The 71,923-nt window shown below is 41.4% G+C and overlaps 2 protein-coding genes, 1 long non-coding RNA gene, 1 other non-coding gene and 2 pseudogenes across 5 annotated transcripts; 4 read left to right on the top strand and 2 right to left on the bottom strand.

Moving 5' to 3' along the window:
* The first annotated feature begins 2,357 nt into the window (after positions 1–2,357).
* Positions 2,358–7,458, top strand: LOC118638369 (annotated as a pseudogene).
* Positions 7,459–13,849: 6,391 nt separating this feature from the next.
* LOC118638827 (zinc finger protein 845-like) lies at positions 13,850–15,879 on the top strand. The gene is given in 3 exon segments (XM_036274957.1): positions 13,850–14,859; positions 14,966–15,299; positions 15,302–15,879. Coding segments are annotated over 3 exon segments (1,887 nt in total). The 3' UTR covers positions 15,845–15,879.
* A 10,677-nt stretch (positions 15,880–26,556) lies between these two features.
* Positions 26,557–27,502, top strand: LOC118638380. The gene is made up of 3 exons (XR_004961088.1): positions 26,557–26,635; positions 26,768–26,885; positions 27,442–27,502. It is a non-coding gene; the product is annotated as an uncharacterized LOC118638380 (long non-coding RNA).
* A 4,083-nt stretch (positions 27,503–31,585) lies between these two features.
* On the top strand, positions 31,586–60,684 carry LOC118638293 (zinc finger protein 883-like). 2 transcript variants are annotated; one of them, XM_036274005.1, is made up of 6 exons: positions 31,598–31,630; positions 34,282–34,461; positions 36,616–36,784; positions 45,580–45,653; positions 59,597–59,807; positions 60,585–60,684. In XM_036274005.1, exons 2-5 carry the CDS (start codon positions 34,447–34,449, stop codon positions 59,696–59,698), a joined length of 360 nt encoding a protein of 119 aa, XP_036129898.1. In that variant the 5' UTR covers positions 31,598–31,630; positions 34,282–34,446; the 3' UTR covers positions 59,699–59,807; positions 60,585–60,684. The 2 variants fall into 2 exon arrangements, with proteins under 2 accessions (XP_036129897.1, XP_036129898.1); XM_036274004.1 differs by lacking the exons at positions 59,597–59,807; positions 60,585–60,684 and adding an exon at positions 46,975–49,388 and having other exon boundaries at positions 31,586–31,630.
* LOC118639728 lies at positions 41,674–41,780 on the bottom strand. The gene has a single exon (XR_004961280.1). It is a non-coding gene; the product is annotated as a U6 spliceosomal RNA (small nuclear RNA).
* Positions 60,685–65,531: 4,847 nt separating the features above from the next.
* LOC118638339 lies at positions 65,532–66,380 on the bottom strand (annotated as a pseudogene).
* Positions 66,381–71,923: the final 5,543 nt, after the last annotated feature.

Genomic DNA, 71,923 nt, shown 5'->3' with positions numbered 1-71,923 from the left:
GAGGCAGGCAGATCTGCAGACAGAAACACACAGGAGCTGGGAGCCCGGGACTGGATCTGGGTGACTGCTGAGCTGCTGGGGTGTGATTAAGTTGTGATATATCTGCTCATGGCTTTATTTTTTTATTAATGCTTTTTATTGAGTTTTTGTACAGAAAGGGAAAAATTAAAACATTGATGTCAGAGAGAAACATTCCTGGGTTGCCTGTTGCTTTTTATTGTCTCTCGTGGATTGACTTTTTTTTAACTCCTGATCTGTGATTCAATTTTATTTTTATTTAAAAAAAAATTTTGTTGTTGATTTTAGAGAGAGAGGAAGAGAACGATAGAAACAACAATGAGAGAGAACATCGACTGGCTGCCTCCTGAATGCCCCCCTGGGTATTGGGTCCACAACCTACCTGGGCATGTGTCCTGACCAGGAATCAAACGGATGACTCGTTGGTGCATGGGTCCATGCTCAACCACTGAGCCACACCGGTGGAACAAATTCAAATTTTTTTTATCCTCACCCGACGACACTTTTTCATTTTTTGTTTAGATAGAGTGGGAGGGGGATAGAGAGAGAGAGAGTCATGGAAGTGAAACAGACACATCGAATGGCTGCCTCCCGCATGACCAACCAGGGGTGGGGGGACACAAACTGTAACCGAGGTACACGCCCCTATTGGGAACCGAACCCAGTTCTCTCTGTACCACAGGCCGACGCTTTAATCACTGAGCCAAACTGGCCAGGGCACAAATTCAGTTTTTAAATGCATACTGATATAAATCATAGCGTGTTAAGTATTTGATTTTTGTACACAGTCATTAACTTATGAAATAAACATTTGTGACCCCTTATCATTTTATTCTAAATTTATGGTAGGTTCAACATTTTTAAAACTTTAAACGTAGAAATTATTACATTAGAAAACAAGCTTTGTGCCCTGGCAGGTTTGCTCAGTGGTTAGAGAGTCGGGAGGCCCGGGTTGGGTTCCCGCTAAGGGTACGTGCCTCGGTTGCAGTTTTTCCCCTGCCCTGGTTGGGGTCATGTGGATGCCAACCACTCATTGTGGCTCTCTCACATTAATTTTTCTCTCTCTTCCTCCCCCTGTCCCTTCTCTCTATCTGAAGATAAATGCAAAAATGTCCTTGGGTGAGGATAAAAAACAGACAAACGAAACAACCCTTGCCCTGGCCAGACTGGCTTGGGTGTCAGGTTTGATTCCTGGTTTAGTGTTCATACCTGTGTTGCAGGTTCCATCCCTGGCCCTGATCAGGGCCCAGCGGGAGGCCAATAATCAATGTGTCTCTCACATTCATGTTTATCTCCCTCTCTCTTCTTCCCTCCCTTCCAATCTATCTAAAAATCAATGGAAACCTATCCTCAAGTGAGGATTAGCAAAACAAAAGCCCAAATTGTTGTTCATTTTATTTTATTTTTAATATATTTTTTAGTCTTCACCGAAAGATATTTTTTACATTAATCTTCAGATACAGCTGGAAGGAGAGAGGGAGGGAGAGAGACAGAGAGAGAAATATCAGTGTAAGAGAGACACATCCATTGATTGCCACCCACACAACCCCAACCAGCTGGGTAAAAACTGCAACCGAGGTACGTGCCCTTGGTAGGAATGGAACCCAGGACTCTCTGGTCCAAGGGCAGAGATCTTACCGCTGAGCCATACCAGCTAGGGCATTTTGTTCCTTTTTTAAATATGTGTCTAGTTTAGATCCTGAACTCTGTATCCTGTCTACTGTTTATCATATGTCAAGACATCCATTGGACCTAGTTGATAATATTAGGCTATTTCCATGTGCATTTGTTAAAGATGTCAGTGATCTTAGCAGTCAGAACCTAGTTGTGTGAGTTGTTCAAATGTTCAGCAGCTTTTTTTCCCCTTTATGTTATTTGTTGAATTAGTGACTGTGAGCCACAGAGGACCTGTTCTCCTCAAGTCCCTCTTGCTCATTCTTTGAAAATATATATGTGTTTTTTAATCCTCACCCCAGGATATTTTTTCATTTATCATCAGATAGAGTGGGAGGGAGGGAGAAAGAGAAAAGGGGAAATATCCATGTGCAAGGGACACATCAACTAGTCACGTCCTGCATGACCGACCAGGGCCGGGCATGAACCAGAACCAAGGTACATGCCCTTGACCGGAATACAATCTGAGATCATTGATCTGTGGGCTCAATGCTCTAACCACCGAACCAAACCTGCCTTGTTCATTCTCTGAAAAAATATATATATATATATATTTTTTTTTTTCACATGAGGACATTTTTCTATTTTTTGTTCAGATAGAGTTGGAGGGAGAGAGAGAGAGAAAAAAAACATCAACGTAAAAGAGACGCATCGAGTGGTTGCCACCTGAATGACCCTACCAGGGCCGGGGACTAACTGCAACAAACTGCAACCGAGGTACGTGCCCTTAGTGGGAACCGAACCCGGGTCTCTCTGGACTGCAGGCCAATGCTCTAATCGCTGAGCCAAAGCAGCCAGGGCCATTCTCTGAAAATATTGAAGGATGGACTAGATTCACTTCACTAGGTGAAGTCATTTGATCAGTATATTTCAATAGCTAACTTTTTTGAAAGATTTTTGCATGAAGATCTTCTATTCTCTGTTATTTCCTGAAAAAAAGAGGAAGGAAATATGCCTCGGACGCCTGCATGTCTAAGACGCTGATACTTGAATGCCTCACACCACCCAGAAGTGTCAGGTTTGGCACATCTGATGTCTGTCACCTAGAGGCAACTAGTTAAAGATGATATATCATGGGTCCAACTGCCGGTTCGTTTAGGGAGGGAATGAGGTGCTCGGTTGGGTTTCGGGGTTCAGGAGAGCAGTGCACATTCTCACTGCTGTAGGAGTCTGTGGATGTCTCTGGAAGGAGAGACACGTGAAGACAGAGAAAAAAAAAAACAGCTCTCACTGTTTGATCTCCATGTAGGAGCTCATTGTTCCTGACTCCTCTGTGACAAAGGACAGCAGAGAGTGGCCTTTTCAGCAGTTCCAGGTGCTTCTGACTGTGAGTGTGGTGTGTGCTGATTAAGGGCCTGTGTGGACACATTTGAAGACATTCTGTGACTCTAACGTAACGTCACCTGAGAAAACAACCTTGAACAGGACCAGGACAAAATGGCTGCTTCTCAGGTAAAAGATGTGTTGTGGGTCAGAAGCTGTGTCTGCTTTGCCTCTCACGTGGGTGGATTTAGAACCTGCAACCATTATTTCTCTTCTTCTGATGTTCTTGCCTAGCGAGGTTGTTTTCCCTGACTTCTTTTATTCCTTTTTCCTTGTGATGATCAAGGTCAGCAGACTGTATGCTTCTCCTTTGTACCAGAGCTTGTTGTGCATTCACTTTCTTCAGGCTCCCCCAGGTGAGGAAGCATTCCTGCCTGTGATTCATGACTTTCAGTTCTTGTAAACATCCCTTTCCTGACAGATCAAGCAGGGAAGGTGTATCTAACATCCCTATTGGGATGGGGACAGAGGCTCGCGTGTCAGTGAAATAGGGAAACGTAGGTTTTAGATTCAAGTGGCTGTAGCACCAGCTCTGTAGATCAGGGTAAGAAAATGCACATTTATTGCTCAGAGTAGCTCCAAGCTCTGAAAAGAGCAAGAAGAAGAGACTTGCTCAGTAGATTAGAAGGAAAGACGTGCTATTAAAATGTACTATTAATGCCCTGGCCGGTTTGGCTCAGCGGTTAGAGCGTCGGCCTGCGGTCCTGAGAGACCCGGGTTCGGTTCCCGCTGAGGGTGCGTGCCTCGGTTGCAGTTTGTACCTGGCCGTGGTCGGTTGTGCGGGTGGCAGCCACTCGATGTGTCCTTTTCACATCGATGTTTCTCTCTCTCTCTCTGTTCCTCTCTCTTCCACCCACTCTACCTGAACAAAAAATGGAAAAATGTCCTCGGGTGAGGAAAAAAAAAATAAAATAAAATAAACAGCTGATTTTGTTTTAAAAAATGAATAAATAAATAAAATGTACCATTAATAGCCCGTAACCCGGGCTGATGTGGTTCAGTGGTTAGAGCGTTGGCCCATGCACCAAGGGTCTGCAGTTCAATTCCTGGTTAAGGGCAGGTACCTGAGCTGTAGGTTTGATCCCTGGCCCTAAATGAGGCATGTAGGGGACGCAAGCAGTTGATGTGTCTCTTTCACATCTATGTTTGTTTCTGTCTTTCTGTCTCTCTCTCTCCTACTTCCTCCCTCCCTTCCACACTCACTAAAAATCAATGGAAAAAATATCCTCTGTTGCAAATTAACAATAGATAAATGTAAATAAATATACTATTAGCGTACAAAACATAAGAGGTACATGTGGATTGACATGTGCCAAAAGTTTACTTGTGATCATTTTCACAGAATAATTTTCTTATTCATGATTTTTGGCCAGTGATGCAAATCAGTGTGGACATTTCCTTTCCTGTGCCTCAGTCACCTGATATCCACACTCCAGTCCACCTGATACTCACTGTGTGTGGTGCTCTCTGCACTACAGAGCTAACAGTTTCCCTGTATCAGTACAGAGTTTCTAGTAGGGATTTAATCAGAGATGTGAAAAAAACCATCACATTTCATCTGGAAACTTCCCTCTTCGTAGTTTCTGTTTCTTTTGGAATATGAAGTCCCTACTTTTCTTTTTCTGTATTCATTTTTAGAGAGAGAGGTAGGGAGAGGGAGAGAGAGATAGAAACATCAATGAGAGAACATTGATTGGCTGCCTCCTGCATGTCCCCACTGGGGATTTGGCCCACAACTTGAGCTTGTGCCTGAATGGAAATCAAACTAGACCACTTGGTACATGGGTCAATGCTTGACCACGGCCACACCGGCCGGGCATGAAGTCCCTTCTTTTATTTCCTACAGATCATTCGCTTTTGATGTGGGAGCTTTAACCAATCACCCCTTGTTCTTGTCAATTTTCATTATGTTTTACACTCATTATCACGTTGTAGAAAGTTTATAAGAATCGTAATCTTAATGTATGTTCAACTAAATTCCTACAATATCCCTCCACTAATATGCAAAAATTTTCAGAGAAAAAGATCAAGAAATAATAGGTCTAACATTTTTTTCCATTATTATGTGAGTTCCTCTACTTACTGTGTTTATAAAACACCAAGAGTATTATTCACTTATAGATACATGAGATTTATGGAATCTCAAAATAATCCTGATTTTAGTGAGATGAAAATTGTGTTTTGTATCCCTTTAATATTGTACATTGTTCTCATATGTGTGCTTGTCTGTATGCATAAAACTTCAACATTATTTGAGACTTTTTTCCTTGTTTTGCTTAATTTTGATTTTTTAAAAAATTATTTTTTCTTTTTTTTTTTTTAATTTATTTTAGAGAGAAATAGAAACATGGATGAGCAAAAACACAGACTGGCCGCCTCCTGCATGCCTCCCACTGTTGACTAGGACCACAACCTGGGCATGTGTCCAGATCGAAAATCAAACTGGCCACCTTCTGGGTCATGCGTCAACACTCAACCACTGAGCCACACCGGCCCAGTGGTTTCTTTACGCTTATTGACTGTTTTTGTTTTGTTTTTCTTTTATTGTAGATGAAGGTTGGAGTGAAATTCAAGGTTCAATTTCAGTTGTGTGTTTCACAAAATTTTTTCATATCAGAAGCAAAGTAATCTTGTCCAAAGATTACTCATTATCAGTTTCTTTATTTAATGAATTTTTTTAGGGAGAGAGAGATAGAAACATCTATGTGAGAGAGAACCATTGATCAGCTACCTCCTGCATACCCCCTACCAAGGGTCGAGCCTGCAATCTGGACATGTGCCTTGACCAGGAACCGAACCAAGAACTCTTAGTCTGTGGGATGACGCTCAGTCCACTGAGCCCCACCAGCTGGGCAATGTATAAATTTTTTCTCTTTTCTCTTTCTGTGCTATTCAGAAGGATGGCACATGGACTTGGAGACATTGGCATCACAAGTAAAAGTGAGCTTGTTACACATGTGTGAACCTAGGCCCCAGCACAGAATTCCTGTGTCAGAATCTGTATTTTTAGAAAAGTTCTGTTCTAACCCTGGCTGGTTTGACTCAGCAGTTAGAGAGTCAGTCCTCAGACCAAAGGGTCTCGGATTTGATTCTGGTTAAGGGTTAATTTTAAAGTGTATTTTCCTGCCCTGGCCGGTTTGGCTCAGCGGTTGGAGCATTGGCCTGCGGTACAGAGAGACCAGGGTTCGGTTCCCGCTAAGGGCATGTACCTAGGTTGCAGTTTGTCCCCTGCCCTGGTTGGTTGTGCGGGTGGCAGCCACTCGATGTGTCCCTTCACATCGATGTTTCTCTCTCTCTCTGTTCCTCTCTCTCCCTCCCGCTATATCTGAACAAAAAATAGAAAAATGTCCTCGGGTGAGGATAAAAAATAAAAATAAATAAAATAAATAAATAAAGTGTATTTTCCTGAAAAGTAAAGTCTATGCAGTAGATATTCGGACACATGTCATCTCCATTTCTCAGTGTTCGAAAATACACTAGAGCATATTACTGGGTCAAAATCATCTTAATAGATAATTCCGGGTACTCTCCTAGGTCAAAACCAGTTCTCCTTACACTGTTTCCGTGTTGGGTGACATTATGAACTCCGCTTGCTGTTTCTTGGTGAAAGCGTCTTTCCTTTCAGGGACCGCTGACCTTCAGGGATGTGGCCGTAGACTTCTCTCAGGAGGAGTGGGAATGCCTGGACCCCGCTCAGCAGACATTGTACCTGGATGTGATGTTGGAGAACTACAGGAACCTGGTCTCCCTGGGTGAGGATGACTTCCTTCCAGAGCTCCTCCTACAGCCGCTGGGTTTGTTTTCTTTATGACTTTAACATCTTTTGGGGGCTTCTGCTTTGTATGATAGCCTGTCAGAGTCTTGCTCTCAGGGAGCCAATTGGTGGTTTTCTGGTGCAGAAAGAAAGGCTTTGTGATGTATGTGAGTTAGGAACTCGGTGTCTGAAACTTTACATGTTGTCTAGAATAATTAAGGTGCTATCAGGAAACAGTATTTTGAAAATAATTTTCCATAATCTAATATTCTACCATGTCTTCTCACCTGAGGACAAACTGCACTGAAAATGGGATTATCTCTATCAAAACTCAAATTCCATTTTCTAATAAATATGTCTTTCTGTCTCTAAGTCAGTCCTGGTCATCTTTTTGGAGCAAATTTCAGAGCATTTGGTCCATGTCTGGGGTACTTTTAGTTGGGTAGAACATCGTCCAAATACACCAAGATTGCCGGTTTGATCCCATCCAGGGCACATGCAAGAAGCAACCAGTGTTTTGCATGAATAAGTGCAACATCAAATCCATGTTTCTGTCTCTCAAATTCATAAATAAATAATATAAAACTGTATTCAGAAACAAAGAGCACTGAGATGTGAGGAGAAAAAAGATAATGTCTCTTTACCCAGGGAGGTGGGAAGGAGGAAGCAGGTGACACAGGTGGTGAGAGGTCCAGAGGACCTGGAGGAAGCCAGACCTTCAGTATGGTTGGGAAGCTGTGCTTCAGTGGAAGCATTTTGAGAGCCCAGGTCTATGTCTGCTGCTGTTGTAGAGCGACAGCTGCTCCCCAGCATATGAAATGCTCCCACATCCCCTCTGGACTCTGCTTCTGCTATAGGCACATTGCTGAGGAATTGTATTTTAAGCCATTCTTTAAAAAATATTTTTTCTTCATTGATTTTAGTGAGAGAGCAAGGGAGAGGGAGAGACAGATAGAAACATCGATGAGAGAGAACATCAATTGGCCACCTGCATGCCCCCCACTGGGGATCAGGCCCACAACCTGGGCATGTGTCCTGACCATGAATTGAACCTGCAGCCTCTTGGTGCATGGGTTAACACTCCGTCACTGAGCCACATCAGCTGGGCTAAGCCTTGTTTATTTATTTTTTTAAGTTTTGTGTTTGTGTCATGTAAGGTGTTTATGAAGTACGTGTTTGAGATTCTTTATTTGGTGCACAAGTTCCAGGAACACTGGGGACATGTTGTCTGGTTTATAATTTCTAATCATATTGATGTTTCAAACAAAATCCCACAAACTTTGGACTCAGTGATTTCATCACAGCACAGTGCTCATCCCGAAATGATTAAAGCTCATTTGCTGTTTCCTTCAAAAGTTTGTTTTTGTGTCAAAAAAACTAACATAAGAAATTTCTAGTCTGTAATCTATTTCTTCATGTTACAATATTTTAATGTATTTTCCCTTCGAGTTTTGCTATACGTTACCGACCTCTGAGCATCGTCCATCTGCAGGAAATTCCTCATCGCTCTCATCTAATTCTCTCTTGTTCAGGCCAAAGCTATCTGGGCTGTGTGCTGTGTGTTTACACTTTCTGATCAGATCTTTTCCACATGTGTGTCTGCATATTCACTAGTGCTGATACAACATGCTGCAATGTGCTGCTTCGGTAAGAAGTGAGTTACAGAATAATCAGGCACTTCACATCTAGGAAAGGGTTTAGTTCCTCAATTTAAGTTTACTTCAGGCCAAAGCAATGATGAGGTTTTTCATTTGCTTTCCTCAGCGTGACTCTTGATTCCATACTTAATCTGAAATGCTTAGGTTAATTTTTAATTTGTTTTGTATTGATTTCAGAGAAAAATAAAAGGAGGGAGAGAAACATCAATTTTTATGTTCCACTCAGTTATGCATTTATAGGTTGGGTCTTTTGTTGTTAATCCTCATCCAAAGATATTTGTTCATTGATTTTTAGATGGAGTGGATGGGAGGGAGGGAGAGAGAGAGAGAAACATCAATATGAGAGAGACACATGGATTGGTTTCCTCCCATTTGCAACGTAGGGCCGTGCCCTTGACTGGTAATTGAACCTGCGACCCTTTGGTACGTGGACTGATGTTGTTACTGTTGAGCCAAACCAGCCATGGCTATTGTTTGATTCTTGTGTGTGCCCTGACCGGGGTCAAACTCACAACCTTGGCAACCTTGCCATATTGGGATGATGATCTATCAACTGAATGAGCCAGCCAGGGCTTAAATGTTTAGTTGGAACATCTGTTTTTCTCTGCAAATTTTATACCTGTCTTATTTTTCTGTTTTCCATAATTGGATGGCAGGATAGATTACATCATATATACTTTGTGTAAGAATAACAGAAACAAATTAATATTAAAAAATGTCTCGCCTGGCCGGTTTGGCTTAGCGATTAGAGTGTCAGCCTGCAGTCCCGAGAGACCCGTGTTCAGTTCCTACTAGGGGCATGTACCTTGGTTGCAGTTTGTCCCTGGCCCTGTTGGGTTGTGCGGGTGACAGCCTCTTAATGTGTCCCTTTCACATCGATGTTTCTTTCTTCCCATCTTTTCCTTCCACTTTGAACAAAAAAATGTCTCATGGCATTTAAATGCTTTTTTATTTAAAAAAATTTTTTTATGAGAGAGAGGTAGAGAAACAAACATTGTTTTTTTATCAATTCATTTATGCATTAATTGATTGAATTTATATGTGCCCTGACCGGGGATTGAACCTGCAACCTTTAAGTATCAGGATGATGCTCTAACCACCTGACCTACAAGGCCAGGGCTACTAAATGCTTTATTATTAAAATTACTCTTTTAGCCCTGGCCAGTTTGGCTCAGCAGTTAGAGCGTTGGCCTGTGGTCCAGAGAGACTCAGGTTCAGTTCCTGCTAAGGGCACATTCTTTGGTTGCAGTTTGTCCCCTGCCCTAGTTGGGTCATGCGGGTGGCAACCACTCGATGTATCCCTCTCATGTCGATGTTTATCTCTCTCTCTCTCCTACTCTATCTGAACAAAATATGGAAAAATGTCCTTGAGTAAGGATTTAAGAAAAAAAAAAGTGGACAAAGATGTGCAAATGTCTTTTTTGCAGATATTCCCATGGAATTTTTTTTTTTCATCCTCACCCGAGGACATTTTTCCATTTTTTGTTCAGATAGAGTGGGGAGAGAGAGAGAGAGAGAGGGGGAGAGAGAGAGAAACATCGACGTGAAAGGGACACATCGAGTGATTGCCACCCGCAGGACCCAACCAGGTCCGGGGACAAACTGCTACCGAGGTACGTGCCCCTAGCAGGAACCGAACCCAGGTCTCTCTGGACCACAGGCCGACGCTCTACGCTGAGCCAAACTGGCCAGGGTGGGAAATTTTTTTTTTTAATATTTGTTTTATATATAGTTTTTTTTATTGACTTTAGAGGTAGCGGGAGAGACAGACAGAAACATTGATTAGAGAGAACATCCATCAGCTGCTCCCCAAACACCCCCACTGGGGATTGGCCCACACCCTGGGCATGTGCTCTGTCCGGGAATTGAACTAGTGTCCTCACGTTGCATGGGTTGATCCTCAACCACTGAGCCACACCAGCCGGGCCTGAATGACTTTTTAAATAGCAGCTTTTAGGTTCACAGCAAATGGTGTAGGAGTTAATGAGAATTCCAATATGTTACCTGCTTCTAAATGCATAACCTCCCTCTTCTCAGTCTTTTACCAGAGTGATACATTTGTTACATATATGCACCTACACTGGCACATCATGAGCACCCAGAGTTTTAGTTTACCTCAAAGTTTAGTGTTGTGTTGTACATTCTATGTCTTTGGAAAAATTTCTGATGACATATATCTACCATGATAGTATCATTTGGATTAGTCTCTTGACCCTACGTATTCCCTATGCTCTGCATATTCTTTTTTTTTTTTTATCCTCATCTGAGGACATTTTTGCATGTATCTTCAAATAGAGCCCGAGGGAGGAAGGAGAGAGAGAGAGAGACATCGATATGAGAGAGACACATCGAGTAGTTGCCACCTACAGAACCCCACCCGGCCCAGGGACAAACTGCAACTGAGGTGCTCTAACTACTGAGCAAAATCGGCCAGGGATGGATATATTTCCCTGTGTCCCCTAAACTCTTTCCACCATTGAATTTTTTTTTTAATGTTTTACTCATTTTTTCTTTTCTAAAATATCTTATAGTTATTATCATATAGTATATAGCCTTTTCAGATATAATTGTTTTTAAATTTTTCCTTATTCATATTTTATACCTACAGCAAGGGAGAGAGAGAGAGAGAAACATTGATTTGTTGTTTCCCTTATTTATGCGTTCATTGGTTGATTCTTGTATGCACACTGGCCAAAGATTGGACCCACAGTATTGGCATATCAGGATGATGCTATAACCAACTGAGCTACCTGGCCAGGCAGATTGGGTTCTTACACTTAATTCTATGTATTTAGGTCATCTTTACATGGCTTGACATATTATTGCTGTATATTGCTGAATAATACTCCATTGTATGTACTTCAGTTTACTTATCCATTCACTGTTTTTAGACATCTTCATTGCTTCCAATTTTTGTAAATTATAAATAAACATGTCATAAATACAGCCCCTTGTAGGCTTTTGTATAGATAGAAGATTTAACTCTTTGGTTAAATACTAAGGAGCACAATTAATGGATTATAGTAAGTGTATGTTTAATTTTATAAAAGTATCTCAACTGTCTTCCCACGTGGCTGTAGCATTTTGCAGTCTCTGTAGCAATGACTGAGCATTCCAGTAGCTCCACATCCACATCAGCATTTTGTGCTGTTAGTTTTCTGGCTTTCCAGTAGTGGTTTAGTATTGCTTGAGTGTGCTGTTTGTTAGTTTTCATTGTTTTATTTATTGATTTTTTTATCCTCACCCAAGGACTTTTTTCCATTTTTGTTCAGAGAGAGTGGGTGGAAGAGAGAAGAAGAGAGAGAGAGAGAGAGAGAAACATTGATGTGAAAGGGACACATCGAGTGGCTTCCTCCCACACGACCCAACCAGGGCCAGGGATGAATTGCAACTGAGGTATGTGCCCTTGACCGGATCAAACCTGAAACTCATTGGTCCATGGGCTGACGCTCTAACTGCTGAGCCAAACTGGCAAGGACATTCTCGTTGTTTTAAAATATGTTTTTATTGATTTTTTAGAGGGAGAGAGAGAGAGAGAAACATTGATGAAAGAGAGAAACATCGATCGGCTGCCTCCTGCACAACCCCAACCTGGGCCCGGGACTGAACCACAACCAAGGTGCGTGCTCTTGACTGGAATTAAACCTGAGATTCTTTGTTCCATGGGCTGATACTCTAACCACAAAGCTGTACTGGCCAGGGACTTCATATATATCTTTAATACCATAGTCTTTGTGGTATGTACTGGCGTTCTTTTAGCACTCTGCATCTTGCACAACAGAATCATGGTCCCCAGCACACTTCACAACAGCGAGATCATGGAACATACAGAGAAGAAAAGAGGAAACTGGGGGTTAGGAGTTTTCTTATAATATTGGCATTGTGTGCCAGGGGGTTTGAGCACATATTGTTGGTAAATGTAAGCAACTTTTGTCCCTTTTTGATGTGACTTTTTCTCATTGTACCTATCTTGAGCTTTCTTTTTTTTTTAATCCTTACCCGAGGACATTTTTCCATGTTTTGTTCAGGTAGAGTGGGAGGGAGAGAGCGAGAAGCATTGACGTGAAAGGGACACATTGAGTGGTTGCCACCCACATGACCCAACCAGGGCCGGGGACAAACTGCAAGCGAGGTACGTGCCCTTAGCAGGAACCGAACCCGGGTCTCACTGGACCACAGGCTGATGCTCTAACCACTGAGCAAAACTGGCCAGGGCTATCTTGAGATTTCTTTGAACTCTTCACTTTTGAAATACTCAAAAATATTACTTGATCGATACTTGCTGGTAAGTTCAAAGTACATTAACCTTAGTGTCAAAACTGAAAATTCTTTTTTTTTCCAGTTATGTCCCCTGAAGACAACCAGGACTTTCTGCAGAAGTCCAGACTACAATATTTATTCTCTGAAATAATACTGGTAAGATATGAATTGCGTGGCTTTTATAATGTTTACTTAATGAAAGACTTGGAATTTGAGAGAGTGTGGTGAGAAGAAACATGTTCGTATAAATCGAATTACCCTGGGGCACATATTCATAATGAAGTTGTTGTCACTTAAAGAGGTCAAGGATATTGATACATTTGGAAAACTCCCAATTGAAAGTCACTTATATTTGCAGATTACTGTATTTCTATATGGGAGGATCAAAAACAATTTTTTACTGTTGTATATTCTTGGAAAGGAAATCTAGAAAAACTATGAACTCATATAATCTGTGGTTTAAATAATAATTTGAATTGTTTGAAATGTAGGGTGGGCCTGGCCAGTGTTGCTCAGTGGTTGAGCATCGACCCATGAACCAAGAGGTCACCCGTTTAATTCCCAGTCAGGGTACGTGCCCAGGTTGTGGGCCAAATCCCCAGTGAGGGGCATGCAGGAGGCAGCTAGTTGATGTCCTCTCACATCAGTGTTTCTATCTTTCCCTCTCTCTTTCTGTCACTCTACAAATCAATAAAGAAAAAAAAAATTTTTTTAATAAAATAAAATGTAGGGTGGGATTAATCTTTCAGCCAATTATTTTTAAAATTTATTAATTTATTTAAAATCTATTAACATTAATTGTGATCAGTTTGGCAATCTTTTTTACAAGGAATCATTATACTTCCCTGAGAACAAGTATTTTTTTTTTTTAATCCCACGTCTATAATTTTCTTGTGCACAGTAACAGTCTTTTATACAACCATCATGGTTTAGTAAGTATCAACAAATGGTTCCTATGGAACAATTGTACGTGTTTAATGAAATCATAGCTGTCACTAAAGGCTGTTCTATTTTCCATGATTGTCAGAGTACATATAATGGAGACAGAAGTTACCAGTGGAGTAAACATTGGAAAAGCATTAAGGAAGATTCAAATTCCAATAGTCATCAGCGATGTCAGCTTCCAGAGAAACATTATAAATGTGGAAAAGTCTTTGACCCAATGTCAAATCACAGTATACATCAGGATATTCATATTGTGGAAAAAATAAATGAACGAACTAAATGTGTCAAATCTTTGAAACAATCTTCAAATTACACTGAACAAGAGAATATTCATAACAGAGAGGAGGCTTACAAATGGAAGCCCTGCGGGGGAGTCTTCAGTCAAATATTCAATCCAAATAGACTTAAAAAAATCTATACTGGAGAAAAACCTCATAAATGTAAAGATGTTGGTGAAACATCTACCTGGACTAAAAGTTTTGCTCTAAATCAGAGAACTCTTATGGGAGAGAAGCCTTACAAATGTGAAGCATGTGGTCAAACCTTTAAATGGCATACATGTCTTACTGTACATGAAAGAAGAATTCATAGCAGGGCAGAATTTTACAAATGCACGGAATGTGGAAAAGAATTTAATCAGTCCTCAGTATATACTGAACATCAGAGAATTCATACTGGAGAGATATCTTATAATTGTTCAGAATGTGGCAAAGACTTTAGCTGCCAGTCGAGTCTTTATAGACATCAGAGAGTTCATAGCGGAAAGAAACCATATAAATGTAGAGACTTTGTTGACAAAACCTTCAGCCAGTCCTCTAGCTTAACTGTCGATCAGAGAATTCATACTGCAGAAAAGCCTTGTAGAGAATGTGGCAAAACCTTTAGTTGGTCCTCAAAACTTACTGTCTGTCATCGAATTCATTCTGGAGAGAAGCCTTATAAATGTAGAGAATGTGGCAAAGACTTAAGCCAATCCTCTGGTCTTACTGTCTGTCAGAGAATTCAAACTGGAAAGAAGCCATATAAATGTAGGGAATGTGGCAAAGCCTTCAGCCGGTCTTCAGAGCTTGCTGTCCACCAGATCATTCATACTGGAGAAAAGCCTTATAAATGTAGAGAATATGTCCAATGCTTCAGTCATATTTCAACCCTTGCTGTCCATCAGAGAATACATACTCGAGAGAGACCTTACAAATGCATAGAATGTGGCAAAGCCTTTGGACAGTCGTCAGCCCTTACTTATCATCAGAGAGTTCATACTAGGTGGAATCCTTATAAATGTAGAGAATGTGGCAAAGCCTTTCTTAACACCTCAAGCCTGATTCAACATCAGAGTGTTCATACTAGAAAGAAGCCTTCCAAATCTAAAGCATGTAGCAAAGCCTTTAAACGGAATTTAAGTCTTACTGTACATGAGAGAATTCATGCTAGGGCAAAACTTTACAAAGGTAGGAAATGTGGAAAAGGCTCTACTCAGTGCTCAAACCATACTACACATCAGATAATTCATACTGGAGATAAGTCTTATAAATGTTCGATATGTGGCAAAGCCTTTAGCTGTCATTCAAAATTTACTGAACATCAGAGAATTCATACTCGAGAGAATCCATATAAATGTAGAGAATGTGGCAAAACCTTTGGCAAGGCCTCAGGCCTTTCTGTCCACCAGAGGATTCATACTGGAGAAAAGCCTTATAAATGTAGACAGTGTGGGAAAGAATTCAGGCAGTCCTCAAACCTTACTGTTCATCAGAGAATTCATACTGGAGAGATACCTTACAAATGTGTAGAATGTGGCAAAGCCTTTAGCCAGTCCTCAACCCTTACTATACATCAGAGAGTTCATACTGGAGAGAAGCCTTATAAATGTAGAGAATGTGGTAAAGCATTTAGCCAGTCTTCATACTTTACTCGACATCAGAGAGTTCATACTGGAGAGAAGCCTTATAAATGTAGAGAATGTGGCAAAGCCTTCAGTGAGTCCTCTGGCCTTACTGTCCATCAGAGAATTCACACTGGAGAAAAACCTTATCAATGTAGAGAATGTGGCAAAGCCTTTGTCAAGTCCTCACAGCTTACTGTCCATAAAAGAATTCATACTGGAGAGAAACCTTATATATGTATAAAATGTGGCAAAGGCTTTCGCCAGACCTCTGCCCTTACTTATCATCAGAGAATTCACACTGGAGAGAAGCCTTATAAATGTAGATAATATGGCAAAGCCTTTAGCTGATCCTCTAATTTTACTGTCCATCAGATAATTCCTTTATCAGTACTGAGAACTTACTGAGCATCACAGAATTCATACTGGCAAGAAGAGTTATGAATGTGAATAATGTGGAAAAGCCATTCACATCTTACTGTATATAAGAGAGTTCATATTGAAGGGAGAACTTACAAATGTAGAGAATGTGGTAGAACCTTTATTCACTACTTAAAACCTAGTCAACATAAGCGAATTCATAATGGAGGAAAGCCTTACAAATGTAGAAACATGTGAGAAAGCAATATCCAGTGTATAAACCTTAATGTACGTTAGAGCATTCATACTGCAGAGTAACCATACAAATGTAAGGAGTATGAAAAATTCTTTCCTTGGCAGTGGGATATTATTTAACATCAGATAATTTTTTTCAACAAAAGCCTTTCAAATGTAAATAATGAGGTAAACCTTTAATTATCAACACAAGATAATTCATACTGGAAAGAAACCTTACCAAAGTAGAGAATGTGGCAAAGCCTTTCACCTGTGCTCAAACTTACTCAACATTGGAGAAATCATTCTAAAGAAAAACAGTAAAAATATAAAGAATTTGGCCAAGGATTTAACTAATGTTTAAACTTCCTTGAGCTTGATAAAATTAAGCCTTTAATTTGTAACACACAGCCCAAAATGTATATCCTCATATCTTAAACTCTGATCATTATTACTGGATAGAGGTCCAAGAAATATAAAGAATGTGGCAAAGTTTGATTCAGTAAACCTTACTCGACAATAGAATTCAATACTGGAGAGAAACAATAAAAATGTAAACAGTGTTTAAAAGTCTTTATTCAGCATTCATAACTTACCCCTTACTAGAGGAAAACCTTAAAATTGAAGAATGTAGGAAATCATAAGGCTGGACCTGTAATATCAGAGATTACAACTATGGAGGAATTCTAAATTCATGAAATAGAAGGAAAGACTTTTGTTCAAAATACACATTTCACAAAAACCCAACGAGTGTATGCCTTAAAGTGAAAAATTTACCAATGTATGTAATTGACTATGAATATCAAAATGTCACTAAGTTCACACTAGATATTTAGAAATACTTTTCAGGTATTACGCTAAATCAGAATACTTATACACAATAACCCAAAATTTAAATTAAGTAATTTTTAGTATTCTTGTATATATCAAAGAATGGATGTTTCCATATGTATAATTACTGTTATTTATTTTATATTGACATTATTGGTGATATTTTGAAAAGGAAATATTACTGTGATTTTACTTTCATGCCACTTTATGCTACTATGTTTATTCCTGGTATATGTATGAAATCATGCGGTTGATTGTTACTACCTTAAAGATCTGTCAGTGCTTGTATATTACATGGGTTTGCCATCTATATACCTTTCACAGAATATTGTGTACATTGTAAGGCACAGTGTATGAAGATAATGTATATGGAGATTCTATTTGTGGTTGACTTAAAATGTTTTTGTACGTCACCATGAAGAGCATTATAAATTTTAAGTACACTTACCAATTATTATTTAATGAAAATATGGTCTTCTCAGTTTATTAAAATGTTTATGTGTCTTTATAGTAGCCATAGCTAGAAGTGATGAATATTAATTGATGTGGTTGAAGTAAAAAAGTAATGAGGGCCCTGGTCGGTTTGGCTCAGCAGTTAGAGCGTCGACCTGCGGTCCAGAGGGACCTGGGTTTGGTTCCCGATAAGGGGACGGACCTAGGTTGCAATTTGTCCCCAGTCCCGGTTGGGGTTGTGCAGGAGACAGCCACTCGATGTGTCCCTTTCACGCCGATGTTTCTCTCTCTCTCTTTCTCCCTCACTCTCCCTCCCACTCTATCTGAACAAAAATGAAAAAATGTCCTCAAGTGAGGATAAAAAAAAAATGTGATGAGGAATATCTGGGTAAGTGCACACAAATCATCTTCAAGTGCATACAATTATTGTACATCCATGTTTTCTAAATTATTAGTCTCCATTCCATTCTGAACCCCAAAGGAAGCACAAGGATCACATTGTATCAGAAAAAGAGTAAAGCTTCCTAAATGTTTGTATTGTGCATTTTGACAAATGGTTACACTGTTGGTTTTCATAGTTTATTTAGAGTATGTGTGAACTTAATATTTTCATCAGTAAAGCTGAATGAGGCTTTCTATGGTCATGTATCCAAGCTTACTTTGGTTTTAGGTAACAATATTCTGTTTGTTAATGCACTGGGGTTATGTCTTTAGCAAACCCTTTTCCCAGTGGCCTTGAAGTTTCAATAATGTGAAAAGAGTTCTCCATTATTGATGTATTTTTTATTTTATTGTGCCTATGGGACAGTATGATAGTTATAGTAAGTGTGACACAAGTATTTTTGAGAGTTCAGTTAAACTACATCATGATATTGCTGCCATGGCATTTCTTTTCTGTAGCCAGGAGCTTTGTTATTGATTTTTTTTTTTTTTTAAATCCTCACCCGAGGATATATTTCCATTTTTTGTACAGATAGAGTGGGAGGGAGAGAGAGGAAGGGAGAGAGAGAGAAACATCGACGTGAAGGGACACATCGAGTGGCTGCCACCCGCACGACCAACCAGGGCCGGGGACAAACTGCAACCGAAGTACGTGCCCTTAGCGGGAACCGAACCCGGGTCTCTCCGGACCGCAGGCCGACGCTCTAACCGCTGAGCCAAACTGGCCAGGGCTGTAGCCAGGAGCTTTGAACTGACACTGTTCTCTCCCTCAACTGCATGCGCTAGGCGACAGCTCACAGAGTCAGAAGTAAATGTAAGTTCCTGATGTGTCTTTTGGCAGCTGCTTTAAGCAACAGTCTCTGGCAATTCAGGGTGTTCATCATGTATGGCCCTTAGATAAGATCTTTGCATACCTTACAAAAACCTTGTTCTTTTTGGTTAAATTTGAATAATCTAAGTTGATCTCCAGAATTCCCAAGCACTTTGCTCATGTAACCTAATAACAGCATGTTTCCTGGGTCCTGCCGCTCTCTGATCCACCATGCTTTCATCTCCACATGCAGCCCCTTCGCTGTCCTGTGTACTTTCTTCCTAGCTTGTCAGTTATAAATGTTTCTGATGCAGTATCCCTTGTGCTTCCCATCCAATCCCAGGTGCTCTGCTAAACACATACTGATTTAACAAAGTCCAAACAAGTATACTTAGGAAGTTCTTTTTAACTTTTGAGACTATGTATATTTTTTGGCAGATATTTTATATCTGAACCCACATAAACAGATTTACATGATGTGAAACAAAAGTGCAGTATGTACACATAATAACCTAAAGGTGTAATGGAGGAATAGTAGGATATAGGAAAAAATGTCCGTGTATTTGTGCGCTTATTTTTGAAGGATAGGGAAATAATGGGCTAAAATAGGTAATTTAAATGTATTTGATGATTTGTCACGAGCAGTGTGGCTCATTTGGTTGAACTGTCTTCCTGTACAGCGAAAGGTTTCAGGTTCAAATCTCCATCTGGGCACAACTAAGGTTGGTGGTTCGATCTCTGGTCGGGGCAGGTATGGCAGGCAACCATTTGATGTTTCTTACATCGATGTTTCTCTCTCTTTACCCCTTCCTCTATAAAATATATAAACATATCCTTGGGTGAGGATTTTAAAAAATTGATGATTTAAGCCCTGGCTGGTTTGGCTCAGAAGTTATAGTGTCGCCAGTGGACCAATGCGTCTTGGGTTTGATTCCAGTCAAAGGCACATGCCTCGGTTGCGGTTTGTCCCTGGCCCTGGTCGGATCGTGTGGGAAGTGACCAGTCAATGTGACTCTATCAGAGCCATGTTTCTCTGTCTCTCTCTCTCTCTCTCCTACTCCCAATCTATCGAATGATAAATGGAAAAATATGTTCGGGTGAGGAATAAAAAAAAAATTAATGATTTAATACCCACCTAGAAATCTCACTGATTTGTAATATGCAAGATTTTTTGTATATTGCAATCCTGTACATTTATTTATTTATTTTTTTGGTGCATGCCCCTAGCGGGAACTGAACCCAGGTCTCTGTGGTCCGCAGGCCGATGCTCCAACCACTGCGCCAAACCGGCCAGGGCCTGTACATTTATTTTATCCAAAACTCATAACTCTTGGTTTCAGAATCTTACATTACAGTTGTCTTCTTTAATTTCCTGTGTTTTGCCCAGCAGGTGTGGCTCAGTGGGTGGAGCGTTGTCTCAAGGACTGAGAGGCTCTGGTGTATTTCCTGGTCAGGGCACAGGTCTGGCATGTGGGATGGATCCCCAGTGGGGGCATGCAGGAGGCAGTCGATGGATGTTTCTCACATCAATGTTTCTATCTCTCCCTATCTAAAATAAATAAATAAATAAATAAATAAATAAATTGCCTGTTTCACACAAAACCAACTATAGTTTTCTCTTGTTCCATAGGTAATGAAATATATTGCTTATATATGACTCACTAAGGACATTTAAGAATGGTGTTTATAGTTTTTTTTAATATTTTTTATTGGTTTTTTTTTTTTGATAGAGGAAGGGAGAGAGAGAAAAATATCTATGTGAGAGAGAGACATCCATTGGCTACCTTCCACACCCCCTACTGGGGATCGAGCTTGTAACCTGGGTATGTGCCTGACCAGGAATTAAATGGGACCTCTCAGTCCATGGGATGACAGTCCACAGAGCCACACCAGCCAGGTGGTTTTTGTAGAATTTAATGATAAACAGACATCAACTGGAAAATGTTGGTAATTTCACAGAGAACACACATGAAGTTTCATTTTGTTTACTTAACTGTATTTTCCCTCTGTTAGAGCATAACACTATTTTTGTTAATACTCTCCCTAGGTTATTTTTCCATTGATTTTTTACATAGATATAGAGTGTAACAGAGAGAAAGAGAGAGGGAGGGAGGGAGAAAAAAACACTGATGTCAGAGAGAGACACAGTGATTGATTGTCTTCCGCACAACCCCAGCCGGGGGTGGAAATTGAACTCTCGACCCCTTGGTCCACTGGCTGATAATCTAAACACTGAGCCAAACTGACAAGGGCTACAGAGTGCCACTATTTAATGAAACTTTTAAAATAGTTGTCATTTGTAAGTGTTGTCGTCAAAGTTTTTTTTCTTCTGTGCCAACATGTTCGGCTGAAAATGGCGACATCATGTCAGGGTTGTTTTTTTTTTTTTTTGGTATATACCCCTTGCGGGAACCGAACCTGGGACAATCTGGTCCGCAGGCCAATGCTCCAGCTGCTGAGCCAAACCGGCCAGGGCCATGTCAGTTTGTTTTGACATTTATGTGAAGGGAACAAAAACAGTACAGTGTTGTCTGTGTAATAGATTTTCCATAATTAAGAAGAATATTCCAATAGTAATGTTGTAGTACCAGGTAGGAGACCATTAACACCCAGGATGCAGAATTGGCATGAACTCTGCGTGTGGAGAGAGAACACCTGTTCCCAGGGTGCACGGCTGGCTGAACTCAGAAAGTCATTTCTGTTTTATTTCCCATTTCATGTTCCTCTCTGTTTTTTTATTTGTTTTCTCAGCTACCATTCTGTTGTGCAGTGTTATGTCCATGGCATCTAAAGCTCTTCCATTTCCATAGCAGGCATGCAAGCCCATGTAGCTTTTGCTCAGTAGTTTGGAATTTTCCTTGTGCAGTGAATCTCATCAGAATGTGTCAAATACTCTGCTTTATATTTTGCACCTTGTGGGTAGGCCACCACTCATGTTTTTTGCTGAACCCTCTGGTTTTGAATGTGAACACTAATTTTTGGAATATAACCGCTTTGCATTTGTGTACTTGATAATTGGAATGATCATTCTCATCCCAATTTTCATTGGAATCCTGAAGAAGTTTTTCAGTGTTACCTCATTAACTTCCTGGCTGGAGTAGAATCAGGCCATATTAAACAAGTTTTGTTCTCAGTTAATGGAATGTAGCCAACTGTTAGTCATTCTTTCTAGAGGAATCCCAGGGACCATGGCAGCTGTTGGGTTGAAACATTTTATTGTGGATGCAAACTTATTTTCCATGTTCACAGCATGACCAGAGGTGAGTCCATTCATATCACTTGTCCCTGGATTGTTCTCCAAGCCATCACCGTAAGAACCAGGGCCTCCGTTGAAGCAGAGAGTAAAATGAAACTCCACAGCTTATGACTTCTTTACTGTTCTGTGCTGGATTTGTACAAGCTGGTAAATACCAGTTTCTGTGCATGTGCCCATCCAAAGGACCGCATTTATTACAGAAACTAGATATTGGAAAATTATCTATTTTCTCCCATAGCTATGAACTGACTATATGCAGCATTCATATGTATATACATTTGCTGATATTTTGTGACTAGAACCCATTACCTGGACCATTGTCTGTACCGCAGGCCGACGCTCCAACCGCTGCGCCAAACCGGCCAGGGCTGGACCATTGTCTTTATGGTTTTGTTCTGTTACAAGACTAAGTATTGGCTCCAGATCATTCATAGGAATTCAATCTCAGCTAGTCGGTAGTTCCATTTTCTGGTCCTGTAGTGAATGTTGAGGGGGTGTATTGATGCTAAATATACATAAGATAATTTCTGTGTTTCATGTGGTTATTAGGAAAATAGATGAAGCAGACATTGTCCCTCAGTTTAGAGGCCATTCTGTGTTCATTTTGTCTAGAATGCATATTCTTCTGATTAGTGGTGTAAAGCTCTAAATCAGTGATTTTCAACTTTTTTGATCTCATGGCACACATAAAGTACTGAAATTCAAATTATATATATATATATATATATACACACACATACATATATACATATATATAAAAATAATCAGTCTGCCAAAAAATAGATATAATTTTATTTTTTTAATCCTCATCAGCGAATATATTTCTTCTCTTTAAAGAAAATTTTTTTAATTGATTTTAGAGAGGGAGGAAGGGAGAGGGGGAGAGAGTCAGAAACATCCATGAGAGAGAACATCGACTGGCCACCTCCACATGTCCCCCACGGGGTCCCGGCCCACAACATGGGCATGTGCCCTGACCAAGAATTGAACTGGCAACCTCTTGGTGCAGGGGTCGATGCTCAACCACAGAATCACACCAGCCAGGCAGAGGATATTTTTCTATTTTCAGATAGAGTGGAAGGTAGAGAGAGGGAGAGAAGGGGAGAGAGAGAAACATCGATGGGAAAGGGACACAGCAACTGGTTACCTCCCACACAACCCGACCAGGGCAGGGGATGGACCCCAACTGAGGTACATGCCCTTGACTGGAATCAAACCCGTGACTCATTGGTCTGTGGGCCGATGCTCTACCGCTGAGCTAAACTGGTTACCTCCCACACAACCCGACCAGGGCAGGGGATGGACCCCAACTGAGGTACATGCCCTTGACTGGAATCAAACCCGTGACTCATTGGTCTGTGGGCCGATGCTCTACCGCTGAGCTAAACCAGCCAGGGTTATCATTTTAATTCATTCACACCACACAGTTATTGAGTTGACTGTTGTCATTTTTTAAATTTGACAACCTATTGGAAAAGTGTTCTGTGCTCCTGAATAAATAGGTCTTGCCTTGTTTAAAAATTCTTGTGATAGGACAAATGAGTGAAAGTAATGTTTTTAAATTTTTTAAATTCTTGTGGTATATCTTATGGATGTGCAGTGAATAACAAATGATTACTGTTAAAAATCACTTTCGGCCCTGACCTGTGTGGCTCAGTTTGTTGAGTGCCATTCCATGCACCAAAATATTGGTTCAGTTCCCAGTTAGGGCACATACTCAGGTTGCGGGTTTGATCCCAAGTCAGGACATATGGGGGAGACAACTGATGTTTCTCTCTCCCTGTCATTCTCTCTCTCTCTCTCCAAATAGAAATGAAAACATCGTTTTGAAAATCAAACATTCAGTATGGCCAGTGTGGCTCAGTGGTTGAGCATCGCCCCATGCATCAAGAGGTTGCTGGTTTGATTCCCGGTCAGGACACATGCCCAGGTTGTGGGCCTGATCCCCAGTGGGAGGCATGCAGGAGGCAGCTGGTCCATGTTCTCTCTCATCAATGTTTCTATCTCTCCCTCTCACTTCCTCTTTCTTTGAAGATCAATAAAGGAAAAAAAAATCTAAAAATTCTAAATTTTTTTTTTTAAATCACATTTATGCCCTGGCCGGTTTAGCTCAGCAGTTAGAGCGTTGGTCCATGAACCAGAGTCCAGGCTTCGGTTCCCGCTGAGGGCACGTACCTTGGTTGCAGTTCGTCCCTGGCCCTGGTTCGAGTCGTGTGGGTGTCTCTCTCACAATGATGTTTCGCTCTCTCTCTTCCTACCTCTCTCCCTCCTACTCTATCTGAAGATAAATGCAAAAATGTCCTCAGGTGAGGAAGAAAAAAATCACATTAATTATACATTTTTAAATGAATTATGTTATCTATCAACCCTCTTTTACCTTTAGTTCTATGAACTTTTTTTTGTTTAAATTTTTTGAGGTTTTTTTTTTTTTATCCTCTCCCGAGGACATTTTTGCTTTTATCTTCAGATAGGGAGGGAGGGAGAGAGAGAGAAACACTGAGGTGAGAGAGACACTGGTCGCCACCCACATGACCCCAACCCGGGCCAGGGACAAACTGCAGACTCTGGTCCGCGGGCTGAGACTCTGGTCCGCAGGCCAAGCCAAACCAGCCAGGGCAACATTTTTTTTTCTTCATCCTCACCAGAGGATATTTTTCTGTTTATCTTCAGACAGGGTGGGAGAGAGGGAGGGAGAAAGGGAGAGAGATATATCGCATGAGAGGGACACATCAATGTTTCTCTCCCTCCCATTCTATCTGAAGATAAATGGAAAAACATCCTCAGGTGAGGATTTTTAAAAAAGCAAAGAGATATTGGAGATGAGGCAGGCAGTCTCTGCCCTTTGTTTTTGTTTTTAGCTACCTCTCTCAGCAGTTCCATGACTTCATTTTGAGATATTTCTGGGGCTGGCTTGGGTAGGGGGCGGACAGGCTCAGGCCCCTCCAGAGTCTGGTTCTCAGGCAGGTGGTTTTGGGTTTTTGCCTTCAGGGCTCCTGCCTAGCCTCTCACTAGGCACCCCCACCCCTTCCGAAAGCTCTGCTCAGGCCACGCCCCTATCCCTCAGGATTTTTCTTTTGCTTCCTGCAAACCAGTCAGAAGCCTGAGTAATCACTTTGTCCCACCCCTGCAGGGTTTCCCACAGGTTTCTCCGGGTCCCTGCGCTGGCCTGTCTTCTCGCAAACTGCTCTTTCTCTTTCGGCTGAGCTACAGACAGGCTCCTTCACGAATTTTTTTCTTTTTTTTTTAATACAATTATTTTTATTTATTTATTTACTTTTTTAACCCTCGCCTGAGTATATTTTTCCGTAGAGTTTAAAAGAAAAAAATTTTTAATCCTCATTCTAGGATATTGTTCCATTTATTTTCAGTTAGAGTGGAAGGGAGAAAGAGAGAGAAACATCCCTGTGAGAAAGCTACCGGGCCGGGATCCAACAGCCACTGAGGTCGCGTGCCCTTGGCAGAAATTGAACCCACGACTCTCGGTGGCATCAAACCCACAACCCCTGAATCCTCCGAGGCTTTAACTGCTGAGCTAAACTGGCCAGGGCTCTTGCAGAATTTTTTTTTTTTTTTTTATCCTCACCCGAGGACATTTTTCCATTTTTTTTACAGATAGAGTGGGAGGGAGAGAGAGGAAGAGAGAGAGAGAGAGAGAAACATCGATGTGAAAGGGACACATCGAGTGGCTGCCACCCGCACTACCAACCAGGGCCGGGGACAAACTGCAACCGAAGTATGCGCCCTTAGCGGGAACCGAACCCGGGTCTCTCCGGACTGCAGGCCAACGCTCTAACTGCTGAGCCAAACCGGCCAGGGCCTCTTTCAGAATTTTTATTTGACTCTCAGGATTGCAGTGTGGGCAGGACCCCTCCCTGGCACTCCAGCATGGCTAGGCTCTGCCCAGACCCAGCCTGGGAAGCCTCTTCCCGGCCCCCTCTCTCTTGCGGGAACTAGGAAGGGGAGAGTTGGAGCCAAGGTCGTGCTGTGGAGCTGAGTTCCTCCTTCTGGTTTACACTCAGGTTTCACAGTCGGTCCTTCTGTCAGGGTCTGGGGTATCACCCTGCACCTTTATGTCGCCGAAGCCGCCCTGCCTTCCCTGTGCCTCGCTGCTCCCTGTAGGGTTCCAGTGGTGGCCCCGCTGATCCCCACCCTGGGCTTTCTGCCTTCCTTCCACGTGGACCTGCCTGTCCATGCGGACCTGCCTGTCGCATTGTTTTCCGTCTTCCCCTTTACTGACCCATCAGCTGTCAGGCGTTGTCTAGTTTTCTTGTAGGGGGCCTTCACACCCCTACCCTCACTCTCCAAGTCGCCCCCTCCCAGGCAGCGGTCTTCACACTGTACCAGGGGAGCCCGGGTCCTCCCCTCTCCTCCATTCTGGAATCCTTAGCCCTGTCCCGTGACACCCTTCCCATCCCTAGACCTCACGTCCTTCTCTATCCCAGTGTTTTGGCTTCTCAGGTTTGCCCCTGGTGGACACTGCTCTGCCTAGGGTTTAGTCAGGGCCAACTATGGGACCTGGAGGGGGTGTCAGGTCTGCAGAGGTTGCTGCTGCTGCTGCTGCTGCTGTGTGTGTGTGTGTGTGTGTGTGTGTGTGTGGCACAAGAAGGGAAGGAGGGGAGTATGTTGATATTTTCACTTATCCATGTTGACTTCTAAAGGTTCCGGTTACCTGAAGAGGCAGCCCAGAAGAAGAGGAAGAGGAAAGAAAGAGGGTTCAGCAATGGCTCTTTCTGAGGTGAAGTCATGGTCTCATTTGATTGTTGTGTTTCTCTTTCCTGAAATGCCCTTTGACTTGCTGACCTTCTCTGACTCTGAATTGTCCTGCCTGACATTTGTTTGTTCACACTCAACCTGGGCCTTCCCTCAGTCCCTCTCATCTCTAGTTATGTTCCATCTCACCATGCACCAGTGAAGTGGATACTTTTATCAACCAGGATAAAAGAACACGCACACAGAAGTCTCGTAATAACATGCACAAATACTTGGTAAGTTCTAGAAAAGGAACCAATTGACAGAAATCTTTCTGACTGCTTTTATATTACATTTGAAGTTGACCCGTCCCGCAGGTCGAGCAACGAGGACTCTAGAGGGGGAGTGAGGATGAGGAGGGACAAGAGACAAGAGAAATGGAGACAAGACAGGGTTCTGATCAAGTCTTGTTTATTCAAGGGAAATTCATAGAATATATAGGGCAAGAAAAACAGGAAGCACCTGTTGCAATTCCAGGCAATACCACAAAAGGAACAAAAGGTCAGCAAAGACTGGCTTGTTGAGTAAATGGTTACTTAAAGAAATGAAGAATGCAGAGATAAAGAAATGCAGAATGCAGAGATATCCTGCCTTGGGGCAGGAGATGCTTAGCTCAGTTTTAACAAAACCACCCAGATTTTAACAAAATGGATGCCTTGCAAAAAGTCTCCCAGGTGAAGTTAAATGAGTGAGTCCCTGACTTCAAAACCTTCCTGATTGGGAATGAAGAGGAAAGTTGACAAACAGACTTTAGTGACGTGGTGTTTCATTCCCTCATCAATTTTAAAATAGGAAATCAACAGAAATGTCTGAAAGTTGAGATGGTTTTTATCATCCATTTCTTGGAGGTGGCATTTTCCCCCTGTGGATTGTATCCTCTAACACAGAGAAGACTTTGTGTGATGCAGGTAAGGATTCATCCGTGGTTTATTTCAGGGCATTCTCTCTGTTCCATTGGTTTATGTATACATGTTATTTCGGTATCATATCGAGTTGATTACTTTTGCTTTGTGAAATGTTTTTCAATCTAAATAAGTGAATCTTCCAACTTTCTTCTATTTTAAGAGTGTTTTGGTTCTCCTGGATCTCTTTTGCTTGATTCCATATGAATTCTAGTGTTTTGTTTTTTGCCAAAATTGCCTTTGACAGTTTGGTAGGGCATCTGTTTATTCTGTAGGACACTTGGGTAGCTTGGACTTATTAAGGAATGTCTTTTATTTGTATCTGCTTTCTTTAGCATTGTTTGTCATTTTCAGTGTATAACTCTTTCACTGTCTTGGTAAAATGGGTTGGTCTTTAATGTTTGTCTGTGTATTATATGTGGAATGTTTTCTGCCTCCGCATGGCATTACTAAGGGGTGATTTTTTATTGGCATAAAGATATTAAATGCTTATATAGGTTGAACAAAATCCTGTGGTCTAAACAAAGTATTTAATACTAAAACTGGCTTAAGTTTGATTATGTCTTTTAGAGTTATTATGATAAAATATATGTTTATTTTACCGAGATTTACAAAAGGTGTGTAATATAATCTTCTGGTTAAGTACATTTGATAGTTTTCCCAAAGTTTAAGTTTTAAAAGATTTTTAACCAACACATGACTTTGATTTATTCAAATAAATCCTGGAATACTTCAAGGATTTATTCTCTCTCCTTATCAAAGAAATATTTTAAAACTAATTAGACCTATTGATTGATTTTTATCCTCACCCAAGGACATTTTTTCATTTTTTGTTCAGATAGAGTGGGAGGGAGAGAGAGAGAGAGAAACATCTACGTGAAAGAGCCACATCGGGTGGCTGCCGCATGCACGACCTACCAGGCCCGGGGACAAGCTGCAACTGGTTCCCTTAGCGGGAACCGAACCAGGGTCTCTCTGGACTGCAGGCTGACGCTCTAACCGCTGAGCCAAACCAGCCAGGTCCTAATTAAACCTATTTAATATGCTTAAAATTACATGGGAAGCTTTGCCAAATAAAAAATGATAACTATTCTATTTGTATACATATATTTTTATTAAAATGTTTTAAAAACTTCAGTCTGCCCTAGGGAGGAACTTGCAAAGATTCAAAGCCAAGTTCAAACAGGGAGTTCCCAGGGGTAGCAGGTGTCCTGTCAGTGACACGGAGCAAACCACAAGTGATGATTTGCGGGGGGGACATCTGGCAGTGGCACTCCAGTGCTTGTGATCCACACTTTGGAAGTTTATGAAATATTTTCAGTGCTAAATGCACACTTTTGATAAGCCATGGGCAATGTTTTAAAATTTTGCATATTATTTGTTCTTTATATATTGATATTGTGTTTTGAATCTAAATCTATTTATCTGTCTGGACTTTATATTATTCTCTATGTGATTTTACAGTAATTATTCACCAAGAAATTATTGTCTTGAAATATATATTACCAAAAAAAGGTTTTTTAATCAATTACATTATATTCAAATCTATAACCATTTCACTTTAACATCTACCATTTATAGACAGTCTTTGTTTTACTCTGATACATTTGAGTAAATGTGTGTTATATCATTAGAAAAATCCAAAAAAAGGACTCTGACTTGCTCTAATTATAGGTCTCTAAACAGGTCCTATCTTTAAACTATATAAAGATTTATAAATCTCTAAGAATAACTGTATTCATGAAAATACTGGCAAATAATAAAAATAAACAAAAAATGTGGTTATGGGACTAAATAAACTGAAAATAATTACTATTCTTATAACTCTGTTTTAAATATTGCTGATTTTTAAATCTTTTTATTTTTCAAATATAAGGAAAACTAAAAGGAAACATTCTACATTATTATCAATGACTCATTAACCAGGTTATAGGGACTGCTAAAGTAATAACATTCATTTCACATTGTACTCCCAGAAGACAAAGACTTCAAAGACCACAACTTACAACCAGAAACATTTTCTCCATCGAAAAAGAAGTGAATTTAAAACTCTCTCCAACAGTGTTGGAAGGGACCTTATGTTATCAGGTGCCTCACCAGGAATGGACATCTTCCCCCTCTCTGACACTTGCCTCTATCTACAAGAGAAATCAAAGACTTTTCAAAAATGAAAAGCCTGAACATAAAAATAGCCAGCCATCATAACAAGGCCTGTATATCACAAATTGACGTTACTGCTAATATCACTGCTAATAATTATGTTTGTTCTTTATGCTTTTCTTGAGATATATATATATATATTCATTCCAACAATTAATAATTACTGAAGGTGTATATTATGCTCTCAAACTATAAATAAATATTATACTAGATACAAAATATATTAAAAAACCTTAATCATAATAGCTTATAGATTAAAAACATTCCAGAGTTAATAGAAGTCCATAAGACCTGACTGCCTCCCATTTACCTGCCTTTCACTTTAGGAAAAAAAAATTTTTTTGGCTTTGACTTTCATCCAAGGTTACAGTCTTGTCCCATCCCCAACAGTCTATTATTCAGCAAGACAAACACTAATACTGAGACTTCCTCGAAATGAGCCTTCCCAGCACTTTGAGACCTCTTATGAAACCAAAAGTTTGGTCATCAATGCATCCCTTGGATTGATTTGTGACCAAAAAGGGGATGTGTGGATGAAAAGGGGCCACATGCTAACTTAAAAAGCTCAGGGCAGGCCTGTGTGATGGCCTGGCAAACTCAGAGACTTGAAGTAACCACAAAGGATGTTCTGAAATTAAAAACTTTCTAACTAAAAGAAGTTTATGGCAGCTAGTCATGTCCGAGGCTAGAATCTTCCCTGACAAAAGTCAGTCTTTACCTTAACTAAGCCTGTGTATTGTCTTTTGCATCTAAGAGAACATCCTTTGGAATGTCAGGGTAACTCCCCTTTTTCCAGACCCCTCAGGGCACAGTCAATGCACTAGGGCACAACCAATACATCAGGGCAAAGACAAACAATCTTCTGATTGATATTGTGGTAACTGTTGACTGTTAACTGTCCTGTGCCCACCTACATAAAAGATGTATGTGTCTGTGATTTTACTTTCGCTCCAACCCCAAAGGTTTCCCTGCTTTGATTTCTGTCTATTCCCTAATCTATAACCAGTGTATTTCATATAACCCACTTCGGTCTTCATTTTTAATGATAATGTATAAAATAAGGTGCAGTATCGCCATTTTGTAGAACATTGTCAATTTGTTAAAATGTTGTTTCTTGACAGTTGACAGTTTGGCTCAAATTTACAGAAATTCACTATGGGTTTGAATGTGTCGTAAGTTCAGAGGAAGATGTTAAAATATAATGCATTGAGCAAGGTATTTAACCAAGAGTTAAATATTACTAGTCAGTATATACATCTAAGAGAAATCTGAAAGCTGTATGTGTGGCAAAGATCTTATCTAAACTTGATTCCTTGGAGGGTCCCCATAATATTAATGTTGGAAAGCAATGTAACAAATGTAGGAGTGATGACGTGGGTAACTCAAACGCAGTGAACAGGGAAAGACCATCACCCTTGAGAGTGAAGTGTAGGGAGCCGGGACCTCCCACAGGCGTCAGCCCCTTCCCTCCAGTCCCTGACTGCACAGCCCTGGCCACGTTCCCGGCCCCTCCCCCATCCCCGGGTCCGGAGCTCAGGCTCTGACCCCGCCCATTTATTGCCGGGAGGAGCATGCGCAGTAACTCGCAGTCGCGGAAGCGGCGGTGGAGCCGCGCAGGTCACGCGTCGTTTCTGCCGAGGGTCTTTCTGAGGTGAGGCCGCTTCCTCCGTCCTCTCCCTGCGCGGGGACGGCGGGGGCGCTGCCGCCGGGAGTCCTGGTTGGACCCGCTCCCGAGCCTCTGCCGGCGGGGGTCCGAGTCCACGCGGGACGCTGCGCCGTGGAGGCTCCAGTCCGTCTCCGTGGAAACGGAGCCGCGTCCGCGGTGGTGCCTCCGCCTCCGGCCGTTGGGCGCCGCCTGCCCGCGGTTCTCCTGCTGGAAACGTCCCCTGGCCGCCGGGGCCCCGCGGCTCCCGGTCCGGGTGAGCGACCCCCTGCGCCCCTCCCCCGCCGCACCGCTTTCGGCCCCGAGACCGCACGCACGGCTCCCGGCCTGGGGTCCGCACCCCGCCTTCCCGAGCCCGCTTCCCGCCGCACGAGGGGTGTCGGTGCCCGGACAGCGCGGGCGCCCTGGGGGGGGCTGAGCCGGGAGACGCGGCCCCCGGAGAGGTCCCGCCGCGGGCAGCGCGCTGTGGCGGCGGCGGCTGCGGAGGGGCGGGAGCCGGACGGAGAGCGTGGTCCTGAGGGGAAGAGTTGGGGAGCGAGTGCAGGGGCGGAAAGGGCTTCAGGGGTGACGGGCCGAGGGAGACACAGCGCTGAGAGGCAGCCCGCTGTGGGGACGGGCAGGACGGGCACAGGGCACGGGCCGGGCAGGGGTCTCAGAAAGAGGCGGGGAGCCCCTGACGGCGGGGAGGTTTCCAGAGTGTGCGGGGCAGGTGCAGGGACAGGAATAGAGAAAAGGGGAGAAGGAGCCGGGGACGGGGAGGGGAACAGGAAAGGACAGCAGTGCAGAGAGGGGAACAGGGAGGCAGACAGATCTGCAGACAGAAACACACAGGAGCTGGGAGCCCGGGACTGGATCTGGGTGACTGCTGAGCTGCTGGGGTCTGGGTGAGGAAGTTGGGATATATTGGCTTGTGGTTTATGTGTGTGATATAACGTGAGCTGTATTGTTGATAGGGGCTGCGACTCTTATAATTATTTGCTTCTAATAGCTAACATTGTTCATACAGTGGGGAGAGAGTTGTCTGTGGTCTTAGGTCCCCTTTCATTTCTTGGGATGGCTAGAAGGAGGTGAGCTGTGACAAGAAATGACTGAGTCTGTCTCTAGGTGATGTGTTAGAATATTAGAAGCATGAGGTCTTTTTTTCTTCTCTCACATGGATTTACTTTTTTTTTTTTTTTTTAATTCTCACTCAAGGACATTTTTCTATTTTTTGTTCAGATAGAGTGGTAGGGAGAAAGAGAGAAACATCGATATGAAGGACACATCAAGTGTCTGGGACAAACCGCAACCGAGGTACGTGCCCTTAGCGGGAACTGAACCCAGGTCTCTCTGGACCGCAGGCCAAAGCTCTAACTGCTGAGCCAAACCAGCCAGGGCTGGATTTACTTTTTTAAAATATCTGACATTTAATTCATATTTAGAAAACACCCTGAGATAAATCCTACTGTGTTAACCATCTGCTTTTTGTAAATAGTCATTGCCTTCTGAAATAAGCATTGTTGACATTTCATAACCATCTCTTATCATTTTGGTAAATATATAAGGAGTGTCAACCTTTTTCAAACTTTAGACATAGAAATCACATTTATAAAACAACAATCCAAATTGTTTTTCATTTTAAATATATTGTGTCTAGTTTAGATTCTGAGGCCTGTAGCCTTCCTACTGTTTATCATACGTCAAAACATCCATGAGTACTTCGGAAATAGTATTAGGTTATTTCCGTGTGCACTTGTTAAAGAGGTCAGTGATCTTAACAATCAGAACTTAGTTCTGAGTTCATCTAATGTTCATTAGGTTTTTCCTTCCTTTTATGTGATTTGTTGAATTAGTGACTGTGAGCCACAGAGGAGCTGTCCCCCTCAAGTCCCTCTTGTCCATTCTCTGAAAATACTGAAGGATGGACTGAATTGACCTCAAACTTGGTTCCCTCAGAGCATTTGATCAGCATATTTCAATAGCTAGCTTTTTTCAAAGGTTTTAGCATAAAGATCTTCTATTTTCTGTTATTTCCTGAGAAAAGAGGAAGGAAATCTCCTCGGAACCGTGCGCTTCTAGAAGTTCCTGCCTCAACCCCTCACACTACCCAGAGGTCTCAGATCTTCCCGGTCTGATGTTTGTCACCTAGTGCTACTGAATACTGCTCTGGGGGAGAATCGCAGGCTCCAGGAGGGAACTAGTTCAAGATGCCATATCATGGGTCCTACTGCACACCTGCAGATCTATCACTTAGATCCTAAGAGAACTGGATGCTTCCTAAAGCTAAACTGTTCCCCTCTGGATTCTTTTTAGGTCTCCAGAGAGTTTTTTCTTTTTTTTTTATCCTCATCTGAGGACATTTTTCCATTTTTTGTTCAGACAGAGTGGGAGGGAGAGAGGAAGAGAGACAGAGAAACATCGACGTGAAAGGGACACATCGAGTGGCTGCCACCCACACGACCAACCAGGGCCGGGGACAAACTGCAACCGAGGTACGCGCCCTTAGCGGGAACCGAACCCGGGTCTCTCCGGACCGCAGGCTGACGCTCTAACCACTGAGCAAACCCGGCCAGGGCTCTAGAGAGTTTTAAGAAAAAGACATTAGGTGTGCTTTCCCCCATAGATTTGGTCCACTGCTCTTGGTGGGGCCTTCTTGTTTACTGAGGTGCTACTGGTGCTTGCAAGGGGAGCCCCGGAATTGGTAGGAGGGCTCCAGGATGCATTTGTGAGGTGGAGAGCGGTTTTGTTAAGGGATGGTAAGTAGATACTCCATTAAGTTTGGGGGTTCAGGAGAGGAGCGCATGTTCTCATTGCTGTAGGAGTTTGTGGATGTCTTTGGAAGGAGAGAGTACAGAAGACAGAAAAAAATGCTGTCAGAGCTTGGTCTCTGTGTAGGAGCTCATTGTTCTGACTCTCTCCTGTGACAAGGGACAGGAGAGGGTGGCCTTTTCAGCATTTCCAGGTTCTTCTGACTGTGACTGTGGTGTGAGCTGATTAAGGGCTGTCTGGACAAAGCTGAAGACACAACCTGTGACTCCTCAACATATCATCGCCTGAGAAAACAACCCTGCGCAGGAGCAGGACCAGGACAAAATGGCTGCTTCTCAGGTAAAAGATGTGTCGTGTGTCAGAGGCTGTGTCTGCTTTTCCTCTCACATGGGTGGATTTAGAACCTGCAACCTTTATTTCTCTAGTTCTGATGTTCTTGCCTAGTGAGACTGTTTAATTATTTTATTCCCTTTTCCTTATGGTCAAGGTCAGCAGGTTGTATACTTTTCTCTGTCCCAGAGCCGGTTGTGCATTCACTTTCTGCAGGCTCCCCCAGATTAGGAAGCATTTCCACGTTTAATTCATGATTTTCAACTCTGGAAAACATCCCTTTCCTGAAAGATAAACCTGGGAAGGTGCCCATGTCTAACATCCCTATTGGGATAGGGTCAGGGGCTTGGGTGTCAGTGAAGAAGGGAAATGGAAGTTTTAAATAACGTGGTTGCCACATGAGCTCTGTAGATCCAGGTATAAAAATGCATATTTACTGCTCATAATAGCTCAGAAAGTTCTGAAAAGAAGAATAAATAGAAGAGACCTGTTTACTCGATTGACATGAAAGACTTGCTATTTAAATGTACTATTTTCATATAGAACATGAAAGGTTCACATGGATTGACACAAAAATTAATGTTTATTTGTGATCATTTTCACATAATGATGTCTTTATTCATATATTTTTGCCAGCGATGCCAAACAGTGAGGACAAGTCCTTCCCTGTGCCTCAGTCACCTGATATTCATGCTCCATTCCATTTGATACTCAGTTGGGGGTGGTGTTTTGTGCACTACAAAGCTAATAGTTTCCCTTTTTCAGTAACAAGGGTCTAGTAGGGATTTAATGGGAGATGTGCAAAAACCATCACACTTCATCTGGAAACTCCCCTCCTCCCCTCTTTTACTTTCTGTTTCCTTTGGAAAATGAAGCCCCTACTTTTATTTCCTATAGATCATTGGCTTTTGACTTGCGCGCTTTAACCAATCAGGCCTTGTTCTTGTAAATGTTCATTATATTCTACACTCTACATTATCACTTTTTGTATTTTCTAGAAGGTTTACAAGAATCATACTAATAATGTAAGTTCAATTCATTTAAATATCCACAATATAGCTGTCCACTAATGATACACAAAAATTAAAAAAAAAAACGGCCAAGAATCAACAGGTCTAACTTCATTTCTGTCATTATGTGAGTTCTCCTTATTGTGTTTATAAAACATAGAGGGTATCATTCACTTATAAATTCATGAGATTTATAGAATCGCAAAATAATCTTGATTTTGTAGTTCTCGTGTGTTTTTCTGTGTACATAAAATATTAACATTATTTGAGTTACTTTTTCTACTTGCTAAAGATGTGTTTTTTGTTCTCAGTTACAGAAACTGCTTTGAATATTGATGCGGTTTCTTTGTGTGTATTGGCTTGCTTTTTTTTCTTTTTTGAAAAATTGTAGATCAAGTTTGGAGTAAATTTCAAGGTTTACCTTTTACTGTATGTCTCATAAAATATATTCATCTCAGAGGCAGAGTAATCTTGTTCTACGACTCTTCATAGTAAATTTTCAAATAGAATTATGGTTCCTATGTGTCCTATTTCATGAGAACTGTAAATTTCATAAAAATTCTTTAGTTCAAAGTTATGTATGAATTTTTTCCTTTGTTTTCTTTTTCTGTGCTATCCAGAAGGATAGCACATGGACTAGAGTCATTGGCACCATTAATAAAAACCAAGTTGGTTCAACATGTGGAATCAGACTCTGCATTTTTACAAGTCTGTAGTTCATTGTTGTCCTTGTTGAAATTGAAGAACTTACACTTCCAACTCACCATGAGTTTTCCTGCTGAGAAATACACATGACAGATTCTTAGTGATAAATACAGCACTAAAAAAAATCCATGTACTTGTGTTGATACCTTAATTTTATTTATTTGTTTTTTGTTTTTTGTTTTTTTCTTTGCTACCTTAATTTTAGAGTTTATATTCCTGAAAAGTAACGTCTCTGCAGTGCATTTGTGGACATGTCATCCTGACTTCTCAGTGTTAGAAAATTCTAGTAATATGATTCTGACCCAGTAATGGTTACTGGGTCAGAATCATCTTACTATAATCGAGGATACTCACCTAGGTCAAAACCACTTTTGCTAACACTGTTTTTATGTTGGGTGACATTATAAACTCCTCTGTGTCCCCTTGGTGAAAGCGTCTTTCCTTTCAGGGCCCGCTGACCTTCAGGGATGTGGCCGTAGACTTCTCTCAGGAGGAGTGGGAATGCCTGGACCCCGCTCAGCGGACATTGTACCTGGATGTGATGTTGGAGAACTACAGAAACCTGGTCTCCCTGGGTGAGGATGACTTCCTTCCAGGGTTCCTCCTCCAGCCGCTGGGTTTGTTTCCTTTATTACTTTAATATCTTTTGGAGTATTCTGCTTTGTATGGTAGACTGTCAGAGTCTTGCTCTCAAGGTATAAATTGGGGGTTTTCTGGTGTGGAAAAGAAAGGCTTTGTGATGTATGTGAACAGGAACTCGGTGTCTGAAACTTTACATGTTGTTTAGAATAATTGACACGGAATTAGGAAACAGTATTTTAGATTATTTTCTGGACTATTCCAATATGCTATCATGTCTTCTCCCCTGAACACAAACTTGTCTGGAAATAGGAGAATCTCTGTGAGAACTCAAGTTTCATTTTCTAATAACTAGGTCTTGCTTACTGTAAGCCAGTCCTGGTCATCTTTTTGCAGCAAATGAAGGAGCACTTGGGCCATGGCCGGGTTACTGTCAGAGTGTCATCCTGATACACCCAGGTTGCCGGTTTGATTCCTGGCCAGGGCACATTCAGGGAGCAACCAATGATTTCATAGATAAGTCATACATCAAATGGATGTGTTCTCTCTCTCTCTCTTTCTCTCTCTCTCTCTATCTCACATCAATAAATCAAAATATAAAAACTGTATTAAAAAACAAACTGAAAGAACACTTGGATGTGAAGAGAAACAAGATGATATCTGTTCACTCAGGAAGGTGGGAATGAGGAAACAGGTGATGAGAGGTCCAGAGGTCACAAAGGAAACCAGACCTTCAGTATGGTTGGGAAGCTGTGCTTCAGTGGAAGCCTTTTGAGAGCCCAGGTTCATGTCTGTTGTTGTTGGTAAGAAGTGAATTATAGAATAATCGCACTTCATATCTAGGAAAAGGGTTTAGTTCCTCAATTTAAGTTTACTTCAGGCAAAATCGATGAGGTTTTTCATTTGCTTTTCTCAATGTATCTCTTAATTATGGTATACTTAATCTGAAATGTTTAGTTTAATTTTTTATATTGATTTAAGAGATGGAGAAAGACACAGAGAAATATCAGTTTGTTGTTCCATTTATTCATGCATTTATTGGTTGATTCTTGTGTGTGCAACTGACAACCTTGGCAACCTTGGCACATCTGACCACTGGTCGAACCAACGAAGCCACCCAGCCAGGGCTGAAATGTTTATTAAAGACATTGGCCATTCTCTGCACTTTTTACAAATCGTTTGTGGTTTGTTTTTTGTTGTTGTTTTTTTCATAAATAAGGGTGGGGTTTTTTTTAGTTGTTGTTGTATTATTTGTTTTCACTTTAGGGTGGATCATACCCTATACATTTTGTAAGAATAGCAGAGATATATTAATCATGAAAAATTTTCTCATGTCATATAAATGCTTTTACTAATTGATTTTTATTAGAGAGAAACATTGATTTTTGTTTTTTCACTTGTTTATGCATTTATAGCTTGAATTTATAGGTGCACTGACCAGGGCTTAACCTGCAAACATTTTCATATCATACCATACTCTAACCAACAGCTACCAGACCAGGGCTAATAAATACTTATTTAATAAAATTACACTTTACAGCTAGTTTTGAATGATTTTAATTCATTTCCTGTGAATTTTTCGTGCCATATTACATACTTCGTGATGTAAAATGTTTGCTGTTCATGGAGGCACACTCCCAGTTAGAATTTATAGTGATATAGAAGGATTCTTTTTTTAAAAATCTTCACCTGTGGATATTTTTTCTGTTTATCATCACATAGAGAGTGGGAGGGAGGGAGAAAGAGAAACATTGATGTGAGAGAGACATATCTACTGGTTGCCTCCCTCACGACCCCAACCATGGCCGGGGACGAACCACAACCGAGGTACGTGCCCTTGACCAAGATTGAACCTGTGACTCATTGGTCCACAGGCCAATGCTCTAAACACTGAGCCAAACCAGTCAGGGGTAGAGGGATTCTTTTCCAATAGTACATATATGTAGTATTCAGACTTTTGGGGAGAAATGTTCTGTTCTTGTCCTGTAATTTCCTTTTTTTTCCCTCACTCAATATTATTCTGTACTATTTTCAACTGTACAGAACAGCAGTTTGACAATCATGCTTAGCAACGTGTTCCCCCTGATATTTCAGGTAACCTAGCTGGCACCGTACACAGTTATTACAATATTATTTACTTTATTTCCTATGCTATACCTTACATCCCAATGACTGTTTTGTAAATGCCGATCTACACTACTCAATCCTTCACTGTTTTTTTTTTTCTTTAATTTTTTTTCCTTTATTGATTTTAGAGAGAAAGGAAGGGAGAGGGAGAAAGAGATAGAAATATTGATAAGAGAGAACATCAATTGGCCGCCTCCTGTATGCCCCTCACTGGGGATCAGGCCCACAACCTGGGCATGTGTCCTGACCGGGAATCCAATCAGTGACCTCTTGGTGCATGGGTCGATGCTTGACCACTGAACCACACCAGCCGGACAATTCCTTCACTGTTTTCACCCAGTCCTTCATCCCCCTCACCTCTAGCAACTATAAGACTCTTCTATGTCTATGAGTTTGTTTCCATTTTATTTGTTCATTTATATTGTTCTGTAGATTCCATATGTAAGTGAAATCATACGGTATATCTCTTTGTGATTGAGTTATTTCACTTAGCATAATACATTCTAGCTGCATCCATGCTGTCATAACTGACAAAATTTTGATTTTTTATAGCCATTATTGTTCAAATTTTTTATATATGTTTTTCTTTTTTAAAAAAAAAGAACCCCAATATTTTATTGATTTTTAAAGAGAGGGGAGGTGGGGGGGGGAGAGAAACATTGATGTGAGAATGCAACATCTATCAGCTGCCTCCTTTGTGTTGCCTACCTGGGAATATTCCCTTGGTCAGGAATGGAATCCAAAACCTTCTGATGCATAGGACGATGCCCAATCAGCTGAACCACATGGGCCAAGGCTTTTTTTCTTAAAAAATTTTTTTTTCTTTACTGATTTGAGAGAGAGAGAGAGAGAAACATCGATGAGAGAGGACATCGATTAGCTGCTTCCTGCATGCCCCCACTGGGGATCGGGCCCACAACCTGGGCATGGGCCCTGACCGGGAATTCAACCAGCAACCTCTTGGTGCATGGGTCGATGCTCAACCACTGAGCCGCACAAGGAGGGCATCTGTCATTTCTTTTTAAATAGGTTTTTATTTTTGTTCTCTCTTCTTTTGGCACCAACATGATGCAAATGTTGTTACACTTAAAGATTCCCCAGAGGCTCCTTACACTCTCCTCACTTTTTTTTTATTGTTTCATCTTTTTGCTGTTCTGATTGGATGTTTGTTTTATGCTTCCTTATATTCCAAATTGCTGATTTGATTCTCTGCTTCATTTATTCTACTTTATATTCCCTGTAATTTTTTTATTTCAATTAGTGTTTCCTTCATTTCCTACTCATTTGGATTCCCATGTCTTTTTTTATGCTATTGAAGTCACAAAGTTCCTTGAACATCTGTGTAAGCATTGTTTTGACCTCTGTATCTGGTAGTTTGCTTGCTTCCATTCAGTTCCTTTGTGGAGATTTCTCCTTTCTTGCATTTGGGACCTGTTTTTTTTGTTTTGTTTTTTTTTTCCCTTATCATTTGGCTGCATACTTATGTTTGTTTCTGTGTTGTAGTTAGAGCAGCTCCATCTGCTGGACTTGGTAGAGCTGCCTTAGCAGTAGGTGTTCTGTAGGGCCCAGTGGCTCATCCTGCCCAGTCACTTGAGCTGGGTGCTGCAGGGGTGTCCTGGGGCGGGGGGGAAAACATTGACATGAGAGGGACACATCAACTGGTTGCCTCCCGCACAACCCCGACCAGGGCTGGGGATGAACTGTAATGGAAGTACATGCCCTTGACCGGAATCTATCCCATGACTCATTGGTCTGTGGGCCGACCTTCTACTGCTGAGCCAAACCAGCAAGGGCAGAATTTATATTCTCCTTATGTGAGATAAAAACCTTGTATAATTGAAGGTAGTTTTTTAAAGTTTTATAAATCTTATCTCATTTTTTAAAATGTTTTTATTGATTGTTTAGAGAGAGAGTAAGGTAGGGAAAGAAAAGGAAACATCAACGTGACAGAGAAACATCAATCCGCTGCATCCTCCATGCCTTCTACTTGGGATAAAACCCCCAACTTGAGCTAGTGCCCAGATCGAGCATCAAACTGGTGACCTTTTCGTGCATGGGATGTCGTTCAACCAACTGAGCCACACTGGCTAAGGCTCTCTCTTTTGGATTATATTTATTATTTTCGATTTTGGTAAGAAACATGTGACTAGCCCTATCTGGTGTAGCTCTGTTGATTGGAATGTTGTCCTGTAGAATGAAAGGTTGCCGATTTGAACGCAGAAAGCATTGGATGGATGTTTCTCTTTCTCTCAAAATCAATAAATATATTATGAAACACAAACATTAAAAATTTACCATTTTAAGCATCTGTAACTGTACACTCCTGTCGTATTAAATATACTCACTTTGTTGTGCATCCGATCTCTCGAAACTTCCATCTTGTAGAAATGTCTGAATATACATTAAACAACCACTTCCTCATTTTATTTCAAACCAAGGTCCCCAGCTATCTTTTTTTTTTTTCCCCATGAGGTGGACTACATTAGATTACTCACTTAAGTGAAATCCTATAGTATCTTTCTTTGTGACTTGTGGGCTTTATTTAAAATGTCATCAATTTTCTTTTCATGGTATCAGGTCATAAGATCTATTTCTATTTCATAGTGGAGCCATATTCTGTTGTATGTAAATGGTACATTTTCTTCATTCAGCTATGCATGGATATTTGGGTTGCTTCCACCTATTAAATGCTTTTGTGAATGACATTATAATGGACACAGATGTGCAAATGTCTTGTGCAGATCCTCTCGTGAATTTTTTAAATATATACCTGGAAGTAGATGGTTGTATCATAGGGTCAGTATGTATATTTTTTTTCGCGAATTTGCGTGTTATCCTTGCGCAGGGGCTATGCTAATCTTCTTTGTACCGTTCCAATTTTAATATATGTGCTACTGAAGCGAGCATTCTATTTTTAATCTTTTATAAACACCACTTCATTTTTCATATCTTTTTGAATTTGTGTTCTCTTTATAAATCCCCAGATTTACATGGTACTTATTTGTAAATTTTGGAAAATCCTCCATCTAGTTTTTTTAGTGGCTGCACCAATTTATTTTTATTTTTTTGCTTTTACTTTTATTTTTATTTTTTTGCTTTTAGTCTTTATTTTATGCTGAATTTATTCCCGGGCCATAGGTTTTTGTTTTTTCAGTTTCTTCTGGGGTATCTTTTTCTTCTGTGCAACCTCCTCTTCTGGTTTAGGAACAATCTGTTCTTTCTCAGTGAGGATCATCTCAATGTTGCAGGGAGAGCTCATGTATGGGTTAATCTGCCCATGAGCTCTGTAAGTTCTATGGTGCATCTTGGGGCTGGACGTGCTCAATAACCAGAGAATCTACATCTAAACCCTTAAGTTCAGCATTGCTCTCTGCATTTTTAAGCATGTGGAGCAAAAACTCTGCACTCTTTTTGGGCCACTGACCCCGTTCCAGCTCCACTGTTTCGCCTGGGCACACCTACCAATTCCACCATTGTAACGATGGAAAGGCACACATTGCTTCCGTAAAGTGACATCCTTCAGATACTTGGTGGCTTTTCGAGTATGCATACCTTTGATGGCCTGGGCAATTTCCCGAGTGTTCTTAAAGTGAACACGAAGATTTGAACCTCTTGACTTGCATGATTTTGTGGGTTTTTCTGGATCAAGTGCATAGCGAACCATTTTCAGAGGTCATCTCTGGCTACTTTCAGGAAAAGACCAATTTATTTATAATCGTAGTGACAGTCATGAGTTTTCTCATTTCTCTACATCATTGATAATACTTGTTTCTTGATGTATTAATGATTGCCATCTTGTTAGGTTTTTGGTGGTATTTCATTGTGGTGTCAATTTGCATTTCTCTCATGATGAATGAGTTGAACATCATTTCATAGGTCTAGTGGCCATCTTTATGTCCTCTTTGGGAAATGGCTATTCAAATCCTCTGCTCAATTTTGAATCATATTTTTTGTCTTTTTGGTGTTAAGTTGTGTGAGTTCCTTATGTATTTTGGATACTTTTGCAGATGTGTCATTGGTTGATATCTTCCTATATTCGGTAAGGTTTTTTTTTTCCAATGGTTTTCTTTGTTGTGCAAAAGATTTTTTTTTTTTTTTTCCTCACCCGAGGACATTTTTCCATTTTTTGTTCAGGTAGAGTGGGGGGGAGAGAGAGGAACAGAGAGAGAGAGAAACATCGATGTGAAAGGAACACATCAAGTGGCTGCCACCCGCACAACCGACCAGGGCCGGGGACAAACTGCAACCGAGGTACGCGCCCTTAGCGGGAACCGAAACCGGGTCTCTCAGGACCACAGGCCGACGCTCTAACCGCTGAACCAAACTGGCCAGGGCTAAAAAAGCTTATTATTCTGTAGTCTAATTTTTTTTATTTTTTCACTTGTTTTTTATGCATGGAATATATATCCAAAACAGTATTTCTAAGAGTGATGGTAAAGTTTATTGATTTTTCTTTCTTGAAGTGCTTTTATGGTTTGGGGTCTTATATTTTAATTGATAATACATTTTGAGTTTATTTTGGTTCAAGGCATATGAACGTGATCTAGTTTTATTATTATTGCATCGATATGTTCAGTTTTAATTACACCATTTGTTGAAGAATCTGTCTTTACCCATTGTGTATCCTTGTCTCCTTTCTTGTAGATTCGTTAACTGTCAGATACGGTATTTTTGTTGGATAGCTTTTGTTCTTTTATCAGTTCAGTTCTTTTATTTTACTTTATGGTCTTTTTTTCCCCCAAAAGATTTCTGCTTATCAACCCACTGATAATCTTGGAGGAGCTGTTTTTTCCATGAGAAGTGCTTTTCTCTATGCTTTACTATACTAGTCTTGAGTTCATATATTTTTCTATTGTCATTTTTATATTCATTTCCATGTCTTTCCAATTGTCAGAATCTTTTTTTTTTTTTTTATCCTCACCCGAGGACAGTTTTTGATATTTTGTTCAGATAGAGTGGGGGAGAGAGAGAGAGAAACATCAACGTTGAAGGGACACATCAAGTGGGGTTGCCACCCACATGACCCAACCAGGGCCGGGGACACACTGCTACTGAGGTACGTGTCCTTAGCGGGAAGTGAACCTGGGTCTCTCTGGACTGCAGGCCAATGCTCTAACCGCTGAGCAAACCGGCCAGGGCCAATTGTCAGAATCTTAAACTAAATTTTTAAAATAAGCTATCCACTCCTTTTATTTTTTTGGTTAATCATCACCCAAGGATATTTTTTATTATTATTTTTTTGCTAGAGCGGAAAGGAGGGGGGAAGAGAGAGTAAGAGAAAGAGCGCGAGCGTGAGCGATAAACATTGGGAAACAAACCTCCAACTCTTGGATCTACAGGCCGATGTTCTAACCGCTGAGCCAAACTGGTCATTGCTTTTCTCACTATTCTGTTTTTATTTATCAACTTAATGTTCAAAGCGGTCAGTTTGTTAGTGTCTTATGAATCCCTTAGGTTCTCTACATTTTTCCACATTTTTGTTGGCTTCCCTGTAATGAAATTTTTAATTAACTACATACAAGTTTATTGTTTATTCAACTTGGTCAGGTCTTACATCGATGATTCTACTGCATTTTAAAAATTTGGGTATTGTGTTTTTTCATCATCTTCTCATTTGTGTTGTTTTTTAATATACTTTCTTTTTATTTTTATTTTAGTCATATAAAGTTTTTCTAACGTTATATATTTGTCTGTTTTCTACTCTTCTATTTTGAGATGGTTATTTGTACTTCTTTTTTAGGTAACTTATATATTTATTAGCATTAATATAGTGCTAAGTTCAGCAAATTTACTTTGTTTTTCTGATGATACACTTTTCTTTCCCTATGTATGTTTAAATACCCTTTGTTGAGGTTCAACAATCGGGCTTTATGAGCTTACTTTCTATAGGAGAAAACAAATAATAATCATCTATGGTAGAAATTCTAATTTCTGTCAACACTGTTTTCAACATCTGTATTGCTGGCTCTTTTGTGTGTAATTTCCCAGTTTAAAATGTCCTCTGTTTCTTAGAGTCTGTGGTATCTTTTTCTCCTCGATATATGTCTTTATCACTACAGTCTGTGGTGTTTGAACAGTTTTCCATTATTTCTTTGTAGTAGCCACTTAAGTGCATTCACCTTCTACTGCCATTCTTTTTTTTTTAATCATCACCCAAGGATATCTTCATAGAGAGGGAGAAAGGGGAAAACAGAGAGAGAGAGGAAGAGAGAGAGAAACATTGACGTGAGAGAGACACATCAGCTGTTGCTTCCCACAGAATCCCAACCAGGGCTGGGGATTTACCACAACTGAGGTAAGTGCCCTTGAACAGAATCAAACCCGGGATTCATTAGTCTGCGGGCAAACGCTTTAATTACTGAGCCAAACTGGCCAGATGTGTACTGCCATTCTTTTAGCACTCTGTCCTGCACAACAGAAACATGGCCCTCAGCATACTCCATCTCTCCAGTGAAGAAACTGGGAACTAGGAGTCTTTTCATAATCTAGCCATTGTGTGCCAGTGGTTTTGAGAAGGTGTCATTGGGAAGTATAGGGAACTTTTTGTCCCTCTTTGATGTGGAGTTTCGTCATTATACCTATCTTGAGCTTTCTTTGAACTTTTTGCTTGCTTTTAGAACACAAAAATGTAATTTGATCATTAATTTTGGAAAATTTCAAAGTACATTCACTTGAGTGTCAAAACTGAAAATTTATGTTCTTTCAGCCATGTCATCTGAAGACAACCAGGACTTTTTGCGAAAGCCAGGGATACAACATTTATTTCCTGAAATAATACTGGTAAGGTATGGAAGGTGTGGTTTTGATTATGCATACTGAACGAAAGCCTTCAAATTTAAGGAAGAATATGATAAGAAGAAAGGAAGTTAATATAAACAGAACTAATCTGGGACAGTAATTCATATAAAAGGCCTGTTAGCTAAAGACGTAAAAATATACATTTGGGAAAACTCACATTTTAAAGTCAATTATATTTTCAGATCAGTGCGTTTCTCTATGTCAGGATCAAAAACAATTTTTTACCGTTACAGTTCTTGGAAAGTAAATCTAGGGAAAAAACTAGGAACTCAACCTAATTCATAGTGTGAAGAATCATTGGAATTGTTTTAAATGTAGTGTGGCCCAGCCACTGTGGCTCAGTGGATTGAGTGTTGTCCCATGGACTGAGAGATCCAGGTTCAATTCCTAGTCGGGGCACATGACCCGGTTGCAGCCTTGATCCCCAGTGGGGGCCTGCAGGAGGCCGTTAATGGATGTTTCTCTCACATCGATGTTCCTATTTCTCTCTCCCTTTTCCTTTCTCTAAATAATTAATAAAAACATAATTAAATTTTTTAAAAATGTAGGGTGGCATTAAACTTTCAGTCAATTGTTTCTAAAATTTAGAGTTTTATACTGTACCTATAAAATATAAATGTAATCAATTTGGCCCTGGCCAGTTTGGCTCAGCTGTTAGAGCGTCGGCCTGCGGTCCGGAGAGACCCGGGTTCGGTTCTCGCTAAGGGTACGTACTTCGGTTGCAGTTTGTCCCCGGCCCTGGTTGGTCGTGCGGGTGGCAGCCACTCGATGTTTCTCTCTCTTTCTCCTTCCTCTCTCTCCCTCCCACTCTATCTGTACAAAAGATGGGAAAATATCCTCGGGTGAGGATTAAAAAAAAAATGTAATCAATTTGGCAATTTGTACTTTCTTTATGTTTTATTGATTTTTGGAGAGAGAAACATCGATGAGAGTGAAACATTGATCTGAAATATTAATTGGTTGCCTCCTACTTGCACATTCCTTACTGGGGATTAAGTTTGCAATCTGGGCATGTGCCCTGACCAGTAATTGAACCAGAGACCTCTTGGTGCATAGCATAGTGCTCAACCACTGGTCAGACACAATTTGGCAATTTTTTTAACAAGGAGTCATTATTCTTCCTCTGAGAATTAATGGCTTTTGTTTTTGTTTTTCTATGTCTATATTTTTCATAAACTTGGGAGTTTTTTTTGTTGTTTTTTACTACAACCATCATTGTTTAATAAGTATCACAAAATGATTCTTAAGGAACAAGTATAGTATAGCTGGTACTAAAGTTCTTTTTTTCTTCCATGATTACCAGAGTACATCTTATGGATATAGCAGTTATCAGTGGAATGAACATTGGAAAAATCTTAAGCATGAGTCAGATCCTAGTGATAATCAACTTAATCAGCTTCCAGAGAAACATTATAAAAGTGGGAAAGTCTTTGACCAAATATCAAGTCACAATATACTTCAGGTTATTCATATTATGGAGAAGATAAACAAACAAAGTAAATCTGTCAAATCTTTGAAGCATTCTTCAAATTATACTAAACAAGAGAATATTCATACTGGGAAGGAGGCTTACAAATGGAATCCATATGGGACAGTCTTCAATCAAATATTAAGTGTAAGTAGACTGAAAAAAATCTATACTGCAAGAAAATCTCATACAAGTAAAGATAATGGTAAAACATCTCATTGGTATTCAGGTTTTATTCTAAATCAGAGAATTCGTATGGGAGAGAAGACTTACAAATGTAAAGCATGTGGCAAAGTCTTTAAATGGCAATCATGTCTTACTGTACATGAGAAAATTCATACAAGGGCAAAACTGTACAAATGCAGAGAATGTGGAAAATGCTTTAGTCAGTCCTCAAAATATACTCAACATAAGAGAATTCATACTGGAGAGAAATCTTATAAATGTTCAGAATGTGGCAAAGCCTTTAGTTGCCATTCAAAATGTACTGAACATCAGAGAGTTCATACTGGAGAGAAACCATACAAGTGTAGAGAATGTGGCAAAGCTTTTAGCCGGTCCTCAAGCCTTACTGAACATCAGAGAATTCATACTGGAGAGAAGCCATATATATGTATACATTGTGGCAAAGCCTTTAGCCGGTCCTCAACCCTTACTGAACATCAGAGAATTCATACTGGAGAGAAATCTTATAAATGTTCAGAATGTGACAAAGCCTTTAGTTGCCCTTCAAAATTTACTCAACATCAGAGAGTTCATACTGGAGAGAAACCATACAAGTGTAGAGAATGTGGCAAAGCTTTTAGCCGGTCCTCAAGCCTTACTGAACATCAGAGAATTCATACTGGAGAGAAGCCATATAAATGTATACAGTGTGGCAAAGCCTTTAGCCGGTCCTCAATTCTTACTGAACATCAGAAAATTCATACTGGAGAGAAATCTTATAAATGTTCAGAATGCGGCAAAGCCTTTATCTGCCATTCTAATCTTATTAGACATCAGAGAGTTCATACTGGAGAGAAGCCATATAAATGTAGAGAATGTGGTAAAGCCTTCCGTGATTCCTCAAAGCTTATAGTCCATCAAAGAATTCATACTGGAGAGAAGCCATATAAATGTAGAGAATGTGGCAAAGCTTTTAGCCGATCCTCAAACCTTACTGTCCATCATAGAATTCATACTGCAAAAATACCTTACGTATGTATAGAATGTGGCAGAGTCTTTAGACATTTCAAAACCCTTACTAATCATCAGCGTAGTCATACTGAAGATAAGTCTTATAAATGTGGAGAATGTGGCAAAGCCTTCAGGCGGTCTTATAGACTTAAAGACCATCAGAGAATTCATACTGGAGAGAGACCTTATACATGTAGGCATTGTGGCAGAGCCTTCAGCCAGTCCTCACACCTTACTGTCCATCAGAGAATTCATACAGGAGAGAAGCCTTACCAATGTAGAGTGTGTGACAAAACCTTTGGGCGATCCTCAAAACTTACTGACCATCAGACAATTCATACTGGAGAGAAGCCATATAGATGTATAGAATGTGGCAAAGTCTTTAGCCAGTCCTCAGCCCTTTCTCGACATCGGCGTGTTCATACTGGAGAAAAGCCTTATAAATGTAGAAAATGTGGCAAAGCATTCATCAACTCCTCTAAGCTTACTATACATCGAAGAATTCATACTGGAGAGAAGCCTTATTAATGTAGAGTATGTGGCAAAGCCTTTAACCAGTCCTCAAACCTCACTGTCCACCAGAGAATACACACTGGAGAGAGACCTTACAAATGCATAAAATGTGGCAAAACTTTTAGCCAGTTATCTGGTCTTACTTATCATCAGAGTTCATACTGGAGAGAAGTCTTATCAATATGGAAAATATGACAAAGCCTTTAACCAGGCCTCCTGCCTTAATGTGCATTAGAGTTCATACATGGGAGAATTATGTAAGGAGTGTGGTGGTCCTTTCGTGGCACTGGGAACATACTCAACAATACAGAATTCACAATTGGAAGAAGGCTCATGAATATGAATAATACTAAGCCATTCGTGTCTTAATGTTCATGAAAGAATTCATGAGTAATGTTCATGAGAGAGACTCTACAGATGTAGGACTGTGCTAAAGCCTCTCATTGGCAGTGGAATCAAAGACATCAGGTAATTTGTTCTCAACAGAAGCCTAACAAATGTGGAAAATGTGGCAAAGCCTTTATCTGCCCCTCAGAGATTACTAAACATCAAAATTCACACAGGATTACAAACATTACAAATGTACAAAATGTGGCAAAGCTTTCAACCACTCTTCATAACTTACGCGTCATTAGATTATTCATAGTGGAGAAAAACCACACATTTAAGTGATGCAGAAAACTTCCTTGCATTTGTACTTTGCTAAACATCCAATAACTCATCCTTTGAGAAGGCTAAAAATGTGGAAAATGTGGCAAAACTTATATAACGATTGGTGTTTTACATGATACAATTTGTAGTGGAGAGAATCCTTTCATATGTAAACCATGTGGCAAGGCCTTAAATGTAATTTATGTCTTACAGTAAATTAGAAAAGAATATATATTAGAGAGAAACATTACAAATGCAGAGAATATGGCAAAACCTTTATCCAGCACTCAAAACGTATTCAAGTAAAGAGAATTCATACTGGAGAAGATTCATAAATGGGCCTGTCGTTTGTGGCTCAGTTGGTTGGGTGTCATCTGTACACTGAAAGGTTGCCAGTTCAGTTCCCAGTTAGGGCACATACCCCTGTTGCATGCTTAATTCCTGTGGGCGCTTGCAGAAGACAGCTGATCGATGTTTCTCTCTCCCCTTCTCTCTAAAATCGACAAAAACAAACATATCTTTGGCCCTGGCCAGTTTGGCTCAGCAGTTAGAGCATCAGCCTGCAGACCAATGAGTCACAGGTTTGATTTCGGTCAAGGGCATGTACCTCAGTTGTAATTTTACCCTGCCCCTCGTCAGGTTGTATGGGACACAGCCAGTCGATATGGTTCTGTCACATCGATGTTTCTCTCTGTTTCTCTCTCCCACTCTATCTGATGATTAATAGAAAAGTATCCTTGAGTAAGGAATAAAACAAAAACATATCTTTGGGTGAGGATTTTAAAAATATTTTTAAATGGCTTATAAACGTACAGAGTGGCAAAGCCTTTATGCAGTCTGCAACCCTTACTGACCATCAGAGAAGCCATAGTGGAAAAAAGCCTTCTCAATGTGGAATATGAGGTAAAGCCTTTAATTGCCCCTTAAAACTTACTCGATATGAGATCATTCATACTACACAAAAACTGCATAGATGTAGAGAATGTGGAAAGGCTCTAACCTGTGCTGAACATTTCTTCAACATTGAACAATGCGTGCTGGAGAGAAACTGTAAAAATGTGAAAAATGTAACAAAACTTTAACAGTTGCTCACACCTCATTCAACAGAGAATTTATCTTTAAAATGTAACAAAAATATCAAAGTCTTCAAGCCTCACTTTTAGCTTGGTCAACATCTGATAATTCATAATGGAAAGAAGCATAACAAATATAAAAATATGGTAAATGTCCAGCCAGTGTGGCTCAGTGGTTGAACATTGACCCACACACCTAGAGGTTGCCAGTTCAATTCCTAGTCAGGACACATGTCCAGGTGGTGGGCCTGATGCCAAGTGGGGGACATGCAGGAGGCATGTCAGTCGGTGTTCTGTCTCATTGATGTTTTTCTCTCACTTTCTAAAGTCAATAAAGGAAAAATATATATGGCAAAGTCCTACACAGTATGCAAACCTTACTCAACATCACAATGCATTATCAAGTACTTATTTCAACAATCACAGCTTATTTGAAACATGAGAAGTCATAGTAAGAGAAACATTCGAAAGCAATATTGTAGGAAACCATATAGATGAACTTACAGCCTCAGTGTATGCACAGTGGGGCAAAATTCTACATTCATAATAAAGAATGAAAGACTGTCGTTCAAAATACACATACCACAAAAGCCTGAATGATTTATATCTAAAAGTGACTTTAAAAATGTAAAAACGTTAGTATGTAGTTGAAAATAAATTTTAAAATAAAAATTCACAGTGGAAAGTTAGTAATACTGTTTTAGGTATTACTCTAAATCAGAATACTTGCTATAGAGAAACATTCAAACTTTAAAAACTTAGATAATTTTTAGTATGTTTCAAAATATCAAGGGGATGGATGTTTGGATATGTATAATTACTTAGGGTGTATTTTATTTTATATTGACAATATTTGAGGTATTTTGAGAAGGAAATATTAATGTGATTTCACAGATACTAGATGCTTTTTATTCCTGGTATATGTGTAAAATCATAGGGTTGATTTTTGCTGCTTTAAAGATTTGTGAGCTCTTGTTATTGAATTTCACTCATACCCGCTTTCCCATGGAATATTGAGGACATTATAATGCACAGTGTATGAAGAAAATCTAAACAGAGATGCTGTTTGTACTTGACTTAGAACTTTGTTGTATTCACTAAGCATTTCATCTTTCTGTTGCATTAATGTAAGACAGGAACATAATGAATTCTAACTACTTTCCCCAGATAGTCTTTAAAGAAAATATGTCAACTCATTAGAATGCTGTTGTATCTTTATGGTAGTCATGGATAGATAGAATCCTGTTGTATCTTTATTTTATTTTATTTTTTATCCTCACCCGAGGACATTTTTCCATTTTTTGTTCAGGTAGAGTGGGAGGGAGAGAGAGGAACAGAGAGAGAGAAAAACATGGATGTGAAAGGAACACATTGAGTGGCTGCCACCCGCACGACCGACCAGGGCCAGGAACAAACTGCAACCGAGGTACGTGCCCTTAGTGGGAACCAAACCCGGGTCTCTCTGTACCGCAGGCCGATGCTCCAACCGCTGAGCCAAACCGGTCAGGGCTGTTGTATCTTTATAGTAGTCATAGATAGAAGTGAGGAACGTTAGTTGATGTGGTAGGAACAAAAACATGATCAGGGATATGTGAGGAATCATATACAACTCATCCTCAATTGCATAAAGTTACTCTACATGGATGCGAAGATTGTATGTAAAAATATACTATTTGGAAATGCAGTACAATTACGTCATTAGCAGTCCAATTCCCCAGTGGCCTTAAACATTAAGTAATGTAAAAACAATTCTCCATTATTCATATATTTTTCTTTTTATTGTACATACTGGGACTTTATGATAATTACAATAAAGATTACATGAAATTTTTTTAAAGAGTTGAGCTAAGTCCTGGCCAGTTTGGCTCAGCGGTAGAATGTTGCCCACAGACCAATGAGTTGCAGATTCAATTTCAGTTAAGGACACCTACCTCAGTTGCAATTTGATCTGGCCCTAGTCAGGGTCATGTGGGAGGCAACCAGTCAATGTGTCGCTTTCATGTCTCTCTCCCTTTCCCTCCCTTCCACTCTATCTGAAGATAAATAGAAAAATATCCTCAGGTTGGGATTTTAAAAAAATTGAGCTAGCCTGGCCAGTTTGGCTCAGCAGTTAGAGCGTCGGCCTGTGGTCCAGAGAGACCCGGGTTCACTTGATGTGTCCCTTTCATGTCGATGTTTCTCTCTTCCTCTCTCTCCCTCGCCCTCTAATTGAACAAAAAAATGTTCTCAGGTGAGGATAAAGAAAAAAAAGTTGAGCTAAGCTACTTTATTATATTGATGCCATGCCATGTATTTTATTTATCCAGGAGCCTTGAGTTGACGCTGCCCTCTCCGATTCCATGCACTAGTTAACAGCTCCCAGAGTCAGAAGTAAATATACCTTCCTGACATTCCTCTCTGGCAGCCGCTCTGAGCATCAGTCTCCTGTGTATCTCGGGGGTTTCACCATTTATGGTCCTTATATAGGATTTCTTCATATCTTACCAAAATCCTGCTCTTTTTGTTAAACAATTTCAACAATCTCAGTTTAGCTAGAGATCCCCAAAAGACTCTCTGCATGGTTCCTAATAAAGACACATGCCTTATGTGCTGCTACTCTGCCATCATCCTGCCTTGTTTTCCACATGTAGCCCCTGTAGGCCTGCTGTGTACTTCTCTAGGGTCTGTGAATCAGAAACCTGTCAGTATCAATTTCTCTTGTCTTTTGTGTAACTGCTGCTCACCATCCAATACCAGGTACTCTGCCTAACAAATACTAATTTAAAAAGTCCAACTATAATTAGATAATTCTTTTAAACTTGTGAAATTATATTGTTTTCTGCAAATGTCTTTTTTCTGAGCCTGTGTACATTGGTTTGTGTGGTTTGATACACATTGAATGCAATCTGTAAATATACTAGCCTAACGATATAATCTAGGAATAAGGTCTGAGAAAGAAATGTGTGTATGTGCACCCATACTTTCAGAAACAGTAATAATGGATGTAAATATGTAATTTAAAAATGGACTATGAGCCCTGCCCAGTGTGGCTCAGTTTGTTAAGCCTCATCTGTGCACCAAGAGGTTTCTAATTTGATTCCTGGACTGGGCACATACTCAGGTTTGAGATTCAGTTCCTGCTTGGATTGCATAGAGGAGGCAAACGATAGATGTTTCTCTTTGCATTGTCATATGGGCTGAGAGGTCCCAGTTTGATTATTGCTCAGGGCACATGCCTAGGTTTCAGGCTCTATCCCCAATACAGGGCATGCAGTAGGCAGCCGATTGGTATTTCTCTCTCACATCGATGTTTCTATCTCTCCCTTCCTCTCTCTTAAAAAATAAAAATAAAAACCACTTAAAGAAAACAGGTAATGATTTGCTATCTAAAAATCTTACAGATTCATAATGTGAATTGTTTTCTGTAAATTTAATATTTTGCACATTTATATTTTTCAAATCTCATGATGCTTGGTTTGAGAATCTCACATTGCAGTTTTTTATTTTTTGAAATTTTTTTCTTTATTGATTTCAGGGAGAGGGAAGGAGAGATAGGAACATCCATGAAAGAGAACATTGATTGGCCGCCTCCTGGATGCTCCCTACTGGGGATTTGGCCCAAAACCTGAGCGTGTGCTCTGACCAGGAATCAAACCGGAAACCTCTTGGTGGATGGGTTGACACTCAACCACTGAGTCACACCGACTGGGCTTCTTTACTTTCCTGTGTGTTATATAAAAGGACTGTTTGTTTTCCTTGCTCTGTAGATCATAAAATAATGCTTATTACCTGCCCAGGAATTTTAATAATGGCTTTCAAAGAATTTAGTGATAAATAGAAATCAACTGTAAAATGGAGGGAATTTCACAGCACATAAAGTTTAGTTTGGTGTATTTTATTTTCCTGTCAGAGAAAAAGAGTATTAGATGAACATTTTAAAATTATTGATGGTCCAGCCCCGGCCGGATATTGCTCAGCGGTTAGAGCATCAGCCTGCTGTCCACAGAGACCCGGGTTCGGTGTCCGCTAAGGGCATGTACCTTGGCTGGAGGTTGTCCCTGGCCCTCGTTGGGTCGTGCGGTTGGCGGCCACTCGATGTGTTCCTTTCTCGTTGATGTTTCTCTCTCTCCCTCCTGCTCTATCTGAATTTTTTTTAAAAAGGAAAAATGTCCTCCCGTGAGGATAAAAAAAAAAAATTATTATTAATGGTCCAGCCAGTGTGGCTCAGTGGTTGAGCATTGACCTATGCACCAAGAGATCGCCGGTGTCATCTACCTAGAATTTTTCATATCCGCAAATAATAAATACATGTTTTGTTTATTAGTGATGTTTTCAACCTGATGACAATGGTCCTGACTTCCAAAATGAAAGAACTGATTTGCAGGCATTTAAAGAATAACTGGGATTCATCCCTGACTCCTAAAATTTACCACTGGGAAATAATGTGAGAGTCAGTTTGAAGTTAAAACTCAGAACCCTGACAAAGTCTAAATGAAAGACATAGCCCTAATGTCCTTTTTTAATTTTTTAAAATACTGTTAAATTCCTGGCTGGTTTGACTCAGTGGTTAGCGTATTGGCCCATGGACCAGCTAGTCCTGGGTTTGGTTCCTGCTAGGGGTATGTACCTTGGTTGCAGTTTGTCCCCAGCCCCAGTTGGGCTTGTGTGGGTGACAACCAGTCGATGTGACTCTCTCATCGATGTTTCTTTCCCTCCTCTCCCACTTTATCTGAAGATAAATGGAAAAAATGTTCTCAGGGTGAGGATTATAAAAAATTAAAAAAAAAAAAAACCATTAAATTTAGTTTTGGAGAGGCAAGAACGGAGAAAGAGGGAAATATTTATCAATGGCATCGTGCACTCCCCCTACTGGGGATCAAGTCTGCAGTCTTGCCATGTACCCTGAACAGGACTCAAACCTGCAACCTTATGGTGCACAGAAGAAACCAAATAAACTGAGCCACACTTGTCAGGCCCCTAATGTCCTATGAAGTAAGCTTCCAGTAGATTTAAATGACTTCCCTGAAGTTGCTCGTATGGAAATAATGTTTTAGTGACCAGAAAGAGTATCTGTTGCTCCTCTTACAAGGCCTGAGAAGTACAAGGACCCCAAAATATATTTAGAGGTCAACATGTCTTGATTGAAAAGGGTGAGTGTAGGTAATAGAAAAGATCTCTGGTGCCACACAAAGTGCTTTTTTTTGCATTTATGTTCAGAATGAGCTTGAGAGGGGTAAGAGGGAGAGAGAAACATCAACTTGAGAGAGACACATCAAGTGGTTGCCACCCACACGACCTCAACCAGGCCGGGGACAAAATGCAACCAGGGTACATGCCCTTAGCAGGAACCGAACCCGGTACTCTCTGGCCAACAGGCCGACGCTATAACCATTGAGCAAACCTGGCCAGTGCATATTTTTAAAATATACTGTTGTACTGTTTGGAGTCCTATGGACTTGTCCCATAAAACCACTGTGACCTGTAGACTTAATAATTATTGGTAGAAAGTACTAAGAAATATTAGTAGAAAGTACTAAGCCTGGCCAGTGTTGCTCAGTGGATTGAGAATGGTTTTATGGACAAAAGTCCTGGTTCTATTTCTGGTTACGGCACATGCCCTGGTTGCGGGCTCCATTCCCAGTAGGGGCCTGCAGAAGGCATTCTATCCATACTTCTTTCTCACATGGGTGTTTATCTTACTCTAAAACGAATCAATAAAAACATTTATATCCTCATTCCAGAACATTTTTCCACCTTTGTTCAGAGATAATGAGAGGGAGAGACAGAAACATCCACGGGAGAGGGACACATCCAGTGGTTGCCACCCCGCGACACCACGCAACCCCAATCAGGGCCTGAATCAAGGTATGGGACTCTGACCTGACGCGAACCCGGGACTCATTGGTCCGCAGGCCGAACCTCTAATGAACCAAAACAACCACACCAATAAAGATATATTTAAAGGAAGAATGTAGGTCCAGGCTTCCACCTGGTTCCTCCATTCACCCCGGTCTCATCCTACACCTGGAGGTAATTGCATCGCACAGCCCTTACGCGCTCTATTCCTACCCGGAGCGGGTAAGAGGTGCGGGGGAGGGTGTCTGAGTTTGCAGGCAGCGCGCATGCGCAAAAAGTCTTGGCTTCCCCGGAAGCGAAGAGCGAGAACGGAGATTTCGTGAGCTTTCATAGTTTGGGTCGTCTTGGTGTAAATAAGGTCTTTCTATGTCCGCTTGCTGCACGCGGAAGCCTTGAGACCCCGCGGCCGCCGAGGACCTCTCTGCTGCGCGTCCTACAGCCGTGAGTGGCGCAGGTGAGTGCACGCCGGTGTCCTCCCTGCCAGGTGCAGGGTCCCAGTGCACTTGGAGCGAGCCGAGGCCCTGCCGCCGGTGCTGTGGCCGCTCTCTAGGCGGTCGGACGCTGCCTGCCGCGTGGCTGTCGTCCTGGAAACCGGACCCTGGGTCGCCCTCCCAGCCCGCGCCGATTCACGTCTCCGGAGACGACTCGGTGGCAGTCCAGCCGTTTGCGGGGAAAAGGGGACCCGGATCTGTGGGGAATGAGGTGGGATCTTTTGGCTTGAGGCTTTATGTATTTATTTTAACATGAGCTGAGTCGTTTTAGGTAAAGGGATTTGAATGAGGATTACAGATCTCAGTTTACAAGGCTTGTGAATTTCATAATTATTTGCTTTTATTGCTAACTTTTACTCAGAGGCGAGAGAGTTGTCTCTTGGTCGTGGGTCCCTTTTCATTTCCTAGGATTGCAAGAAGGAAGATGCACAGGACAGGAAATGACTGAGTCTGTCAGCACATGATGCTTTTTGAAGAAAATTAGAAGCAATGGGGTGTTTAAAATTTTCTCCCATGGATGTGGTTTTCTTCTTTGTACCTCTGACAGTTAATTCACTTACAAAAAATGTTTTTTCTTTGTTGAATTAATGAGAGGGAGAAAGAGAGAAAAATTGATGCGAGAGAACATCGATTGGCCTCCTCCTGCATGCCCTCCCTGGTAATCGGGCCCACAACCTTGGGCATGTGCCCTGACCTGGAATCAAACTCGCAACTTCTTGGTGCATGTGTCGACACTCAGACACACCAGCCAGGCATCCTTTTAAATCTTTAAACCTAGAAAATATTGCATTAAAAAGAAATTACCCAAATTTTTTTTAAATTTATATGTCTATATCTATCTTTATATCTCTATCTATTTTTTAATCCTCACCCAAGGTAAATTTTCATTTATCTTCAGATAGTGTGGGAGGGAGGTAGAGAGAGAGAGACATCTACTGTGTGCTTCCCGCAAGACCCTGCCCAGAGCCAGGGAACTGAACTGAAACTGAAACCTGTGACTCTTAGGTCTATGGGCCAACGCTCCAACTGCTGATACAAACCAGCTAGGATGAGATTTATGTATTTATATATTCATTTATTTTTTTATCTTCACTCGAGGACATTTTTGCATTTGTGTTCAGATAGTGAGTGAGGGAGAGAAGGGGGAAGAGAGAGAGAAACATCGACATGAGAGAGACATCGAGTGGCTGCCACCCACACGACCCCAACCAGGACCCAGTATAAAGTGCAACCAAGGTACGTGCCCTTAAAGGGACCGAAACTGGGGCTCTCCGGACCTCTGGCCAACGTTCTAACTGCTGAGCCAAACCGACCAGGGCATGATTTTTTAAAAATAAATTTTTATTGATTTTTTTAGAGACAGAGGAAGGGAGAGACAGAGAAAAACATTGATAAGAAGCGTGGGATGGCTGCTTCCCACATACCCACCACTAGGCATCGAGCCCACACCTCAGACATGTGCCTAGACCAGGCATTGCACTGGGACCTCTCAGTCCATGGGAAAATGTTGAGTTCACAGAGCCACACAACCCCGGCTTTGTTTTAAATATACTGAGTCTATTTCAGATTCTGAGCCCTGTGTCCTTTCCACATACATTGAAACAGTTGTTGGTACTTAGTAACATTAGGCTATGTTACGCTTGGTAAGGATGTCAGTGATCTTTTTTTTTTTTTTTTTATCCTCATCCGAGGACATTTTTTGATATTTTGTTCAGATAGAGTAGGAGGGAGGGAGGGAGAGAGAGAGAGAGAAACATCGATGTGAAAGGGACACATCGAGTGGTCGCCACCCACACGACCCAACCAGGGCCGGGGACAAACTGCAACTGAGGTACGTGCCCTTAGCGGGAACCGAACCCAGGTCTCTGGACTGCAGGCTGATGCTGTAACCGCTGAGCCAAACTGGCCAGGGCTTAAGAGTCAGAATATAGTTCTGTGAGTTGGTCTAATATTCAGCAACATTTTCCTTCCCTTTATGTGATTTGTTGAAGTATAGTGACTGTGAGCCACAGAGGAGTTATTCCCCTCAAGTCCCTCTTGTCCATTCTCTGAAAATACTGAAGGGTGGAGTGGATTCACCTGAAACTTCATTCCCATAGAGCCCATCTATTCATGGTGAAATTATATGAGCTGCATGTTTAAATAGCTAACTTTCTAAAAGTTTCATTGTGAAGATCTACATTGTTTGTAATTTCTGCAAGTACCTGCTTCAGCCCCTCACACTACCCAGAGGTCTGGGGTCTGCTGGGTGTGATGTCTGTGCCTACCGAACACAGCTCTGGGCAGGTGCACAGGCGTGAGGAGGGAACTAGATAAAGATGCTGTATCGGGTCCCTGCATCGCCAAGGCATCCGCAGGCCTTTAAAGCTGAACTGCTTTTGTTCGGGTTACTGTCAGATCCCTGGAGGAGTTTTATGAAATGACCTCCACTGTGCTCTCTCTCCTAGAGTTGGAGGACTGCTCTGGGTCAGGCATCTTTGTTTACTGAGGTGCCACAAGTGAGTCTAAGGAAGCCCAGGGATCAGCAGGAAGGCCCCCAGGAGCATTTGTGAGTGGGGCGCAGGCTTTAGTCAGGGATGTGACAGGGTGGTCTGTTGGGGTCAGAGATCCCAGACGCCATCCCTCGTTCCCCTGGCTGTAGGGACGTGTGCAGGTCTGTGGGAGGGGAGTGCACATGAAGACAAATAAAACAATCCTCACAGTGTGGTCTCCCTGTAGGAGCTCATTGTTCCTGACTCCCCTGTGACAAAGGACAGCAGAGGGTGGCCTTTTCAACAGTTCCAGGTCCTTCTGACTGTGAGTGTGCTGGGAGCTGATTAAGGGGCTGTGCGCACACATTTGAAGGCACATTCTGTGACTCCAACATAACGTCACCTGAGAAAACAACCCTGAGCAGGACCAGGACCAGGACAAAATGGCTGCTTCTCCGGTAAAAGACATGTCATGGGTCAGAGGCTGTGTCTGCTTTTCCTTTCACATGGATGGATTTCGAAGCTGCAACCTTAATTTCTCTACTTCTGATGTTCTTCCTAGTGAGGTTGTTTTCCTATACTTACTTTTATTTTCTTATTTACAAAAAATGTTTTCGTTGATGTTTTAGAGAGACAGCAAGGGAGAGAGAGATAGAAGCATGGATGTGGTAAAGGAACATTATTGGCCCCCTGAGTAAGCCCCCTACTAGGGATCAAGTCCACAACCCTGGCATGTGCCCTGGCCAGGAATCGAACTGGTGACCTTTTGGTACATGAGTTGACGCTAGCCAGTCTGCCACCCCGGCCAAGCTACCCTGTGTTTTTTTTGTTTGTTTGTTTGTTTTTTTTAATCCTCACCTGAGGACATTTTTCCATTTTTTGTTCAGGTAGAGTGGGAGGGGGAGAGAGGAAGAGAGAGAGAAACATCGATGTGAAAGGGACACATCGAGTGGCTGCCACCCGCACGACCAACCAGGGCCGGGGACAAACTGCAACCGAGGTACATGCCCCTAGCGGGAACCGAACCCGGGTCTCTCGGGACCGCAGGCCAACGCTCTAACCGCTGAGCCAAACCGGCCAGGGCTACCCTGTGTTTTTTTATGTACTGTTTAGAAGAATGGCACGTGGCCTGGAAACATTGGCATCATTAGTAAAAACCACTCCTAACACTGTTTCCATGTTGGGTGACATGAACTCTGCTTGTTGTCCCTTGGTCAATGTGTCTTTCCTTTCAGGGACTGCTGACCTTCAGGGATGTGGCTGTAGATATCTCTCAGGAGGAGTGGGAATGCCTGGACCCCGCTCAGCGGACATTATACCTGGATGTGATGTTGGACAACTACAGGAACCTAGTCTCCCTGGGTGAGGATGACTTCCTTCCAGAGCTCCTCCTCCAGCCACTGGAGTTTATTTCTTTTATTCCTTTAATATCTTTTAGAGGCTTCTGCTTTGTATGGTAGTCTTCAGAGTCTTGCTGTCAGGGAACAAAAATGGGGATGCTGGTGTACAAAGAAAGAGTATGTGATACATGTGAATTACAAATTCAGTGTTTGAAGTTTTTGTGTTGTGTAGAATAATTGAGGTCCTATCAGGAAACAATATTTTGGGAAATCAATTTGGGGAGTATTCTACTGTTCAACCAAGTCTTCTACCTGAGCATGATCTGGATTGGATATGGGAGCATGTCTATCAATACTCATGTTCCATTTTCTTTCTCTCTGTTTTTTACTTATTTATTTTCTAATTTTTTTTTATATTAGGGAGACTGAACATCCATTGGCTGCCCCTGCATGCCCCCCACTGGGGATTGTGTCCACAATCTGGGCATGTGTCCTCCACCAGAATTGAACCCAGGACACATTGGTCCACTGGCTGGTGCTCTAACCGCTTAGCCAAACTGGGTAGAGCCTCACTTTATATCTTCTTTGTTGTGTATCTTATGACATAGATTTAAGATTTTACTGCTTTTAATTTTACAGATCTACAGGAGAAATCAAAGTGATTTTTGTTTCATTAGCTTATTGGGAATATTTCTATTGGTGTATATATTTACACGTGCAAGAAATCTTGACATTTTCAAATACTTTAGTATTTAGAATTTTTGAAGTGCATCTAGAAGTATTTTCTTACTCATTTTTCATAGGGCAGGTTTAATGGTGAGAATATCTTAAGTATTTTTGAATTGAAAGAGTCTTTCTCTTTTGTTGATGTTTTGTCTGAGAAAGTATTCTTTTTTTTTTTTTTAAATCTTTATTGTTGGATGTAAAATGTATTACAGATGTTCCACATTTCCCCCCCATTGACCCCCTCCTCCCCACTCCCACCCCCTCTCCCACCTTTTCCCACATTATTGTCTGTGTCCATTGGTTATGCATATAAGTTCTTTGGTTTATTTCTTCTCACCCCCCAACCCCTTTCCCTTTGAGGTTTGTCAGTCTAGCAATGAATTTTTACTTCTTAATCCCTTTACCCTTTTCACCCATTCCCCCAACCCCCCTCCCAACTGGCAACCAACAAAATGTTCTCTGTAACTATGAGAATGTTTCTGTTCTACCTGTTCATTTTGTTCGTAGATTCCATTGTTGATAGATATGTATTCATTGCCATTTTGTTTGTTCATATATTTTATCTTTCTCTTCAAAAAGACCCTTCATCATTTCATATAATAATGGTTTGGTGGTGATGAATTCCTTTAACTTTTTCTTGTCTGGGAAAGCTTTTATATGTCCATCGATTCTAAATGACAGTTTTGCAGGATAGAGTAATCTTGGTTGTAGGTTCTTGATTTTCATCACTCTGAATATTTCTTGCCACTCCCTTCTGGCCTGCAAAGTTTCTTTTGAGAAATCAGCTGACAGCCTAATGGGAACTCCCTTGTAGGTAACTAGCTGCCTTTCTCTTGCTGCTTTTAAGATTCTCTCTTTGTCTTGAACCTTTTGCATTTCAATGATGATGTGTCTCGGTGTGGGCCTCTTGGGGTTCATCTTGTTTGGGATTCTCTGTGCTTCCTGGACTTGTATGTCTGTTTCCTTCACCAAGTTAGGAAAGTTTTCTGCCATTGTTGTTTCAAACAGGTTTTCGATTTCTTGTTCTCTCTCTTCTCCTTCGGGCACCCCCAAGATGTGAATGTTGGCACGCTTGAAGTTGTCCCAGAGGCTCCTTACACTATCCTCATTTTTTTGGATTCTTTTTTCTTTTTGCTGTTCTGATTGGGCATTTTTTGCTTCCTCATATTCCAAATCAATGGTTTGCTCCTTGGATTTACGTACTCTATTATTGAAGCTGTGTAAATTATTCTTTATTTCAGTTAATGCCTCCTTCAATTCTAACTGTGTATCCATGATTTCTGACTGGTCCTTTTTTATGCTCTTGAGGCCCTCCCTAAGTTCACTGAGGTTCTCACTAAGTTCATTGAGCATCCTTATAAGCAGTATTTTGAACTCAGCATCTGTTAGGTTGCTTATCTCCATTTCGCTTAGTTCTTTTCTTGGAGTTTTATTTTGTTCTTTCATTTGGGACCTGTTTCTTTGTCTCCTCATTTTGGCTGCCTCCCTGTGTTTGTTTCAGTGTATTACTTAATGAGAGGTATGGGGCTCGCTGAGACCAGATGCTGCTTGTTTGAAAGAATTTAGGTAAAACCTGAAGCAGGATTCAAGACAGGCCAATCCTATGGTTAAGCAAGTGGCAACAGCTTGGGTGGGCTTGAAAGTTGGGTTCACTTGAAGCTTGGGTTGGGTGGGGTGGAGTGGGGCGGGGTGGGGTGGGGCGGGGCTTCAGGGAATCAGCAGGGCGGGGCTACCAGTGTGAGCCAGGTTGCTGGAGTCCCAGATATGGAGACTGTCTGCCACCCCAGGGAAGGGCTCACCAAAGGAACAAAGGCCTCTTACACCACATTTGTCCCGGAGAAAGCCCCCTCTCCAGCCCTCGCTCCAGTGCTGCACAGCTCAGTTCTTCCCTGTATGTCTCTGGTGCCCCTCGAGCTGCCTCCCCTCCAAGCTTAGAGGGAGAGAGTCCGATAAGTCTGTGCGCGGGCCCTTTAAGGAGCTGCCTGGGGCTCCAGCCACTTCAGCCTCCCTGAGCCTCAGTTCCCGCTGGTTTTTCCAGCCAGAAGTTATGGGGATTCTCTTCCTGGCACTGGAACCCTGAGCGGGGCACCTGGTGTGGGACAGGGACCCCTCAGTCCTCAGGAAGGACCTTCCCAACTGAGGTGTCCTCCTGATTTTTATCCGCCACACGTGGGTGTGGGACCAGCCCGTCCCAGCCCCTCGTGCCGCAGCCCCTCCTACCAGTCTGGATGTGGCTGCTGCTTTAATTCCATAGTTGTAGGACTTCCATTCAGCTTGATTTCAGGCGGTTCTGAATGATGGTTGTTCTGTAGTTTAGTTGTAACTTTGATGTGGTTGTGGGAGGACGGGATACCGCGTTTACCTACGCCGCCATCTTCTGAGAAAGTATTCTTGATTGATAGATTTTGGTTTTTTATCAGTTCAGTGTTTTCTTCCATGCTTTTTTAAAATTTGATTTCTACTGAGAAGCCCAGTGATCATCACAGAGGAGCTGTCTTTTCCTTGATAAGTATTTATTTTGGTCTTGTTCTTTTTACCCTTTTAAGGTATTTGTTGTAGGGGATTCATTATGTTTGATTCTGATATGTACTTCTGTTGACATTTTTACATTCGTTCTACTCAGAATTCTGTAAACTGCTTGAATTTGTATGTCTCTTTCTCTAAATGTTGAAATCTTAAACTAATTTTTTTAACTTTTAATGCTTTTTTCAAATTGATTTGAGTGACATTATTTAATAGAAGTGAGTTTATGGGTTTCAGGTGTGGATTTCTATGTGTATATTATACTGTGCCCACCACCCAAAGTCAGATCATCTTCTGTTACCATGTATTAGGCTCCGTTCACCCCCGTCCCCATCATCCTGTGGCAACCACCACACTGTTCTTGTGTCCATGAGTTTCAGTTTTATACCTCACATATGAGTGAAAGTATGTAGTTCTTAGTTTTTTCTGCCTAATTTCACGTAGCGCAGTATTCTCAAGGTCCATCATGTTGTTGCAAATGTCAGCATTTTGTCTTTTCTTATGGCTCAGTAGGTAATATTCCATTGTGTGTATGCACCACATCTTTTTGTTTTTGTTAATCTTCACCTGAGGATAATTTTTTCATTGATTATTAGAGAGAATGGAAAGAGGAAGGGAGGGAGGAAGACAAATCAACTCGTTGCCTCCCATAGGACCCCAACCAGGGTCAGGGATTGAACCTGCGACCCAAGTATGTGCCCTTGGTCAGAATTGAACAGGTGACCCTTTAGTCCTCTGGGCCACACTGCGAGGGCTGAGCCAACCTGCCACCTTCTCTTTATCCAGGCCTACATCAAAGGACACCTTGGCTGTCCCCATGTCTTGGTTACTGTGTATAATGCTGCAGTGAACATAGGGGTGCTTGAATGTCTACAAATATGTTTTCAAGTTTTTCTGGTATATTCCCAGGAGTGGGATTACTGGGTCATATGATAGCTGTATTCTTCATTTTTTGAGGAATCACCAGACTATTTTTGAAAGTGGCTGTAACAATCTATGTGCCCACCAGCAGTGTATGAGGGTTCCCTTTTCTCCACAACACCTCCAAGACCTGTTAATACCTGTTGTTGATTATAGCCATTCTGACAGGGATTAGTTGGTATCTCATGGAGTTTTTATTTGCATGTCCCTAATTGCTTGTCAGACTTGACATCTTTGGTCTCCCTGGTAGAGGCATCTGTCTTTTAGGTCATTGGCCCATTTTTTTAGTTGGCTTATTTAGACCTGAGTTTTATGAATTCTTGATAAATTTTGGATTTTAAACCTTTGTTGGGGCTGTTTGCTAATATCACCTCCAATTTGGTCAGGTGCCTTTTTTTTTAAACCAGCCAACGAATTTTAATTGGAAGTAACTGTCCAAGACACTGCACCATTCAAGTCTTTGGGCCCACAACATTTAACAGTGGCTTTATTAGGTGAATGCCTAAAAGTATTCAACATTAGATTCAATTTACTTCACATTAACATTAGCAAATACATTGTCAGCAAAGCTTAAATGTTCCAAATCAACAACTTGAGGTATAGAAGACCTGCTCTCAGTAACCCTGCTGAGGTGACATGGAGACAGAAAGAGCCTATGACTCAGCTCAGGTCCTACCCAACAATCACTGTGTCGTCACTGGTGAAGTCATAGGAGGGAACCTCAACGTTGAGAGGTGCAAGCCCCTTTCATCCTGCCAGATGCCTCATCATGGGACCCATGGCAAAGGCTGTAATAACCACCAAAATCTCCTGCATTTGCAATGGGCACACAGCCAAGATGTGTGCACACAGCCAAGATGTGTGCAAACACCTATCAGGATGACCCACTCAGGTTTCTTCACACATTCTAAATCGTGCTGTGGGTCCCTCAGCTGGGACACGTCCACTGCGCCCTCCTGGTCAACCTCCTCCTTGGTTCTGTGACGCACAGACGGGCTTGCTCTCCACTTGAAAGCCATAATCTTGCCTTCTGGGATGTCAGATAACTTGATCTCGATTTTTGACATGGCCAGCAGGTCCGCAGAGGCACTCATGCTGGAGACGAACTGGGAGGCGTCATTCTTGGCAGTGTATGCAACAGCCACTGTCCTCACGGCCACCAAGTAGGAGAAACCCTTTCTAGCCTCGCTGCTCTCCTTTGACGACTTTGTACTGTCTAACACCTCAGCACGGCGATAGTCAGAGAGGTCAAGCACTTTGACATCTGCATGGGAATAATGAGCAGAAGCAGGGACATTGAGGCCCACGACGCTGACCATTGGCCAGCTCGCGGCCTGGCCGCGCTGCAAGTTCCTGCAGAAGAAGGGCCGTTTTACCTCCAGCACCAGCAGCTCAGAGCGGTGGAGGGGCAGCGCGGGCTGCCCAGGAGCCACCGCGCACCCACCACCCGCCCACCGCTGCGTGGGACGTGGCTGACAGGACGGGCACCAATGGGCCCGAGCAGCCAGCGACCAACAACATGACGACAGCTGCTCCAAACGCCAGGCGGTCACAGCGACAACCTTCCGCCCACCGCGCAGGCGCGGAGAGGCACAGAAGGTGCTGGTCAGGTGCCTTTTTGCTTTGTGCTCAGATTTTCTGGGGTTGCAGCGAAAGTGGTAATGATAGGGAAGTGTATATCATGGCAGCCCGTCTCAGGAAATACAGGAAGTTGCAAGTACGTAAACAACCTAAACATTACATCTTAAAGTCCTAGGAACAGAAGAACAAAAGCAGCCCAGAGTCCGCAGAAGAAAGAAAATAGTGAGATGATGTGATAAGGAGGGATGACTGTGTTTCGATCAGTTTCTCCATTTGGTTTTCTGAGTCGTTTGCTATATCTCAGAACTACCTGAGTCAGTGCATATGTATTAAGAATTGTTATGTCTTTATGACATGGTGACCCCTTTATCATTATCAAGTGCCCATTTTTGTCTTTTGTTGACGTGAAATTTATTTTGTCAGATATAAGTATGACTACATCTGCTGTTCTGTGGATTTTATTTGCTTGGAAAATCATTTTCTACCCTTTCAATTTGGTTCTGCTTTTGTCTCTGCAGCTTAGATGTGTGTCGTAAAGGCAGCACATGCTTAGATTTTGTTTTTTGATCCAGGCTGCTACTCTCTGGTTCTACAGATGAAGTCAGTCCCTTTACATTTAGGGTTATTATTGATGTATGAAGATGTCCTAGAGCCATTTTATCTGTTCTTTTCTGTTAGCTCTCTGCCTCCACACAGGTTCTTTCTCTTTGTGTTTCTGTTGTTTGTTTGGTGGGATTCCACACTTCTTTTCTCTGTTATTTTCTTTTTTAAGCTGTGTGTGTTATTTTGGGGGGTTTGTGTGTGGTTACCATTAGGTTTATAAAAATAAAGTTGTATATATGAGTATATTTCTTTCTCTCTCTCTCTCTCTTTTTTTTTTTTCTTTTCACCTAAGGACATTTTTCCATTTTTTGTTCAGATACAGTGGGAGAGAGAGAGAGAGAGAAACATCGACGTGAAAGGGACACATCGAGTGATTGCCACCCTTAGGACAAACCAGGGCTGGGGACACACTGAAACTGAGGCACATGCCCTTAGCGGGAACCGAGCCCGGGTCTCTCTGGACCGCAGGCCAACGCTGTAACCGCTGCGCCAAACCGGCCAGGGCTCGTTTTGTTTTGTTTTGTTTTCTCTTGTTTTGGTTTGTTTTTACATAAAGTGATAGCGGTGAAGGAGAGCACAGAAAAACTTCGATGTGAGAGGTCACATGGATTGGTTGCCTCTGGCACACCTGCGACCTGAAGCGGGAAACAGACCTGCAACCCAGGTGTGTGCCCTTGACTGGAATCCAACCTGTGACCCCCTCCCTGATCAGTGGAATGATGATCTAACCAAGGAGTCAAAGCGGCCAGAGATATTTTTTTCTTTCTTTTTTTTAATGCTCACCTGAGGAAATTTTTTAATTTATCTTCAGATAGAGTAGGGGGAGGGAGAGGGAGAGAGAGTGAAAAGAAATATCGTCGTGAGAGAGACATATCAACTGGTTGCCTCCCGCTCCACCTCAACCACGGCCGGGAATGAATCACAAACAAGGTACACGCCCTTGACTGGAATCGAACCCAAAACTCTATGAGCCTAACTGGCCAGGGCTGGGATATTTCTTTTGAGCGCAGCTGATCTCCATCTTTGTTTGGCAGTTCAGACCTTGTCTCTCCACTTTTAAGTTTTTGCTGGCACAAATTATCCCTGTCTATGCTGTAAATTTCTGGGTTGTTTCGAGTAGAGTTAGGACCTTATGCTCTTTGTTTTAAGTAGAACTCCCTTGAGTATTTCCTGCAATGAAGGTTTTCTGGTGATAAATGTCCTCAGCTTCTGTATACCTGGGAAAGTATTTCTCCTTCATATTTAAAAGATAACTTTGCCGGGTACATTATTCTTGACTGGAAATATCACTTTTTCAGTCATTTGAATATTTGGTGCCACTATTTTCTGGCTTGTAGGGTTTCTCTTGAGAAGTCGGATGACATTCTGATGGGTTTTCTGTTGTAGGTCACTTCCTTTTCCCTTGTCACTTTGATAATTTATTCTTTGTCATTAATTTTTGACAGTGTTGATACAATATGTTTTTCTGAGGGCCTCTGTGTATTGAGGTAACGAGGTGTTATGTTTGTTTTTTGGTTTTGACTATCTAGTTGTAATCACAGGTTTGGGAAGTTGTCATCCACTGCTTGTTTGAATACGCTCTCCATTCATTTCTACCTCCCTTCTTCCTCTTAGTATGCCTGTAATTCTTGTTGGTTTTTCTAATGGAATCAGATCGTTCCTGTAAAGCTTGTTCATTTGTCAAAATGTTTTCATTGATTTTTTGAGAAAGAGAGAAACGTCAATCAGCTGACTTCTGCACCGCTCCTACTGGGAATTGAGCCACAACCCAGGCATGTGCCTAGACTGGGGATTGAACTGGAAACTGTCAGTCCATGGGACGATGCTCAATCCACTGAGCCACACCTGCCTGACCTTTATCTTTTTAAACACCCTCCATCATTTCTCGGTTCCTCTCTTTGATTTAGCTAATCCTTTCCTCCATCTGGTGGGCTGGGTTTCCTATTCTCAGTAGTTTCCTCCTAACCTCCTTAATTGCATGCTTCATTTCCAAGATTTCTGATTGGTTCTTTTTTAAAGTTCTGGTTTTTTTTGTAAAGTACGCGTTTTGTTCATTAATGTGTTTTCTGAGTGAATGGAATCACCTGTCTGTGTCTTCTTGCATCTCACTGAGTGTTTGCCGAACTCAGTGTAGCTTCTCTGTCATGTATGTGCCATGGTTCCATGTGCTGCGGCTTCCCTCCTGGACATTTTTTCATTTAGTTTCTGAGCTTCTTCATTACCATGTTTATTCATGGTATCTGCTGGTCTCTTCCTTCTAGGCGTCTGTTGTTGACTTTTCTCTATCAGTTTTCTCTGAAGAGGGCTTTCTACCATTTTCTAGTAGGAGGCGCTGAATCACCAAATTTTGAACTCTGATTTTTCAGGGCTGACCTCAGCTTCATCAGCTACTGTCGCCATGGTGCTTGGGATTGGGATTTGTTTTGCTGTCACTGCATTGGTGACCCTGGACCTTCTTGGGTTCCCCCCACACACCTCACTTGGGCATCAGTCACAGAGGGAAACATCGATTCTGCAGTAGCTCTTGTTTTCTCAGATACTGTGCTCGACCTGACACCACAGGCATCTGGAAGTGCGTTTTGGGAGTCCTAGAGGAGGTAGGGCTCTGTGACTTCCTTTCTTTGTCTGAAACACCTCCCCCCGATAGTCGACTCCCAGGGCGGAGCCATTATGTTCTGTTTCTGCCCTGATGTCTCTAACGGGCTCAGCTGCTATTTGCAGGGCTCACCCTGCTGGAGAGCCCACTGAGACTTCATTCCTCCGGCCACAGAGGCATCTGCTACCAGCAGCTTCTTGCTGTCTCTGATCCGAGCTGCTTGCCAGCTCCCGACCACAGGGCTGCATCAGTGGTTGAGTGACATCTGTGACCGTCTGAGCCCTTCTCCCTTCTTGCCTCCCCTTTTATCCCAGTTGCCCACCTTCAGATCCTTCAAACTGCTAGTCTCTCAGGCTTCTACATTAACCAGGGACTTCTCTCTTGAGTAGCGTTGATTAAGTTGTTGAAATTTATTGGGGAGAGGCCAACGTGATCTCTCTCACTATCATTCCTCTGACATGACTCCCCACCTCTTGAACTATTCATTTTTTACATAAGTCATCTACTCCTTGTCACTATTCTCTGTGTCAGACCACTTGATATACAAAGTGGTCAGTTTGTTCGTGTCCCTTTAGACTCTGAGGTTCTCTTTCTTTTTCTAAAAAATTTTTTCTTTATTGATTTTAGGGAGAGGGAGAGAGACAGAAATATTGATGCGACAAAATATCCATCGGCCGTGTATCGAATGCCAGTTACTGAGTATCTGGCCCACAAACTGGGCACGTGTCCTGACAGGGAATTGAACAAGACACATTTTGGTGTATGTGTAGATGCTCAATCATTGAGCCACAATGGCTGGGTTAGGTTCTCTTTTTTTATTTTACATTTTTGTTGGCATCCCTGTATTGAAATTTCTAATGACCTATGTACAAGTTCATTGATTCTGAATTTTTGGTCATAGGTTTCATTGATGATTCTACTGTATTTTTAAATTTGGGTATAGTTTTTTTTGTTTTTTGTTTTTTATTAGCTTCCTACTTTTGTTTGGTTCATTTTTATATTGCCTTTCTCTGCATTTTTATTGTGATGATGCACAGTTTTTTTGATATGCAGTTGTTGGTTTTGTCCACTTTTCCAATTAACGATGGTTATTTTTAGTCCTCTTTTAGGTAATTAATATATTTCTGTTAATGCAGTACCAATTTCTGTAGATTTCTTTGATTGAATTGTGTTTTTCTTGTTCTCTCTGTCCTGATATCTTTTGTTGTGGTTCCGGAATTTAAACAGCCTGGGTTTATGAACCTGTTTTTCATGAGCGAAAACAAATCTCAGTTATCTGTGGTAGAATTTCTACTTTTTGTAAAAACAGTTTTGGGGCAGTATTACTGTAAGTTCCATGTTTGTCTTTTTTTTTTTTGTCTGTTCATTAGAGTCCATGATATATTTCTGTCCTCGATATCTGTCTTCGCTATTGCAGTCTCTGAAGTGTTTGAACAATGACTTTCTTTTTAGCATATTGCAATGCATTCGCCATGTACTGAAATAGTTTTAGAATTCTGCCATGCCAAACAGAAACACACATTTCACTGTGCTGACAGAAAGTGATGTCACTGAAGAGGCATTACCCTCCTCTCTGTCTCTCCAGACAAGAAACTGGGAATTGGGAGCTGTCTAATACTATTGCTACTGTGTGCCAGGGGGTTTAAGCAGGTATCTTTGGAAAATGTAAGCAACTTTTTGTCTTTCTCAGATGTCACTTTTCCTCATTGTATCTTTGTTGGTCTTGCTTTGAGTACTGAACTTGCTTTGGGAGTACTCAGAATGTAATTTGGTCAATAATTGCTGGTAAGTTCAATGTACATCTACCCGAGTGTCATGAATGTGAAACTTTATGTCATATCTTTCAGCTATCTTATCTGACGACAACCAGGCCTTTGTGCCAAAGCCAAAGCTGGAAGATTTATTCCCTGAAATAATACTGGTAAGATATGGAAGGTATGGGTTTTATAGTGTACACTTAGTGAGAGCCTTGGGATGTGAGGAAGCGTGTACGATGAGAAGGTGTGATAATATGGACAGAAGTAACCTGGGACTGTTGTATAATAAAATCTTTGTTACCTAAAGAGTTCAAAGATATTATACATTTGGGAATGCCCCCAATTTAGTTCAGTTACATATGCAGATCAGTGTGTTTCTAAACTAGATGACTAAAAACAATGTGTTACTGTCATGTAGTATATCAGAAATAGAGAACATCTAGAACTCACATCAGCGATGTTGCAAAGAATAATAAGAATAGTTTGCAATGTTGTGTGGGATTAAACTTTCAGTCAGTCATTTCTGA

Source organism: Molossus molossus, unplaced genomic scaffold, assembly GCF_014108415.1.
Source record: "Molossus molossus isolate mMolMol1 unplaced genomic scaffold, mMolMol1.p scaffold_m16_p_21, whole genome shotgun sequence".
NCBI lineage: Eukaryota > Metazoa > Chordata > Mammalia > Chiroptera > Molossidae > Molossus > Molossus molossus.
This window is presented reverse-complemented; position numbering and strand designations above follow the sequence as displayed.

Coding starts and splice junctions, on each gene's coding strand:
- LOC118638293 (XM_036274004.1), top strand. Junction 36,785..45,579: donor GTTCCTCCTCCAGCCGCTGG/GTTTGTTTCCTT, acceptor ATGTTCTTTCAG/CCATGTCATCTGAAGACAAC. Junction 45,654..46,974: donor TATTTCCTGAAATAATACTG/GTAAGGTATGGA, acceptor CATGATTACCAG/AGTACATCTTATGGATATAG.